This window comes from Muntiacus reevesi, chromosome 3, assembly GCF_963930625.1.
Source record: "Muntiacus reevesi chromosome 3, mMunRee1.1, whole genome shotgun sequence".
Classification (NCBI taxonomy): Eukaryota; Metazoa; Chordata; class Mammalia; order Artiodactyla; family Cervidae; genus Muntiacus; species Muntiacus reevesi.
The window spans coordinates 269,859,119-269,931,207 of record NC_089251.1 but is presented as its reverse complement, the minus strand read 5'-3'; the positions used below and the strand labels follow the sequence as shown (position 1 = coordinate 269,931,207).

General features: G+C 37.8%; 1 pseudogene; it reads left to right on the top strand.

Moving 5' to 3' along the window:
• Positions 1-24,560: 24,560 nt before the first annotated feature.
• Positions 24,561-70,640, top strand: LOC136164262 (adenomatous polyposis coli protein-like; annotated as a pseudogene).
• Positions 70,641-72,089: the final 1,449 nt, after the last annotated feature.

The window sequence follows — 72,089 nt, the reverse complement described above, 5'->3', positions numbered from 1 at the left end:
CTCCCAGCCCTTCAAATATATGCAAAATACAATCTTTGCCCACTACCCCTCACCTACTCTTCATCTCATTCTCTTCCTCTCTCTCTCTCTCTCTGCCAAAGTTCTTATTTATAATCTAGCAGAGAGTATATAAACAGGAAATGACTTGCATTTATTTTTAAAAACCAGTGTAAAACAATGGAGTATACCCCTGGCTACTTAAGTGCTGACAAACTCGACATTCCTAAAAACAGCAAACACATATTGAGTGATCATTCATGCCAGGCATGGTGCTAGGCATGGAGTATTCACTAGTAAGGGAAACATCTTCCCTCCCTGATGGAGTTCAGTTTAGTGAACTGAATGGTGAAGAAGCAATGAATATATAATTGAAAAATATGTTCAGTGCCCATAAAGAAATGATCAGGTGCAATGATGGAGACTAATGAAAGGGCAGGTGGGATACTTAGTTTAGGAAGGATGGCCTTTCTGAGATGACATTTAAACTGAAACCTGAAAGATGAGAAGCTAGATGTGTAAAGAACAAGAGCAAGTGTCTTCAAGACAGTGGAATCAGCATGTCCAGCGAGGCAGTCAGGAGCTAGAAGTGTTTGAGGAGGAGTTCTGGCAGTGTCAGCAAGATGGAAGGGCTGCCATGAGGTAAAAATCCAGTTTCTTACCATGGCCTCAATGTCCCACCTAAACTGCCCCTGTCCCCCCCCCCGCCCCCCCACATATCCTCCCCAGGTGTCCACATCACCTAGTCTTTCTGTCCTTTATGTGCTGGTCTCACTCCCACCTCAAGAATGAGAGGTTTGCTGCATTTGCTGTTCTTCTGTCTAGAACGCTCTGCCTGGATGATTCTCATAGCTTCTGGCCCCCGTGGTCAGTAAGGCCTCAGATCAAGTGTCATCTCTGGAGAGAGAAGTCGCTAATTACCACCCCTCACCCAACATTAACTTTTGGAGGTTTTTTCCTCTTCCCATCCCTCACCACTATCAAAAGTTATTTCGTTGATTGTTTGAAGTTTGTTTTTTTTTTGTTTGTTTGTTTTATACTCTCCCCTAAAATAGAAGTCCCATGAGTTTATTTTCCTTATTGCTATAACCTAGAAGCATATCTAGAATATAAATGAAACTCAAATAGTACTTGTTGAATTTACAATGAATGAAATAAAGCTTAAAGAGGTAAGGCGAGGTATTAGAAAAGAACTAACCAAATTGTGTGAGAGTAAGGACTTCCTGGAAGAGGTATGTTTTCAGTTATTAAAATCAAAGGGGCAAGAGAGCGAAGGTGGCGTGCAGGTAACAAACAAGAATTGTGGAAATCACTCGTTCATCCCCGTCCTATTTCACTAGATTAGGAACACCTTTAGCACTGGACGGAGAAGGTGATGGCACCCCACTCTAATACTCTCATCTGGAAAATCCCATGGACGGAGGAACCTGGTGGGCTGCATTGCATGGGGTTGCTAAGAGTCGGACAGGGCTGAGCGAGTTCACTTTCAGTTTCATGCATTGGAGAAGGAAATGGCAACCCACTCCAGTGTTCTTGCCTGGAGAATCCCAGGGACCGGGGAGCCTGGTGACCTGCCATCTATGGGGTGGTACGGAGTCGGACACAACTGAAGCGATTTAGCAGCAGTGGCAGTTAGCGCTGAAGCCGCGTTTTACTAATCTTTCACCAGAGCCTGTCCCGGGACCTGGCACACAGATAGGGTTTTACACAATGACTGACTGTGAGGTGCGCAGAAGGGTCTATTAACTCGGCTGCGGTGCAGTTTGTGGCTGGCCACTAAGCTTGGCAGCACCCGTGCGAGGGAGCAGACGGCTTTGCGGAAGACGGCCTCGGCGGGTGGGGGTGGGGGGTGGGGTGGGAAGCGCCCCCCGCGCCTGCGCGTTATGGCGGGGAGCCGGCAGCGTCGGCGCGCGCCTGCGCAGTGCGGTCTTTCCCGCCTCCGACAAGATGGCGGCGGCCGAGTAGCGCGGGGGCGGGTTGTGGCCGCAGGAAGCCCGGCCGCTGCAGCGGGCCGAGGCGGGATGCTGTTCCCAGGGAGCGCCGTTGGCCACCGGTGAGGAAGGTCAAGCACAGAGCTGCCTTCCCGAGCCCCCCGGCGCCCCCTACGTACACCCCCGTCTGCTCGAGTGCGGTCGCCGCTTTGCCTACTTCGCTACCGCCCTGTGCTGTCGGGTCCGGAGCTCCGGCGGCGGCAGGGGCTGTGTCCGGCAGGAGAGGAAGCGCCCGGGCTGCGTCCGTGCTTCTGTCCGCGGGGCGAGCGTCTGGCAGGTGGGTGAAGCTGCAAGCTTCGGTGTCTCCTCTTGGGGCAAAGCTTTCTCGGCTTTGCCCCGCCGTGGCTCAGACCCTGGTGGTGTTCAGCCGGAGTCCACCGCTGCTTTGTCTCCACGTCCCGCCCCCTCTCCGCGCCCCGCTCCAGGCCTCCGGCTGGCCCCTGACTTTGCGTGCCCTCCATTCCCACGCAGGGGCCGGGGGTCGCAGCGCCGGCCGCCCTCCGCAACCTTTCCTGCCTCCTGCTGAAGCGTCAGCCCTTGCAAGCGGTCCCTCCTTTGCGTTAGGTGGGTGGGTCGTCTGCCTGTTTTAGTCACCTCCCCATCTTCCTGGTCTCGACCTTTTGCTTCCTTGAGAAGTCTTTTTAACTGTCTGGAAAGCTTTCCCAGGCTTATAGACTTACAGAGAAAAGCTTGCTATCCAGACGCCAGTGGATTTTGTTCATCTTGTCGGGGGGATCCAGCCCCCAGGAGACTTTGATGGTTTTGAGGAATGGTGCCAGTGACGGCAAGTGATTCTTCATCTAAATTAATCCTTTTCTGACTACAGCGAGTCTTCGGTCTCTAACCTTTTTTTGGAGGGGGGGGGGCAGACGGAGGGACATATGTATACTAGATCCAGGGAAAGAATTGAGAAGTGGTCCTGGTTTTAAAAGAAGGCTTTGTGAGGGTAAGAAATGTAATAGCCCAAGAAAGGATAAGCGATTTTAGTGATTCTTTTATTCACTGTTAGGCTAAATCGTCCGTTGAAGCTTCACAATCTTGTGTTGTCCAAGCCCTTTGTTTTATTTGGAGAGCACTGAAATGGAGAAAACGCTTTTTAAACTTGAAACTTCTCAAATTTCTTGGGTTCTCAATTGTTACTAGTACTACTTGGCAATCTTTCTTGTACTTGATATTTTCTGCAAAATTTAGATTGTGCCAGTGTCATTTCTTCTTCATTTATTACTAGGGCAAGAGTAGTCAGAATTAATGGTGTAAAAAGTGCAAACTGAAGGAGGGATGTGGTAGTGGAGGTTGCCATGTCTGATTTTTCCCAATTTTTTCCTGTAATTGGATAATGTGTCAAGAGCAGCAGAATGGTGAAAAATGAAGCTATGAGTATAAATGGTAGTGTATCCACTGAGATTGCAATGGGTGGAGCTTTTAAAATTAAATTGAGTGATATCCTTTTTTTGAAGCCATGCTAGGTGCTCTCCAGAGTTTCTAAAGCACAGACTGTTGTTGCCTTATTGGAAATTTATGCTAAAAGTCTTTTAACAGGTGGGTTACAATTGGCCTGACAGATTTAACTTTTTGTTCTACCTCCTGACACACATCTGCCTTAACCTTTATTGTAGACTTTTAGCCTCTTGATGAATTTCTTAAATTTGGAGATAGAATTGTTCATTTTAAAAGGAGAGGAGATATTTTAAGTGTTTGATTCCTGTACGGGCAGATTCATTCACTTGTTTGTTGCTGTGCTATGCTAAGTCGCTTCAGTCACGTCCATCTCCTTGCAGTCTCCACAGGACAGCCAGACTCCTCTGTCCATGGGACTTCTCCAGGCACGAATATTGGAGCAGGTTGCCATTTCCTCCTCCACAGGACCTTCCCGACCTAGGGATCAGAGCCACATCTCTTCTGTCTCCTGCGTTGGCAGGTGGGTTCTTTACCACTAGCACCACCAGGTAAGCCTGTTTGTTTCCTGCACCCGAGGACTGCGTGTTTTTACAGGCACTTGTCTCTCAATTCTGTGCTTTTAGCTGACGGGGTAGTGCTCAGCCCTAGGCAGTAGCTCATTGCCTGAGGCATTGTGTCAAGACCTGTCTGACCACAAACAAGCACTCTTCCACACTTATGGAACCCGATTTCTCTCTCTCTTTCTTCCCCTCTTCCTGTCTTTAGGAACCCTCCCGTCTTTGTGTCTATTCATTCAATTCTTTAGCCTACTGCTCTTTTCATTTGCCTCCCCTAGTCACCAGGATCCCATGGTCATCAGTTTTTACCAGCCCATCATTGATACCTTAGAATACTTAACTTTATGTCAATTTATCTTTCTAGTGCCCAGTTCTGAACAGGCCTAATCACTATCTTGATCCCTGAAGGATACAAGAGACAGTTGTGTGAGGATTTTGGATTGTTTTCATACCAGTTAGTGTTCTGTTATCCTCCAGATCTATAATGTCGATTGTGAGGGTTTTTTTTTTGTCTTACTTCATGAAAGTGTTTATAGCAAATAACTTGATCTTTTCCTTTCCTGAGAAAAATCTCAAGCATCTGAGGTATAATCTTTTCTATCCTGATATCATTTCTTTATTTACTCTTCTCTGAAAAGAAGGAATTGTCCTTCCTTTTCTTCAAGAGGAACCTTCTCCAGATGTGTCCATGATCATCCCTCTTTATCTTTCTTTCTCAGTAATTATCCATGATCACTCCTTTTTAAGTTTTGCCCTCTCTAGCCTCCATGCATGCTTAAATATACCTTTGCCAGGGCTGCCAAACACCGTGCTGTGTGCCGTGCAGCTCACAGAAGCCAGTCTGAATTTTGAGCCTGCTGTGCCACTGTATTTTTATTCTTTAATCCTAGGAGCCTGGTGTAGTTGTTGTTCAGTCGCTCAGTTGTGTCCAACTCTTTGCAACACCAAGAACTGCAGCATGGCAGGCTCCTCTGTCCTCCATTACCTCCTGGGGTTTGCTCAAATTTATGTTCATTGAGTCGGTGACACTACCTAGCCATCTCATCCTCTACCACCTCCTTCTCCTTTTGCCTTCAGTCTTTCCTAGCATCAGGGTCTTTTCCAGTGAGTTGGCTTTTCGCATCAGGTGGCCAAAGTATTGGCGCTTCAGCTTCAGCATCAGTGCTTCCAGTGAATATTCAGGGTTGATTTCCTTTAGGATTGGTTGATCTTCTTGCAGTCCCAGGACGCTTAAGAGCCTTCCCCAGCACCACAATTCTCAATTCTTTGACACTCAGTCTTTATGGTCCAACTCTCACATCCATACATGACCACTGGAAAAACCATAGCCTCGACTCGACGGACCTTTGTCGGCAAAGTGATGTCTCTGCTTTTTAGTATGTTGTTGAGGTTTGTCATAGCATTTCTTCCAAGGAGCAAGCATCTTTTAATTCCATGGCTGCAGTCACCATCCACAGTGATTTTGGAGCCCCAAAAAATAAAGGTCTGACACTGTTTCCACTGTTTCCCCATCTATTTCCCATGAAGTGATGGGACCAGATGCCATGATCTTAGTTTTCTGAATGCTGAGTTTCAAGCCAACTTTGTCATGCTCTTCTTTAACCCTTATCAAAAGGCTCGTTAGTTTCTCTTCACTTTCTGCCCTTAGAGTGATATCATCTTCATATCTGAGGTTATTGATATTTCTCCCAGCAGTCTTGATTCCAGCTTGTGCTTCATCCAACCCAGTGTTTCTCATGATGTACTCTGCGTAGAAGTTAAATAAGCAGGGTGACAAGATACAGCTTTATTATAACTCTTTCCCAGTCAGTTGTTCAATGTCCGATTCTAACTTGCTTCTTGACCTGCATACAGGTTTCTCAGGAGGCAGGTAAGGTGGTCTGGTACTGGTGTTTCTTTAAGAATTTTCCACAGTTTGTTACGATCCACACATTCAAAGGCTTTAGCGCAGTCAATGAAGCAGAAGCAGACGTTTTTCTGGAATTCTGTTGCTTTCTCTATAATCGAACAAATGTTGGCAGTTTGCTCCCTGGTTCCTCTGCATTTTCAAAACCTAGCTTGTACATCTGAAAGTTCTAGGTTCACATTCTTTTGAAGCCTAGCTTGAAGGATTTTGAGCGTAACCTTGTTAGCATGTGAAATGAGTGCCATTGTATGGTAGTTTGAACATTCTTTGACATTACCTTTCTTTGGGATTGAAATGAAAACTGTGACCTTTTTCAGTCTTGTAGCCACTACTGAGTTTTCCAAATTTGTTGACATATTGAGTGCAACACTTTAACAGCATCATCCTTTAGAATTTCAAATAGCTCAACTGGGATTCCGTCACCTCCACTAGCTTTGTTGGTAGTAATGTTCCCTAAGGCCCCCTTGACTTCACGCTCCAGGATGTCTGGCTCTGGGTGAGTGACCACAGTGACTGGTGTACTGTTCTCTGTGTATTCGTGCCACCTCTTCTTGATATCTTCTCCTTCTATTAGGTGTGTACCATTTCTGTCCTTTATGGTGTCCATCCTTGCATGAAATGTTCCCTTGATGCCTCCAGTTTTCTTGAAGAGATCTCTAGTCTTTCCCATTGTGTTGTTTTCTTTGCATTGTTCACTTAAGAAGCGTTTCTTATCTCTTCTTGGTATTCTCTGGATCTCTGCACTCAGTTGAGTATATCTTTCCCTTTCTCCCTTGCCTTTCACTTCTCTCCTTTCCTCAGCTCTTTCTAATGTCTCCTCAGACAATCACTTAAGCTTCTTGCATTTCTTTTTCTTGGACTAGTTTGGTCACTGCCTCCTATACAATGTTACGAACCTCTTTCCAGTGATGAACCTCGTATATAAACTCATATAAAACATATGAATCTCTTTCAATAAACTCATATATGAACCTCTTTCAGTTTTACGAATCTGGTAGACACTTTCTCTACCAGATCTCATCTCGAATCCATTTGTCACCTCCACTGTATAATCATACGGGATTTAATTTAGGTCGTATCTAAATGACCTAGTCGTTTTCCCTACGTTCTTCACTTTAAACCTGAATTTTGCTATTAGGAGCTCACGACCTGAGCCACAGACAGCTCCAGGTCTTCTTTTGTTTGTTGTTTTTTGGTTTTTTCCATGTCCAGTTCTAACTGTTGCTTCCTGACCTGCATACAGGTTTCTCAACAGGCAGGTCAGGTGGTCTGGTATTCCTGTCTCTTTCAGAATTTTCCTGTTTGTTGTGATCCACACAGTCAAAGGCTTTGGCAAGTCAACAAAGCAGAAATAGATGTTTTTCTGGGACTCTCTTGCTTTTTCGGTGATCCAGCAGATGTTGGCAATTTGATCTCTGGTTCCTCTGCCTTTTCTAAAACCAGCTTGAACATCTGGAAGTTCACGGTTCACGTATTGCTGAAGCCTGGCTTGGAGAATTTTGAGCATTACTTTACTAGCGTGTGAGATGAGTGCAATTGTGTGGTCGTTTGAGCATTCTTTGGCATTGCCTTTCTTTGGGGTTGGAATGAAAACTGACCCTTTCCAGTCCTGTGGCCACTGCTGAGTTTTCCAAATTTGCTGGCATACTGAGTGCTGCACTTTGACAGCAAGCATCATCTCTTAGGATTTGGAACAGCTCAACTGGAATTCCATCACCTCCACTAGCTTTGTTCATAGTGAGACTTCCTCAGGCCCATTTGACTTCGGACTCCAGGATGTCTGGCTCTAGGTGAGTGATCACACCATCGTGATTATGTGGGTTATGAAGATCTTTTTTCTCATGTCACTACATGGTTCTTTATTGCATCCATACTGGTCTTAACTAAAGCAGATATTTTCAATGCCAGCATTGGATAAATGTCAGCCAAACAGAGCCAAAACAAACTTTGCCATTGTTCTGAGCTTTAGGGCAAGGGTCACAGTGCTCTGGGGCTCATCTTCCCCATGTAAGCTCATTCTTTAGAGTGTGTTCCTTCTTTAGGGTTGCAGGCTACCATATGGCATGCAGAGAAAGTGCCAAACGAGTGACAGTGAATCTTGTCTCCTTTTTTTTAAAGTCTGCTAATTAATAACTTTAGTTAACATCTGCCAAGTCCTTCTTACCATGTAATATAGCGTATTCACTACCGTAACACCAGGGCATACATGTTTGACGTCTTTAATATCATATAAGAGCAGTGAAGCAGAATTAACTCTGACAGAGTTAATTTTTGAGTCATTCCAGTTTTTAAATTTCTTTTACCTTTACTTATATGCCTACCTTCAAGGATTACCTTGATAGTGACGCCTGATAGATTAGCCATACTCCATAAGACAACCCGAAACTGTTTATCTTTAGTTTTAGTTATTTAACTAACTGAACATAAAAATGTGGAAATGCCTCTTGCATTTAAAGAGATTTTGTTCTAGATATCTTCCAGAGAAAGCTGTGGTTACTCATTGATAAAAAGTTGTGGGTCAAGAGAATTTATTGATACTGCCTAAGCTGTTTGAGATTTTTTGTTTTCACTTATTCTGATTATTTAAAAGATGTATTCACTCAATAAATGTTTATTGAGCAGCGCTAGGTGCTAGGATGATAATAACTGAACACGTAACTTCTTTTGGTAATTAATTAATTTATTTCAATTGGAAGCTAATTACTTTACAGTGTTGTAGTGTGTTTTGCAGCACATTGACATGAATCAGTCATGGGTGTACATGTGTCCCCCATCCTGAACCCCCCTCCCACCTCCCTCCCCATCCCATCCCTCTGGGTCATCCCAGTGCACCAGCCCTGAGCACCGTGCCTCATGCATCAAGCCTGTCCGGGTGATCTGTTTCACATATGATAATATACATGTTTCAATGCTATTCTCTCAAATCATCCCACCCTCGCCTTCTCCCCCAGAGTCCAAAAGTCTGTTCTTCACACATGTGTCTCTTTGGCTGTCTCGCATATAGATAGGGTCATCGTTACCGTCTTTCTAAATTCCATGTATATGCGTTAGTACACTGTATTGGTGTTTTTCTATCTTCACTCTGTATAAATAGGCTCCAGTTTCATCCACCTCATTAGAACTGATTCAAATGCATTCTTTTTAATGGCTGAGTAACATTCCACTGTATATATGTACCACAGCTTTCTTATCCGTTCGTCTGCCGATGGACAGCTAGGTTGCTTCCATGTCCTGGCTATTGTAAACAGTGCTGCGATGAACATTGGAGTACATATGTCTCCTTCAATTCTGGTTTCCTTGGTGTGTATGCCTAGCAGTGGGATTGCTCGGTCGTATGGCAGTTCTATTTCCAGTTTTTTAAGGAATCTCCACACTGTTCTCCACGGTGGCTGTACTAGTTTGCATTCCCACCAACAGTGAAAAGACAGCCTTCAGAATGAGAGAAAATAATAGCAAACAAAGCAACTCGCAAAGAATTAATCTCAAAAACATACAAGCAACTCCTGCAGCTCAGTTCCAGAACAATAAAAGACCCAATCAATAAATGGGCCAAAGAACTAAACAGACATTTCTCCAAAGAAGACATACAGATGGCTAACAGACACATGAAAAGATGCTCAACATCACTCATTATCAGAGAAATGCAAATCAAAACCACAATGAGGTACCATGTCACGCTAGTCAGAATGGGTGCTATCCAAGAGTCTGCAGGCAATAAGTGCTGGAGAGAGTGTGGAGGAAAGGGAACCCTCTTACACTGTTGGTGGGAATGCAAACTGAACACGTAACTTTTTAGGAATCATGAGACTCTGAAGGAGAAACAAGCTGCTCTGGGAGATAACACAGTCATCGTTTAGTAACTGTGAGTGGTTGGTTCTGAGACCTTGGAGGATATCAAAACCCAGAGATGCTCAAGTCCCTTTTATTAATATAAAACAGTATAGTATTTACATATAGTCTACATATATCCCTCCCATTATACTTTAAGTCGTCTCTAGGTTTGTTATAATAACCTTGTAAGTGCTATGTAAGTAGTTGCCAGGCTGCTTGGCAAATGCAAGTTTTGTCTTTTGGAACTTTCCCCAGATCTTTTCTGTATATTTTTGACCCGTGGCTGGTTGAATCCACAGTGGTTGAATGGAGAACCCAAGGATACAGAGCACCTACTGTACGTATATCTAGGTAGGTGGTCTAGCATGATCTGCTCATGAGGATTTGACCAACACTGGCTTGCCACTTCACTGTGGGTGGACCTGAATTAACCTTGAAATTTCTTTGAGCGTCAGTTTTCTATGTATGTGAATAGTAATCTTTAATTGGAGTTCCTGTGCCCTTTTGCAGTAGCACTAGCAATTTTGAATTAATTTGTATTAAGAAAGGCTCCCCCACAATTTATATATGTACCTGAATCTGCCTTTGGCTCCCTTACTTTTCTTCTCCTTCAAATGTGATGATTTCAAATTGTGTCCAAACTAGAGGTACTTAACTTTTGGAGGAAAAAATACAGAAATAATGTGTGTTAGTTGGTAGAAGTGTTATAAAATTTAGAAAAATCACGATTTTTGTCATTTCTACACCCAGGGAAGACCCTTGACATTTTAGTGATCTTTCAGTCTTCTCTGTGCACATACATAGTTCATTTAAAAAAAGACAAGGCTAGTTGGCTAGATAGTATCATATTACAAATACAGTATGTATTTAACTTTAATTCATAATTATTATGATCACTGTCATTTAATAAGTTTATATAATTATTAGATTATATAAATTATACAACTATCATAATTTATATAATTTAACAAAATATTTATAATATATGTTATCTAGTTATAAATATTTGTGTATTAATAATTTGATAATTCTGCATTTTCACTTAATGCCACATGAATTACATAATACAATTGTATCTAATTATCTTCTATGACATAATTTAATTTTGTTAAGGTTGGAATGATGCATTTCTCAAATGTTTGGTAGAAGGTGTTTATAAAGCCATTTGAATCTGGTATTTTTGTGTGTGTTGGACAGAGGAAAGGGGAAACATTTAAACTCCTCTAGCTTTCAGTAGTTGTAGAACTATTAAGATTATCTATTTCTTTCTTGAGTCAATTCCCCCCACCTTTAAACTGTGTTCACTTTATATATTTGGGATCTTGTCTGTCTCTAATATTCAATCTTTTAAAGAAACTAACCTTTTGCTCTGATCTTCAAACTTTACAAAAACGTATACAATGAAAAGGAAGGCATCTTCTCAGCAGAGCTGAGACCTTTCCAGAGGCAGTCAGTGTACTTTTTCTCAATGACATTTTTATCTTTTTACAACCCTTTTATTTTTTACTAAAACAGGATGAACAGTATGAGACGTAGTGATCAGTACTCTCTTGTTTTCTCTCTTCTTTTTGTTTGTTTATACATCAACCTCATTTTTAATGCCAGTGTAATATTCCACTTCATGGATGTATCCTGTTTAATTAAAAGTAGTTATGCTTTTTTCCCAGTAAAAACCTGTCCCATTTGTTTGATATAACCTAAGAACTTGATTTATTAACCCTATTGTAGTAATAGACATAATCATTTCAGAGGTCCAACAAGCCTTCCATGTGCCTTACCCTTTCACAAATAAGTTGAAATTAAAATGTTCGTTGCTCTATAATAGCCTCCTTGGAAGAGGGTATGTTCCATTTAAGTATTTTTAATTACAAACACAACTCTCTTCTGTAATTTAAATGCCATGTGATGTTGTTAGCACTTGAACCCCTGTTTCTTCTATAACTTACCCTAATGTGCAGTTTGAGAGATAGGTGCCGTCTTATGCTTCCTCATGGCTGCCCTTGCCACTTATTTATTTATTTATTTTTCATTTATTTTTATTAGTTGGAGGCTAATTACTTTACAGTATTGTAGTGGGTTTTGTCATACATTGACATGAATCAGCCATGGATACACATGTGTTCCCCATCTCGATCCCACCTCCCACCTCCCTCTCCACCCGATCCCTCTGGGTCTTCCCAGTGCACCAGCCCCGAGCACTTGTCTCATGCATGCAACCTGGGCTGGTGATCTCTTTCACCATAGATAATATACATGTGTCGATGCTGTTCTCTCGAAACATCCCACCCTCGCCTTCTCCCACAGAGTCCAAAAGTCTGTTCTGTACATCTGTGTCTCTTTTTCTGTTTTGCGTATAGGGTTATCATTACCATCTTTCTAAATTCCATATATATGTGTTAGTATGCTGTAATGTTCTTTATCTCTCTGTCTTACTTCATTCTGTATAATGGGCTCCAATTTCATCCATCTCATTAGAACTGATTGAAATGAATTCTTTTTAATGGCTGAGTAATATTCCATGGTGTATATGGACCACAGCTTCCTTATCCGTTCGTCTGCTGATGGGCATCTAGGTTGCTTCCATGTCCTGGCTATTATAAACAGTGCTGCGATGAACATTGGGGTGCACGTGTCTCTTTCAGATCTGGTTTCCTCGGTGTGTATGCCCAGAAGTGGGATTGCTGGGTCATATGCTTGCCGCTTATTTCAAGTTCATCTTCTTACATGTCTTTGAGATGCTACCTTTACTATGACTAACTTTTCATATACTTCTGGAATTTAAAAAAATGTGTTCCCTGGTTGATCTGCCAGTATCATAGCTTTTTAAAGTCTTTTTATTTTTAAATGACTTTGTACTTATAAAAGAGAAAAATAAGAGAGTTCCTATGTACCCTTCAGTTAGTTTCTCCTAATGTTAACATCTTATATATCCATAGTATAATGATAAGAGCTAAGAAATTAGCTTACTGATACAGTACATTTGACTTCGTACTCTTTTACTTATAATGGCTTTGCAGCAATTATTTAATATGTCATAGGAATACTCTTGCTCTTCCCTTCATATTTTCCCTTTTTTTTGCTTGTTTTTTCTTTCCAGTTGTCTAGCTGTAGCAAACAAAATAAAAAAAAATTTATATAGTATTTATTTGGGGACCATGTAAAATTAACTCAGGGAGAAAGAACATCATTATGCTACTGAATCTTTAGTACAGAAACAAGATATGTCTTTCCATTTGTTGAAATCTACCTTTGTGTCTCTCAGAAGTGTTCTATAGTTTTTCTCATACATGTTTTGAACTCTTTATTCAGTTTATGCCTGTTTTTTTAAAATTATAGATAAGATCTTTTCTTTCATTTTATCGTTTATCTGGTTTCTCTTTGTACATACAAAGGAAAGATTTCTTTATGTTTTGTACTTGACTAAACTACTAGATTATCTTGTTGTAGTAATATTTAGTTGGTTCTTTTGGATATTCTAGTTATTTAATTGTACCCCTACCAGTAGTATTCCTTTCTAATTTCATTCTCTGTGTTGACTGATAAAAATGAGTAACAGTGGTAAAAATGGGGCTTTCCCTGACTATAGTAATATAGTATATCTAGTATTTCCTCATCGGGTGGTGCTGGCTTATTGTGGGTCTGAAATATATTGTGTTTAAAAAGTGTGCTTTTATATCCAGTATTTTCAATAAGAATGGGCATTGAGTTTTTAAGGCGTCTTTTCATCACCTTCGGCATGATAATATTTTTCTTCTATGTAGCTCTATCAGTTTTACAACAGTGACTTTTGTTGTAAATTTTAGATTTTCCATCTCTTGCGGTTAGTTTTTATCAAAGTAGTTTGTATCAAAAGTACACTTTCTAGTAAATTATGTATTTCATTTGGTTTTCAAGTTTGCTTACATAGACTTGAGCAAAGTAGTCTTCTATGATTCTTTTGGTTTCTTTTTGTATTGATATTTTCTTTTTTTTTTTTCATTACCATCTGATAGTACTGACAAATACATCTTTTTTAAAATTCATTAAACCAAAAGAATAAAAGCAGTTTAACTAATTTTTTTAAAATCCCAAACTTCTTAATTTATAATAAAGAATCTTTCAGATTTAATTCTAATTGTGTATCCCTTACCTACCTAAACTTTTCTGCCTCCTTGCGTTAATATCTTAGGGTCCTTGTAGATTTGTTTCTAGTGACCATTTGGATAAAAGTCTAGATAACAGTCCTTTTATAAAACTCTCTTCTCCCCTACCCTGCTCTTAAGGGGTGAGAATCCTTTTAGTGCACACCCTGTCTCCCTGGTGACTCAGAAAGAATCCAATGCTGGAGACCTGAGTTCTGTCCCTGGATCAGGAACATCCATTGAAAAAGAGATTGACTCCCTTCTCCAGTATGCTTGCCTAGAGAATTCCGTCGACAGAGGAGCCTGGCGTGCTCCAATCCATGGCGCTCAAAGAGTTGGACAGGACTGAGCAGCTAACCCTTTCGCTTACTGAGAAGCATGTTTTAAAGATTCAGAGATTTTTCCCATTTCATCAGATAAATTTGAGTTTGTTTTTTTTTTTTTAAATGATGCTGGGTGAGTTGCATTTACGATATATTTGGTATGAAATTCTTGTGATTGTTTAAAAGGCTTTCTAAAACAAATTTATGATTTTTTAAATTTTGCATTAAGCAATTTTGACTTAGGTATGGCGGCAACATATTAAAAGGACATAAGGCAAAGTATTACCTCGAAACATCTTATTTTTCTCATAAAATTATATGAGAACATCCTGTTTTCTAAAGCAGAAATGACTTAAATGTTTTGATTCTGGAGGGAGAGAGAAAAAAAATAATGGTATGTTTTAATTGTCCACCTAAAGGGTTGAATTCTTTTTTGTTCCAGTAAAAAGCACTTTTAGTAGTCTCTTGCTCATTTTGTCCATCTGGCTCTTTTTGTGATTGTATGTGGTTATAGCCTCTGTGTCTAAACATAATTCCAGTAATTTTCTCTTTCCCTGTATTATTACTTTTTCTCTTATTTATACTATTTTAGTGGAAAATTGCCTGTTAGGATTTTATTTGGAGTGAGGAATTTTAGGTCTTACGTTACTAAATGCTGTCAGATTCCCACCTTTGTCACATGATTTTTAATGTACTGCCTCTTTGTAGGTAGAGCTGCTTCTTAGTGGTATGGTATAAAATAGATAGGGCTTCCCAGGTGGCTCAGTAGTAGAGAAACCGCTTGCCAGCACAGGAGACTGGGGTTCAATCCCTGGGTCAGGAAGATGCCCTGGAGGAGGAAATGACAACCCACACCAGTATTTTTGCCTGGATCATCCCATGGACAGAGGAGCCTGATCGGCTGCAGTCCATGGAGTTGCAAAGAGTCAAACCCAACTGAGCATGCATGCACACAAAACAGATAAGTGATCCCACCTATGAATTTCTCCTTTGTTTCTCATGTACCTTCTCAGTCCTTTTTCAAAAGAGTGAATTACTTCTTCACCTCTTGTCGATTGGTCAGAGGACTAAGGCTTTTAACAGTAGATTAACTTTAGGTCTTACTAAGGAAGTTACATAGTAAGTGTATTTTCATGGTATAACTTACACAGGACTTTTATTTTTAGACCATCCTTTTGTTTCTCAATTCTAACAATATCCCTGTAAATTATATTAGAAAAGGTAGTAAATGTCCATTTTACGAATGGTGAAATGAGTTAAAATTCAGGGGCAAAGGTGAAGGCACGACCAAGACTGAAACTGAGACCCGGATCCCCAAATACTAGTCTAGCGCTCACTCTTTTCAGTCATGAAGGTTTTTGAGGGTGATCCCCACCACCCAGGACTCTTGTTTCCTTCCAGATTTATTGTCCCTAGCTGTTGGAGAACAGACGGAGACCTGTGTCACTTGATTTCCCTTGTTAGGGTATCCCTTCCAGTTGCTGAACTACAATATTGTCATGACTAGCCAGTGTTGTAATTTGTCTGCCTTATTTCGTATAGTGGATTTTTACTGCAGAAACATTTTTTTTATGTCCAGATCTATTAAGTATTGCTTGAGTACAGACTCTGTTATACTTTTTAACTCTTAAGAGATAGGTAGAATTTTATTCCATAGAAATTAAACTACAAAGAGGATCTGGGTCTTTGGAACTTCGGTAGTCTGAACATAATTTCTAACATTCTCTAATTCTTCAGGCCAAGGACCTCTTATTACCTGACTATCATCTGTATCTTTCTTTTCTCCCCTTTTCTTTCATGGTAATGTAATTAATAGCAAGGCTGTGCTTCGTTTCTCTTTGACAGTCTCTACTCCTAAAATCATCTGTTTTCTTCAAGTGTCTTTCAGCCTCAATGTGAGCACAGTGGGTCCTGTGATACGTATGCCATAACATGGCCTATTGTATTCATCCTTTTGGATAAATGTAATATAATTTATATTAGCAGTTTTTATCATCTTTCTTTCCAAAAGAGTTGAAGTCTCAATCCAATCCTCTCCCTTGTGTCTGTTTTGTTTAATGACCGCCTTTTTAATGAGGCCTTTTTGGAACTTCATATTTCCCCATGGATAATGTTTAAGACTAGCCTTTTATCAAATGAAAAGTGGTAGACTGCAATACCTAATCTCATTAATCCATTTGGGCTATAAAATTATGTGACTGTTGGGCAAAATCCAGAAATAAATTAATATGACCAATATAAATATATTTCTTATCAATAACTGCATTTCCCAAATCTTGTCTGTAAGACCATTTAAAATATCTCTGAAACCTCAAAAAAATTCTAACCTGATAGAAATCTTACCCACCTGTGAAAAGGCAGGTGTTTTTCAAACACTACTGACGTTCTCTTCTATGTTAACTCTTATTTGTCTTTCATTAAACCCCGGTATTTCGGCTTCTCAGAAAGGCCCTGCCACTCACACAGTGTTGTTTTGGTACTGAAACTGCTACATTAACACAGTTCTTGTTAAATGTCTCTGAGGTTTTATTTCTTTATCCCTTTCTTTGTAACAAGCAGCCACTCTATTTTTTCAGTAGTGAATTTCAAAATCCTTTTTAACCTTATAGGTCCAGGGGTAGCCAAGGATGGCTGCAGCTTCCTATGATCGGTTGTTAAAGCAAGTTGAGGCCCTGAAGATGGAGAACTCAAATCTTTGACAAGAGCTAGAAGATAATTTCAATCATCTTACAAAACTGGAAACTGAGGCATCTAATATGAAGGTATCAAGACTGTGACTTTAAATTGTAGTTTATCCATTTTTATTCCATGTTTCTTCCTGTAAACTTTGGGTTAGACACTTCACTTACTTAGAAGTGTATTTTTTAAGTTAAGCAGTAATCTGTAAACTCTTTCTTGCAAAAGTTAACATTGATATTTTCAGTCCAGATGTTTTTAATTCATCCAGCAAATCATATAAAGAAAATGATTATAAAACCACAGTTGACTAAGTAGTTAGTCCTTAGTTATTTTTAAGCTTAAAAATGAGAGACCAACTTTACCATCACTATAGTGAGGCTGAGCATTCTATGTAATTCACAGAAACTAGCCTCACAGCTGCCAAATTTATCTTAAGGATTAAAACAAAGCATAGTCATCATCCCCAACCCCCTCAGATCTTGTCATCACTTAAGTGCTGCAGTGATAGATCGTCAAGAAATTTGGGGTGACCTAATGAGAAGAGTCCCGAAGTGAAGATTAGTACCTGATTCTATTTCTGGTTTTGCCATAAGCTGAGCTACAGACTGTCGGGTGCCCTTCTGGAATTAAATTGCTTTATTTGAAAAAGTAGTCATTGCACTAACAGAAGATGTCCACGACACTCAAGCCCTGAAATTGGTTTGCTGTATAGCATTGCAAAGCTGTGATAACCTCCATGAAAAGTTATAAAATATTCAGTGTTCACTGGGAAAATATGTTCTTAAATCAAAATAATTGCAGTCAAAACTTTAACTGTTTTAATTTCCAGTTAGGCAGATTTTCCTCTCACTGAATTTAATAGAACTGGAGGTCATCAACAAAACTGTTACCTCCTTCTCTTTTAAAAAAATCCTTCTTGCTACGTGTTTTTTCTGCGCCTTGGCCATTTTACCATCTGGGTTTCTGACCCTCTTCTTCCTGTCTGCTTACTACTCTTATTCCTTATTCATTTATTATTCTCTTCTATTTCTTTTTCCATGCATTTTGAGGTCTCTCTTATTCTTCAAGCTTCTGTGTATTACTGAACTATTGAGCTGCTCCTCTTTTGCCTTTTTATTCACTATCAAAGCAGTTTAGCCTTTTACTCATTTGAACCTTTCTTTCTTTTTCTCTCTCTCTTTCTCTTCTATGCATAAATCTTTTCTACTGTGTTGCCTATTTCTGTGGCAGTAGCAATGACAGATCTCCAAGATACCGATCTCAGATCCTTCATAAAGAAATATTTTTTTCTATAGACTGTAAAGAAGCATTTTTTTTTCTCACTGCAAACCATGAAAACAGCTGTGAATCAATTACCTACTAGGTTAAAAAAGCGTAGCTTGATATTTTAACACTGATCAGCATAATGTATCTAAAATTATTGTTCATGACACGTGGTTTTAAAAGTTTAAAGATACAAAATTTAAATTCCCCAGCAAGACTAATGGTTTATCTGCTTCAGAAGTATATTTTGTAGAGAATTCTTCCTAGCACACCTATCTGAATGTCTCTTGTGCAGAATTCTGAGTCCCTTTTTCAAGTTTTTTATTTTTATAAACTACTCGAGCAAATTGAAACTTCATTTTGGTGAAACATTTTAACATACCTTTAGATCTATCTCCATGGATGGAAATGCTGAAATGTGGAATGTCTCTCAGAGTAACACTATAAGGCAGATCCTTAAGTTTCTGCAATGGAATACCAGGTTGGCCTCTTAGGAATGAGGTCATGAATATACATCATGAATATTAGTATTTAAGATATGTCTGAATTCAACCATGAATTGATTACTGCTCAGTGAGTGTTTTTACAGACATCCTTGCAAAGCCATCCACATATTTCTTCAGGATTTAGTGTATGGTATCATAGCAGTTATGCCCTTATACTGAAGTTATTTATGTATCTCCTTTCAAGAAACTTTTTGAAAAAAAAGAAGCAGCAGCAGCTTTATAGTACTAACAGAAAACCATGCTCTGTTTATTTTGTCTTAAAATACTGATGTGTGAATGAAGACACTTGGAAACATTGGAACTTACTACATTGGATTAAAGTTAATCCGAAACAATGGTTATTTTTCAAAAAAATAACTTTTTAGACTTTGTAATACATCATATGATCTTGTATTATGTTTGCTGATCGTTCCTGTGTAATGTGTCCACCCTGTGGATGGCAAGGTGTGTCTCTTTCAACTACATTATTTCAGGATTTCTGAAATTTATACAGTAGTGCCATCTAGTGGCAAAAGAGAATACTGCTTTGTTATTGATTACATGTCATTGATAGTATAAAAATATTCTGTGTGTGTGTGACAGTCAGGGAAATATGTGTACAGCAGTTAAGGAAATGTGAGCATTGACTGTATTTGAGAATATTAAGAAAATGTTTATTTTGTAGTTCTAATGATGGCATTGTGGTTGTGTTTAGGAAGAATCCGTTTTTAAATATACATGTAGAATTTTTTTAGAGAAGAAACAGTATGATGACTGAGATTTGTTTTTCAAATAAATTTGGGTTGAGGGGGAATGGACGAAGTGGTTATAAGCATAGATGAAAGAAGCCCATGAGTTGATAATGTTTGAACTAACATGAGGATACATAGGAGTTCATTACATTATTCTCTACATTTATGGATATACTTGATGCTTCTGTGATTAAAATAAACTGCAGATTTTGTGGGATTTAGAATAAGAATGCAGCAATTATAGCTAAACTTAAGGGAAATTATATAGTATACTTCTTACTCCAGGGCAGGAAGTCAATGTGATTTACTTTAAAATGCTGAGCATCGCAGCATGATAAATATGGTGAAAAATTAAGTTAGTTGCACGGTCGTATCCGACTCTCTGTGACTCCATGGACTGCACCTGTCCCGCTCCTCTGTCCATGGAATTCTTCAGGCAGGAGGACTGGATTGGTTGCCATTTTCTTCTCCAAAATATGGTGAAGTATGAAGCATTTAAATTGAAAGATGGCATGGTGTAGAAAAATATATCTAGGTAAAATATTAACCAACCATTTATATCTCTTGTATTTTAGCAAAATGAAGTATTTATAAATTGTTTTAACTATAAAACCATGTATATGGAGAGTATCTTGTATTTTCAGAGTGTAAGAAAAAAATGAGAAGTAAAAATTCAAATTGGCACAGTTCATGATTTATTTTGAAGATTTAATTACCAAGTATACTTTTATCTAGTAATAAAAAATATCAGTAACTGTGACATAGTGAGGAAAACAGAAGTGGATCAAGTTGAAAACTCCCTTGAAATGACACAGTTACTCATTCATATTTTCTATTCACTTATATGACCACAGTATATTTGTCTGTAATAATTAATTCTCTCATGTTTCTAAAATCTTAACTTTTTAAAAATAATGTTTGATTATATGATTAATTTTTTAAAACCAAACTTCCAGAATTTATAAATACAAATGAATATTCTCTCCTTTAAAATTACATATTTATTTTAAAAACTGTCATTTCTCAAAACATTTTTTGAAATATTTTGTTTGGAATTGCTTTGTAGTTGTGCTGCATCTTTTAAAACCTCTTTGAAATTAAGGACTTCTTTTTAGGCTGTATTCAGTATGCAACCCCAAGCAATTGATCAGCCCTACCGCAGCAATTAGAAAACACTGGATAAAAACAAAAACCATTCTTTTAAAGACATTGGAGAACTGTGAAATCATCAAGAACTATACTAACTAAAATTCCTAAGAGGAAAGAGTCCTTTCTAGATGAGCTGGGATCACCAGTAATTTTCTTCCCCAGGGGTATTTACTGATTCTGTAACACACCGATAATTAATCATTGGCACAGGCATTGAGACTCCACTGGAGGAAGGAAACCGTTGGGCAAAGACGTGGACATGTGCAAAGCATTGACATTTAGCAGGGCTCCAAGTGTATGACTAGTGTCTCACATTCTCTCCAAATGCATGGGGTGTTAGCTGAGTCTTGTTGGGGGGAAGATGCCCGGGAGGACTAGGAAGCAGATCATTAAGAGGCAGTGTCCTGCTAAAGCAGGTCTCAGCCTCAGTGTAAGAGAAGAGATACATTCAGAGAACTCAGCAAACCAAATCAGATGTGAAAGCGAAAGTCGTTCAGTCATGTCCAACCCTTTGCAACCCCATGGACTATCCAGTCCATGGAATTCTCCAGGCCAGAATACTGGAGTGGGTAACCTTTCCCTTCTCCAGGGGATCTTCCCAACCCAGGGATCGAACCCAGGTCTCCCACATTGCAGGCAGATTCTTCACCAACTGAGCTATTAGGGAATCTCATATGAATTTCACTTAAACTGCATCTGCAACCCATTTTCAGTTATTGGTTGAAGGAAATCAGACCCCAGTGGTGGAAAGGGCAAACTCTGTAAGGGAAACTCTAATCTCAAGTCTTTCCTGCTCTTGTATGTATAATGACTGGCATACGGTTAAAAGTTACAAGAAATACAAAGAAATAGGAAAATGACTGATAACCAACAGAACAAATAGTTAATAGAAGCAAATCCCAAGATGATCCACATGTTGTAAGCAAGTAACAGTCAAGGATTTTAACATAATTATTTTAAATGTTTTGATAAAAATGATGGATTAAGTGGATAAAGAGTCAGAAAATCTCAACAGAGAATTGGAACCTATAATTAAGAAGACTCAAACTTAAACCTTGCTGGTAGGAGTATAAAATGGCACAAACACTTTGAAAAACCACTCAGCAGTTTCTTTTAATCACTGTGACTCAGGGTTTAAACCTCCAGATATATATTCAAGAGAAGTGAGTACGTGTGTCCACCTGGAGATAAGTGCAAGAACGTACATAGTAGCATTCTTCACAATAGCCTCCAAACTGGCAACAACCCAAATGCCCATCAAAAGGATAAGGGATGTATCAGTGCAGATCTATTCATACAGTGGACAACTACACAGTATTAAATAACTGATACATACAACAGCATGGATGAGTGTCATAGAGATTTTGATGAGCAAAAACCACGAGACACAAAAGGCTGTATACTGTATAATTTCATTTATATGCAATTCACAAGGAGGCCAACTAACTGATAACAAAAATCAGAGTACTGATTACTTCTGGAGAATGAATACTGATTGATAAGGGGCAAAAGGGAACCTTCTGTGATACTGGAAATGTTTTGTGTCTTCCCTGGGTGGCAATTACATGGATACTTGGATTATATAAGAAATTTAAGATTGGCGTGCTTTTCACATGTATGTTCTGTCTCAGTAAAACAGAAAAGAAATGATCTTAATTTTTATTATGGAATAGACACAAACTGTTCACAAGAAAATAGTAATGTAGTCATGCTGGGTGGTGTCATCTTGAGACAAAGTAACTGGATCTATAAATTAACTGCGTATTTTTGAGATTCATAACTCAGAATTTACAAGAATAATTTAAGAGAACACATTGGAATAAGTAGCTTTTCCAAGATAGATGCTTTGAAATTTTAATTTTCTAAACTTTATAAATTTCCATAATTTTATTTACTTTATGGTTATTGCTTTTATCAATAGACTTCTAGCCATATGCACAGAAACTTAAAACTTACAAGTTATGTATATTCACTATCTTTAAAATTTAGGAAATACAGACAGAAAGAGATCAAGCTCACCCATTTAAAAACATTTTTTTAATGTTGGTAACCTTTGATAATGTGTATATTTTTCTCTCTGCATTTTATGCAAGCATGCATTCAATGGGATCATATTTTGCAGCATGCTTTTTAATTTAGTATAGCTATCATTTCATGTCATTAAGTATTTTATAGTATTTTCACAGATGTATAATATGCCGTTGTTCGGCTAATGCCATAAATTTATTTAATCCTTTATTGTTGTACATCGCCTTTTCATTTCTGTTGTTGGTGTTATTTTAATTTTTCCTTCTTTTTAATATGTTTTTTAAAAACCAATAATGTGCCATTAATTTTCAAAAATTAAGTATATGTCCTATGACATATATACTATGACATATAATTTTCAAAAATTAAGTATATGTCCTATGACATATACAGGGATTTCTTTTAATTGTTGCTTTTGAATTCTTAAATGCTTGTACTTTTTCTGAAAACAGTATTTGTTTTGATAATATCTGTTGTTTTAAAATGAGGAAACCAAAAACAAAAATTGCTTGTAATCCCAACTTCTATAGAATACTCACTGTTAACACCTTGATGATAGGCTGTAGAGAAGGATCATCTATAAAGAAAGACCTGATCAGAGCTGTGCTTTAAAAGTCTTATTAATCTGTTAGTTCTATGCAAGGTAGGACCATTTAGGAGATTATTTTAGTAGTTTTGGTGGGGTCAATAGTCAGGATAATGACATAAAAATAGAGAAGAGATGGCTAATAAGAGATATTAAGCCTAGAATGCATACCACTGATAGTTCCTTGAGAAAGGTAGCTGTTGAATTGTGAGCCTGCGAATTGTAAGAAATAGGATAAGATTAAAAGATCTTTGAATTACAAGCTGCAGTGGATGGAAGGAGACCCAGGATCCTGAAAACTGCAGGTAGTTTTCAGTGGTAATTCTCAAACTTTGTGGAAGAGAATTGTGTCCTGATGTTTATAGTAATCTACATTCATTCAAGAAAGACATCCCTGTGCAAATTTATTTCCTATCCCACAGTTGTGATACACTGACACAATTTCTGACTATAAATAACAGTCACCTCCACGTTCCCACATCTACTTGTCTAAGCCTTTTAACTTCCAACATGGTCTTTATTTGAAGGTCAGATCATTAAGGTCACAGGCTATTTCTTATTGTTAACATAGGAATTCTTTTCTTAATGCTTCTAATGTCACTATCAAGGTAAACCACTGACATAGTCTTTACTATATTTACTCTTTTTGACAGATTTTCTTTTCAATCTATTTATGGATCCTTTTTCACATAGAGGAACACTGCCCATAGCTATAGGATTGTAACTGTTCAAATACATTGTTTTGCATTTGGAATCCTACTTGGCCAGCAAAGATTTTGCTGTGAACTAGAGTGGGATGCCTCAGAATATGTAAAATGTAAAAATATGTATAAATTATTGTTAAGGAATATACAGAAAAACTAGTAGAAAGTGAAAGTTTTTGACCTCCTCTGACAAAAATTTGTTGAGAGAAGGCTTTAGATGGGAAAGGAAGCAATGGACCAAAAGTCAGGAGACAGCATACAGTCACTTAACTGCTGAGTATAAATCAATGTAGTAGAATGTATATAAATTTAGTATATAACTGCTTGGTATTTATTGGGGTGTTAAATGTGTTAATTTGCTGTCTTTCATGGCCATGTTGGTACAAGCTTAGTTTTTCTGTCTTCAGCAAATCTTTTGAGTCTCAGTTGGTCTGTCTGAAAAATGAGAGTAATCCACCTTGTTATGTTATTTCAGAAGTTACAAATATCTTAACTATTCGTGTATACTGTATGGAGACTATTTGTAATCACCATCACCACAAAGTATCACTGTTGTTGTTGGGCTGTAATTTATTATTTATAATTAGTAATAGGTAATATATGTAAAGTACTTTGCATTTTATATGTTTTCAGATAGATCTGAAATAACTTTTTTCCCCCAGCAGACCTAAATGCCAAGAAAGTTAAAATCATATCTTCAAAAAGTCATTTAGAATTTCGTCATATTGAGATACTGTGTTCTTTTTTACAGGAAGTACTTAAACAACTACAAGGAAGTATTGAAGATGAAGCTATGGCTTCTTCTGGACAGATTGATTTATTAGAGCGTCTTAAAGGTAAATTTTTAAAAAGTGTTTTAAAGTAATTTTTTTAAGCTCCAGTTGTCAGCTTTAGGTGTGTGTGTCCAAATACAGCTTCTCTTGATTAGAATGTTGGTGTTGGATTTTCTTAGCCTCATGCATTAGGATGTAATTTTTAAAGTACAAATACGTAAAAAGTCTATTTGCTTGTCATTTTTTCAGTTATAACATTTAACTGCCTTTAAATAAACTATTTTAGATACCTTTCTTGACAATTTTCAGCTCTTTCTAAAACGCATTGCTCTTTTGCCAGTCATTAAGTAGGCCTTTATTAAGCTTTATGCTATAGACTGGACCCATTGCTTCATTTGAAGGAGTCAGTGCCCTTCTTTGTTCCATTCAGAATAGAAGTGCTTTATCTTTGCACTTATATACACACAACACTGATTTTAAGCCATTTTAAATAGAATTTTAAAAGAATGTCTTTCTTGTTTTATCACTTAAAAATTCAAATGTCAAATCAGTAAGTTTTAATTGTAATTGAAGATGGGCAGAGAAATTACTTTTGGATCCCCAAATATATTATTACTTAGTAGGAATCTAAGAAAGCACATTCTGTCTAATTTTTCTTTAACATACTTTTTCCCCACCAGACTGACTCAAGCTATCTTGGAGGGAAAGTTTAGCTATTCTGTTCATAAATAATTGTTCATTCACTCATATACATTTGTGGCTTTCTCTGATAGAAATCTATAGTTGCAGGCCTCTAAACCAAAAGGTGAACACTTTTTATTTTTTAATGACCCAATATTTGTGTATATTGCAAGATGGTCACCACCACAAATGTACCCTTTTATAAGTGCTTTGACCTGGTGTTTTTTTTTTTTTTTTTTTTCAGGACGTTTCTGTTTTAGAACCAGTAGTCAGTGAATTTTTCTGGTCATCAGCATTTGAGATAAGGATTTCTTCTGTCCCTGTATAGATCTGCTGCTCAATAACTGCAATAATTTAGTACTCCTGCATACTTTATGTGATATATATATAATGTATTTCAATTATAAAATGGTTTAAAATTTGAGGGCTAAATGTGAACCTAAGGTTTCATTATTAAAAGATAATATAATACATTAGCAATATTTTAGATCACTTAAAGCAGTTGTTTTATTAAAAACTTGTCTGTATTTTATTTAGAACTTAACTTAGATAGCAGTAATTTCCCTGGAGTGAAACTACGGTCCAAAAATGTCCCTCCATTCTTACGGAAGCCGAGAAGGATCTGTATCTAGTCGCTCAGGAGAGTGCAGTCCCGTTCCTATGGGTTCATTTCCATGAAGAGGGTTTGTAAATGGAAGCAGAGAAAATACCGGTTATTTAGAAGAACTTGAAAAAGAGAGGTAACATTTCTTCATTAAGTAGTAAACTTTTATGCTCCAATTTTTGCTAGATTTTGTCGTTTTGTGGCAATACAGAATAGGAGTTATGAAGCGTGTGTTGGAGGATCACAAGCAGCACTTAGAGAGCATTTTCCATTCATTGTCTCAGAGTGATGAATTACTGGGCGTCCTTACCTTACACCTGAAAACGTGAAGGAGGCAGCTTCTTGGGACTCCAGTGCTCAGATGCTCTGTACAGTGAATAATGTACGAATAGTATGCATAATCACAGTGGCTAAAATATGTAATGCGTTTTGATTGACTTTTTGGTTATCTTTTCAAATGAATTAAATGACTACCAGATTTAGTATAAGGTGACTGGTTTCCATTATTAAAGACCTATTTCAAGGAGTCACAAATGAAGCAATTTATCAGTTTTGGTTTCTTAAAAAAATGTTGCCTGATAGAGAATCAGTTCTCCTTTCTAAGAGCTAGTGTGTTAATTCTTTTCTTCTTGAAGTTAAAATCATCACACTACAAGTATCAGAATATATAGTTACCAAGCACTTGGTCAAGTATTTTTGTACGTCCTATGAGATTATAAATTCCTTTTGCATGATTAATACCATATTATATTGATATTCCTAAAAGTTCTATTAGACTTTCAAGAAATACTCAAATGTATAAATGTTAATTTGCATAAATGTCCAAATGTATAAATTCTCTGGGATCTTGGTCAAGTCTTTAAATTTTTGTGTCATTTCCTTCTGTAAAATAGGAATATGGTTCTACCTTGTGGAGTTATGAACAATGGATATTAACATATGGAAAATACCCAGCATATCTCATTGAGAGGCAAAAGACCTTTTACTACTTTCTCTCTGGTTTTAGATGTGTACATCTCTAAAAATAACAATAATCATGGGCCAGAAATAGTGTTAAGCTTTCTTTAATCTCTTGAGTTTCAGTGAATCTCTGTTTCATATCTTGAACCAGGACTCTTTCTGAGAGTCTAGGAAACAGTGTCCTGAAAAACCAGAAGCTAATTGGAGTGTACATTCTTCCATCGCTTTGTCCCCTTTGAACTCTGTCAAGAGGCATGTGAGCATGCCAGTTTTCCTAAGAACTTACTTTGCTTTATGTGATAAAGGCCTAATTTTATTCACAAAGAGTGTGTGTGTATGTAGTTGTCAATACCCTGTGTCCTCCTGGCTCCCACCGTTGTTTGAAGGTAGATTTAGCCCTTGTTTATGGGACAAAATCTGTGTTTTGCTCTTGTACTTGAATGATAGTTTGGCTAGGTCTAGGCTCAAACTCATTTTCCTTCTTTATAATCAGTGTCACTGATGAGAAATTGCATATCAGTCTTAATTCACGTTCCTTTGCAGGAAGTCATTTTTCTGAAGTTTTTAGAGTACCTTGATATGTGTTTTCTTGATTCATCATACTGGATACTACTCACTGTGCCCTTTTGATCTGGAAATTTATTTTCTTCAACTTTTGAAAATTCTGTTATTTCTTTGATGATTTTACCCCCTCTGTTTTTCTGTTCTTTCTTTCTAGACATCCCTTAAGTCAGAGAACTATCTCTGTATCTTTTTTTCCTTGTTCTCTGTATTACCTATAGATACAGTAAGTTTAAGTGACGTAAGTGTTAGAAAACACTCAAGCCAGAACTCAAGCCCAGATGCATACCCTTTTTTTTTTCTTAATTTATTTTTGTTTTTGACTGTGTTGGGTATTCCTTGCTGCACAGGTGCTTTCTCTAGTTGCAGAGAATGGGGTCTTGTTCTGCCACATGGGCTCTAGGGAGCACAGGCTTCAGTGGTTGTGACGCGTGGGCTTAGTTACCCTCTGGGCATGTGGGATCTTCCAGGACCAGGGGTCAGACCTGAGTCCCTGCGCTGGCAGGAGGATTCTTAACCGCTCTGCAGCCAGGGAAGCTCCATGACCTTTTTGAACCTCAGTTTTCCAGTTAAAAGATGTTGTGAGGATGAAATTAGATATTTTTTAAAAACTCCTTAGTACTTTTGTCTGATACACCCAAATAGTTATTGTCACATTAGCCAGTAATACTTTTTAACAAATATTTAAATGCCTGATACATGTGCCATGTTCTTCTAGATGATCCTGAGTTAGCTAGAGGACTAAGAAGACATGAAATTTATGTCAGATCAGTGTATTTATCTTCCTTGGTTCTTGTCTCATTGCAGCAAAAATTTGGAGCAATGGACCAAAAGGTATAGAACATCAGGCAAGTTACAGCTCAGTTCAGCTCAAGCGGACAGACCTTTTATTAGTAAGATACTCCCAAAGGAGCCCTCCTCATCTTCCCTTGGTCCTCTTTTATGTGTCCAGTCTCCTCCTTTTGGACATGCCTGGTGCAGAGTAGGGCTTGTACCCGCCACCAATCAATGAGAGGAATGCAAATGGTCAAACATTCAAGGCCAATTGACAGTTTCAAGTTATATAACAGCAGGCTGTGTTGTTTATGCCTTCCCATGTGTCTTCGCCTAATGCCATCTTATAATTAGATGTAGAATATTCATGAGCCCTTAATGGTCCCCTAACTGCCTAAAGTTACTTGGAGAAGTCCCTATGGTGGTTTTCTGTCCACTGTGTGCCCAGGGCCCATGTGTTGAAAAGTCTCTGTGGTTATTTTGTAGCATCTGTGAGCTCTCATGGGTGTGTCTGGGATGGAGGTCAGAGATCAGTTTGCATCCCTTTCAGCCAGGCCTCCCCTTGTTTCTGTCTAACTTCCTAGCTAACATTTACATTTTAAAGAAGACTGTTGACAGTCACTAAATACACCTTCAATATGCTAAACAACAAAGACCCACCAGCTTCTGAGTCTGTGCCTTGTTTCAGTTTTGAGCCTTAAATACAGTGATTTGAGTTATAAGATCAGTTCCTATCAGTTAGCCACTTGTTACCATGTTGGCTCTTGACTTTGGCTTCCCAAGAGTATTTTGCCAGAGTTCAGTCTTAAAACTTGATAGCAACAACTTGGCCCTATTCTCCTTAACGTTTTTCTCACTCCAGTACCATCACTAAAATTAGCTTATTCATTTGAGCACTTTTAGCACCAGATCTTGATTAATTGATTAAATAGGCCAATTTATTGAAGATTAATCAGAAGAAATAGCATCTCCCTCTGTCCCTTGTTCCCTTGCCTTGGTCCTGGTGGGTCCTGCAGGTGCTCACCAGGGATCATTAAAAAAATAGGATCAGATCTCATGTTTTTGCTAGTGGTAATACCCAGCCTGTGGAAGGGGTTCAGGATTTCTGCACTGCTTTCTCCTGCTCCTGTTGTCAAAAATGGAAGGGAGAGGGCAGCTTCTCATTGGTCAGCACCTCTGCCCCAGGTTGGCACATCGTAACCAGGAGCTGGCTTCTTCCCATGAATTCCCCCACTACTGAGGTTGCCGCAGCAAAAAGTGAAGGCTTATTCTTATTTTTTAAGTTGCTTCTCAGTAAAGAATGGAAAGTTTAGCAAGAGTAGAACCTTCCACATACATGCATACTTATTCATCAAGAAAATACAATCAAATAGAATTTTAAAGTATTAATAACAGAGTCAGAGTGGGGAATGACTCGGTAAGAGTGAAGCCCAGAAGCTGTAATAAAAAATATCCTCATATTCAAGTGATTCACTGAGAAAATATATTTATAGCTGACAGAGTACTATCATTCTTAATACAGAAGAGGTCCTATAAATAAGAAAAAGTCACAGAAAAGGAAATAAAAATGGGTTTTAAACTTGGAAAAATGCTTACACTTACCTATACTAAAAGAAATCAAATTAAAACCATAGTGAAAAAAAAAACAACAACAACAAACAAACCCATAGTGATAGGGAATTCCCTTTTGGTCCAGTGGTTAGGACTCCGCACTTCTAATGCCATGAGCTGGGGTTCCATCCATGGTCTGGAAACTAAGATCCCACAAGCTGTGCAGTGTGGCTGAAAACAAGGAAGTCCATAATGATATACCATTTTTTAAACCCTAGAAATGTAAAAGAATCTAAAAGGTTTGATGAAGCATTTATATTGTCAAAGGTGGCAGAAGCATAAATTGGTACAATATCTAGTAAGGACAGTAAGTTAAAAGTTTACATATCCTAGGAATTTGTCATCTACACATGCTTGCATATTTGTACAATGAAGTTATATATAAGTATATTCAATGAAGCACTGTTTATAATAGCAAAAGATTAGAAAGACCCTAAATGCCCTCTAACATAGAACCAGTTATTATTTATTCTTTTATGGATTCATAAATATCTTTGCAGCTAGCAAAAAACCACATAGGACCTTTTTATATTCTGGTACAAGAATGATCTCCAAGATAGACTTTTAAGTGGTAAAAAGTTATAAGACAGCACAGATAATAATATGCTATTATTTATGTTTTAAAATGTACATGTACATATGTACACATATATTCTTTCATTTTTATAGAATGTCTCTGGAAATAAATATAAGAGAATAATAGTGGTCGCTTAGGGAAGGAGTCACAAAAAAGGACATAGATCATATATACTTCTTGTACCTACTGATTTTTTCCTCTTAACCCTTTATTTTGCATTTATGTTTATATTGATCAGATACGGAGTATTGATATAGAATATTGATATAGGTTGTTATTGAGGACATCATCGATTGGGTTGTCAGAAATTATGTAACAAGTTCATCTTCAGATTTCAAGCCTAAGAAAATGTCTCTCTCCCTCAGAACAACCTCCTGTTACCACACAGTGATAATATATTTCTTATTTTGACTAATAAGAAGCTGAAAGCTACGTGCAATAGTTCCCTATACTCTAAATTTATTTTTTGCATAATTACTGCTTTTCTTTGCTCCTTTATTATACTTTTTATTCTTATATTTGAGTTTTATTAAATCTATACTTTTAACTGTATACCAACATCAAATTCGCAGACTCTAAATGTGAAGAAAGCATTTGGTTGAAATGTAAATATTCTAGTAAGAATGGTTGCCATCTTATTTAGCTGAAAAAGTTTAAAACTTTTAATATTCAAATTTTAATGACTGTAATCTAAGTCCCACCTTCAGAAATCTAAAATTAGTAAAATTCTCACTTATTTATTATATTACTTTAAATAGAAAACATTACAGTTATAGCTTATGAGAGTTGCTGTTATGTGCTCCATATTAGCATTGTGTAAACTTAACTTTTTTTTGAAAAACAGATCATTGCTTCTTGCTGACCTTGACAAAGAAGAAAAGGAAAAAGACTGGTATTATGCTCAACTTCAGAATCTCACTAAAAGAACAGATAGCCTTCCTTTAACTGAAAATGTAAGTAACTTGACAAAATAACTTATTTTTATATCTGAAAGTGTATATAAGTTTATAACTATATAGTTATTTGTAAACTGTAATATGTTTTATCCAACTTCAACATAAATATATAGTCAATGAATTTTGTATGTAGAGATGATAAAACTAAAAGATTCAGGATTCAACTAGGTGTTTTATTATTTGACGTGTTGAATTACCAAAGATACTCTGTAGAAATGTTTATTACCGTCTGTCTGTTTTTTGAACTATATTACAGGACTTGTGCCAGATGGTTTTTGCAGTGAAGGTATCTTTGAGATAACCTGAGTCCTATTCTAGTTATTGTAAATGACAGTAGCTGTTGGCACAGATGTTAGAGCTTTTTGCAAGCACTAAAAGTTGTTTGTTTTGCTAATATAACTATGTAAAAAATAACTTAATTCCGTCAGCCTCTCCCTCCCCACCCAAGCTCTCCAAGTCAACTGTTCTATTCATGGGGTGACACGTATAAGAACATTTCTGAAATACATTAATAATTTTAAATAAGACTTTATTTTAACTGTTACCCATAAATTTTAAAACAATTTTTTAGAAATAGGCCAGTTAAAATTAATCTTCCACTCTTAGCTTAGATTTTTCATTTTCTAATAGTTTTGAGAGGACATTATAAAAGAAAAAGTAACAATGAAGGAAAAACCTTTTCCAGAACACGCAGTTAATCACATTCCTGCGTGGGTGGGCATTGTCTGGCGGGAGCTAGAACTAGAAACTTCAGTGGTCAGCCTCCTGAGCACAAACTTATCCAGGTTGTGAGAGGGAAAGAATCTCCCTTCCTGACAATGTCGTTAACATCATTTTGGGAGCTAAGGAGACACCACAAGTGAAAGAACAGTTCATAGAGAGTGTGGACGTATGAGGATTAGGAACTCAGTAGGGTTTGGAGGGATCGTTGCTCTTAATATTAAAGCACTGTTTTGCTTAACATTCACTTTGGTAATTAAAATGTACAGTATTTAGAGTCTAGCTGTCTGCATGCAGTTGTGTATGAAACAGTTCAAGAGCAATTGGTTAATACCTGAAACAAAGATCAGTTGTCAGCTCATTCCCATATTAATTTACCATATAGTCAGTCACATTTATTTAAGAGGATATGTAAGACATTATAGACCATTAGGCAACATTAGCAAATGTAAATTGCTTATATTTCATAAATATTTTTAAATTCACAAAATTTTTATTTTATATTGGGAAGGCAGGTTAAGAATGCTTTCATATAGAAATACTTATCAGGTTACCAGGCATTGCTTAAAACATCAAATATAAACCACGTTATTGTAATATAATGTGTCATCTTCAACCTTTTGCGCAAGGGATTTTTGGAAGTGGAGGACAAATAAGTGTAGTTATAACATGACTCACAGCATGGAGACTATTTCAACTGTGTTGCAACACATAATGTAGATATGCCTATAGGAACGCATCCTGCATATGTCGTCTGTATATTGCAAGGGGAAAGGGTGAAAGCTTCTCTAACTTAACCTGACAACACATTTTGGGATTCTTAGGCCTACAGAATGCTATTCTGAGTCAGACATTTCTGATCAGGGATCAGACCTTCACCCTTGACAGTGAGTGTGTGGAGTCCTAACCCCTGGACCTCCAGGGAATTGCCCACATGCAGCTTTTTATTGGACTTACAGAGCATGAAGAATCTACAGCACTTCCTTATTCCCTTCGTGGTCTGTTATAACTGTCACTCATTATTTTGTCCAGCTGTTCTTTTAGCCTTGGAGCATGTCTTTGTAAGTTTCTTTGCCTTCTCCTTTTTTCATTTTTTATACCTAGCAGTTACCACAACATCTGGAATTGTAGTTAAGAGGGCTAATAAAGTTTTGAATGCACTAACACCCACTCCATGAAGAAGTACTTTTTTTGGTTTGTTTCAACTTTGGTTCATATTTATATTTTTACCAAAAAGTTTGTGTTATCTTGCAACTTATTTTTATATAAAAGCTTTTCTTTATTCTGTCTTCTTTATTTTACATGTGGGAAAGTTCTCTCTATTTAGTCTCCATGTACATAAGAATCCTGAAGTGAGGTATAAACTTAAGGATGATGGACCTGATCCTTGATTTTTCTATTTTGTCCACATTAATATTCTAATTTTTAACAGTTCAAAGTAGTGCTTCTTCAGGGCAGAAGAATTGTAAGGTAACTGAAAATAGGCTTACCTTAACTAGATAAATATATATATTTTAAAGAGCTAGTACAATTTAATTAAAACTATTTGTGACTGTGGGGCAGTAAAAGTGTTTCAACTCTTCACTTCACATCAGAAAGCCAGGCTGAGCCTAGCAGTGATCATCAAGTTTTAGGACTTCTTAGAGTAAAAAATAACTTTCTTATGATAACTTATGTATTTGTTTATTCATTTTCTTTATGGATACTTATATGCTTTTTTATTTTTACTGATAAACACAAGATATTAACATTTCCATTTTACTTGTGGTTTTAGTTTTCCTTACAAACAGATATGACCAGAAGGCAGTTGGAATACGAGGCAAGGCAAATCAGAGTTGCAATGGAAGAACAACTAGGTAGTTGCCAGGATATGGAAAAACGAGCACAGGTAACATATTTATTATTAAACTATGAAACAGTAGTAGCTAGATTTCTATGAAGAATCTAATGAATTACAGCTCTGTTAACTTTGGTCAAGTTTTATTCTTAAAGATTTTTTAAAGTCTATCTTTACTTTGGCACTAGTTCAAAATAAGAATAGTTTACTATGGCTGCTGGGAAGCATAACCAGTATTCACATAATTCTGCCTTCATATTTCAATTCTCGGATACTGTTCTGCTATGCCTTGGAATTATAAGAGGGAAGAAGAATTCAATTCTGGTCATCTTATTAGTTGCTAGCTAACTTCAGTTATCCTTTGAGATTTTTACTTCTGTGTTTGTGTAATGAAAAAAGGAAAGTCTCATTCGAGGAGAGAAACATATAAAAAGAACCTTGGGAAGAGAAACAAATTGAATGGAGAACATTCTCATGTTTCTACCCTCAACTATGTAAAGAAAGAATATTGGCATAAGAAAGGATTTCTTAAGACATTAGACTAATTATAAAGACTGGTAAAATTCTACTATTTTAAAATTAAGAATTTATCTTATATTAGGTACCTTAAAGAAAATGAAAAGGGGAAAAAGCATGTTTGGGAATTCCCTGTCTGTCCATTTGTTTGGACTCAGTGCTGTTACTGCCAGGCCCTGAGTTCAGTCTGTGGTCAGAGAACTAAGATCCCGCAAGCCAAAATGGCACGGCCAAAAGAAGAAAATAAAAAGGTGAAAAGATAAGTTACATATTGGGAGAAGGTATTTATCACCATATAAGTGGTATGGAATCAAGAATATATAATGAATTTCCAAAGATACTTTAAATTATATGATACAATTAATACAGATTTAGTATTTGTAACAGTTGGTGTTTTCATGAAATTATTTTAAAATACCAGGCAGATTTTGTTTGTTGATAGAAAAACTATGAGAAATTTTACTCTGGTTTATATGAATTTACGTTTTTAGAATGTGAATTTATGGAATACTGTATACATGTTTTTCTATATCTGTTAATGTGTTTGCTTTTAGAGGTTCTTAAGAAATGAGATGTTGATATGAAAATGTCTGTATTAATGTATAAATATAAATAAGTATATTCCAGACAGCTTACTCTAGAACAGGTTAACCTGAGTTCTTTCTTGGCCATTTTGTCCAGATATGTGCAGATGTATTCATTTTAATTTTGTTCTGGAATATAGTGTTCTTTTGCTAGTTAATATTCTAAGGAATTTTTAGTCCATATTTTACAAATACAGCAAACATTCATTTATTCTGGAAATATATTAAGCTTAGGGCTAAAGAGATATTGTACACAAAGCAAAAATGGAAGTATTTGCAGTACATATGAGGAGTTACTATCCCTAATATACAGGGAGCACCTACAAATCAATTGAAAACAAGACAACCAAAGAGGAAAATAATCAGAAGGTATGAGTAGTCCCATCACAAAAGTACAAGTGGTTAATAAATCATTGTTAAAATATACTTAAACGTCACTAGTTATCAGGGAAAAGTAACATACAATAATGTTGTTTTTTGTTTGTGGTGGTGGTTTCTTGTTTGGTTGGTTAATTTTCTGCCTATCAGGCTGGCAAAAGCTTTAAAGTTTAGTGTCATGTAATACTGGTGAGATTTTGAGAGATTGTAATATGAAGCATCGTTGTCTGCCTGTTGTAAGAATAAACTGGTACAGTCCTGAAGGACTCTGTAGCACTACCTGTCAAAGTTAAAATGTTTGTACCCTCTGACATAGTAATTCTGTAAGACTCTCAGAATATGTCCTCCAGGAATGTCGAGTTAAAGCAGCAAGAATATAAGTATGGATTTTATGCTATTCATCACAACACTGTAAGACAGAGAGAGAGAGACGATTGCAGTGTCCACCATTTGGGTAGTTATTAAATTATTACATTAGTAGTATGCAACTCTTACAAACACTAATAATTAGGTAATGGGAATAATGAAAATAATTGTCCATAGTAATTCTCTCCCTCATAACTCTGCTTGAGTGACTCAGCACGTAAGACTAGAATGGTCAGCTAACGAACATGAAAGTGAATTCCAAGAAGGCCTGAGGCCATGAGAAAAAAATGTGTTACCTCCTTTGCAAGGAAAAGATGGATAAAAATTCCAAGTAAAATAAAAATAGAGTGAAAGTTTTTTTTAAAAACAATCATGTACCAGAAACAGAAGCCAACATTATATTAGATTGAGAAAATAGAGAAATAATTAGATTATTACCTTTGCAGTCATTAACATGGTTTGCCGCTTGCTCTCATCACTATTACTTAACTTTGTTTGGAGGTTCCACTAATTCAGGTAGAAAGAAAACAAATTGTTTAACTACTGCACTATTTTCCAACTAGAAGGGAAGAGAGCAAATAATTGTCATTTGTAAACTACATTGTTGTCTACCTAGAAAAACCATGGTGAAGAGCCAAAAAGTTTTTCAGCTAATGAGAGAACTCAGTAGGGTGGCTGGAGTTAAGATACATTAGGGTTTCTCTATTAGCAATGACTACCATTTGGAAATGGAAATTGGGTAGAATGATCTCTTCATAATGACAGGAAATTTTAAAATACCAAACACAGACCACATGAAGAAAAATATAAAATTGCTAAAGGACACACTATGGGGCCCTAGAAGTAGAAAAGCCTGTGTGGCTCTCTGCATTGTATTTGTGTTATCTGGTTGCAGCGATGCCAGGGATATCACAGAAGAGGGGCCAACTAAGATTGTAAGGTCCTGCAGGGTATGGAGGAGTGAAGTGAGTAGTCAGACCACTCTTGCTGTCTGTACATCCTGTGAGTGCCTGCTTCCCCTGCACCCTGCATACAAGCCTGACCTTCCCACACACTTGCCCCTGGCCCCAGCTATTGTCTGTGCTGATCACTGGGGCAGTGAAGGGCATTCCCCCTCTGTGGCTTTCCCTGGTAACTGATGAGCCAGCCTGACATCACTGTGTAACTGGCACTCTCCCCTTCCACCCAAGAGGGAAGCCTGCTGCGTGTCCTGCCTGCCATCCGTCACACATGGTAGGGTATCACTCCAGGACTTTGTTTCAGGTGTGTAAGATCCCCCTTCCATTAAACCACTGATGTCTCTGTTGCTAAAAATAAATAAGATCCCTGGGTGAGAAGATTTTAATATCCTAATAATGTCTTTCTTTAAAAAGTTGATATAGAAATATAATATGATTCTAGTCATAATCTTAATTTTTTTAGAGCCCGGAAAAATGATTTTTAAGTTTGTAAAGTAAGAATTTCCAAAAGTATTTAAGAAAATTATAGTGAGTGAGGATTTACCTTACCATTTGGTAAAATTTGCTGTAAAGGTGTTGCAGTAATCACAGTATGATATTAATAGCACAGGAATAGACATAGGCAAATAGAACAGAATAGAGACTAGAAAAAGATGTAAGAAAATCTGGAATCTTTTAATGATAGAAGTTGCAAGTTTGGGGGGGGGGGAATGGTAAATAACTCAGTGAGAACATAGATGATAACTGGGAACCTTTCTGGTGGTGGTTGTTTTTTAGTCACTAAGTCGTGTCCGATTCTTTCGTGACCCTGTGAACTGTAGGCCGTCAGCCTTCTCTGTCCATGGGATTTCTCAGGCAAGAATACTGGAATGGGTCGCCATTTCCTTCTCCAGGGGATCTTCCTGACCCAGGGATTGAACCCACATCTCCTTCATTGGCAGGCAGATTCTTTACCACTGAGCCACCAAGGAAGCCCTATCTAGTAGTAGAGAAATTAAATTAGATCCCTACCTCACATCTTGTACATGAAGAGTTACAGGTGAGTTAAATATCTAAATGTAAAAAATAAAATTAATAGAAGAAAATATAGGACAAGAGAGATCTTAATTAAGAATGGAAACTCAAAAGCAATAGGAGGGGACAGGATTTATTTTGTAAAATTTTAAAGCATTCATCCTGCAGGAAAAAAAAATACGGGAAACTATTTGTGACACATCAAGGGGGAAAGGTTTAATATCCCTGTACTGTAAGAATTCTACAAACTAAGAAGAAAAAGACAACTTTTTATATGGGCAGAGGATGTAATCATTCAGTTTATTGAAAAGAAAATGCAGATGACCAATAAAACACATACAAATGACTGTGGAACAGTTTTGGGGAAATTGAAACAAAATCCACTCTTGCCCATGCCTATTTGAATTAGTCTCTGCCTGTCTCCATTAACAGTTTGGTTATTTATTTATTTGTTTCTTTATTTGTTCAACACAAATTTGGGCTCATAGTATGGTGCTCCCTACTCTCCTCTATGCGTGTAAGAAAAGGTTGGATAAATGTACATCAGCTTATTCATAAGAGCTTTTTCTGGGAGTTGGGGATTGGTAGAACGAAAGTTACTTATCCTTCTGTGCTGCTGTAATGTTTTATAAATACATGGATGACATAGTTCTGTGTAGCTTTACCTGTTTTCTGCTTGACATATATTTAGGTGATTTATAATTTCTCACTGTTGAAACAACTCTGATAAACATACTTATCCATATCCTATAAATGTGCACAAAAGTTTTTCTAGGTCAAGAGTCTTTTTCTTAGAGGGCTGTATGGTAAGTAGCTTAGACTTTGTCAGCCATGTGGTCTGTTGCAACTACTCAACTCTGCCTTTGTAGCAAGAAAGCAACCATAGACAACAGTATATGAGCAAATGAGCATGACTGTGTTTCAGTAAAACATGATTCATAAACAGATGACTGGCAAGCCTTAACTTGCTGACCTCTGCTCTGGTACACATACCTGAAAGCATAATTGCTGGTCCTAAGGTAGGAGTGTTCTGAATAGTGTTGGCCAGATTGCCCTCAAAATGATTTTATCAGTTTGCGTTTCTCCCAGGAGTATATGAGAATTCTGTTTCCTTTGACTCTTGTTTTCTTTTTTTCCTTCAGAAATTGTGAGTCAAACTTTATAATTAACAATCAATGAGCATATGAAACATTATCTTGTCATTTAGTTTATACTTTCATGAGTGCTACTGAAGTTGAATATCTTTTCATATATGTATTAGACTTTTAAGATTTTCTTTTTGCTGTTTTTTTCATATTGTTAGATGTCTTATTCATTTATATTTGAGAGATATTTTAATATACTCTTAATACCCATCTGTTATACATGATGTATTTCATAACTGTTCCCTGCCAAATCTGTTACCTACTTTTGCTTAATGATAACAAAAAATTATTTTTTATTGTAATGCTAAATTAGTTATATTGTCATATTTGTGCTTTCTTCAACCTATTTTTACATCTTTTCCTATCTTTAAATATACCCTATTTTTTTCTAGTAAGTCTAATGTTTTATTTTTCAATTAGATCGTTAATTCATCTCAGATTTGCTATTATATATGTTTTAGAGGTCAGTAAGTCAGTTCAGTTGCTCAGTGATGTCCGACTCTTTGCGACCCCATGAACCGCAGCACGCCAGGCCTCCCTGTCCATCACCAACTCCCGGAGTCCACCCAAACCCATGTCCATTGAGTCGGTGATGCCATCCAGCCATCTCATCCTCTGTCATCCCCTTCTCCTCCCGCCCTCATCTTTCCCAGCATCAGGGTCATTTCAAATGACTCATTTCTTCACATCAGGTGGCCAAAGTATTGGAGTTTCAGCTTCAATATCAGTCCTTCCAATGAATACACAGGACTGCTCTCCTTTAGGATGGACTGGTTGGATCTCCTTGCAGTCCAAGGGACTCTCAAGAGTCTTCTCCAGGGAGGTGGGAGAGGGGATCGGGATGGGGAATAAAAAAAAAAAAAAGAGTCTTCTCTTTTGAACACCACAGTTCAAAAGCATCAATTCTTCGGCACTCAACTTTCTTTATAATCCAACAATCCATACATGACCATTGGAAAAACCATAGCCTTGACTAGACGGATGTTTGTTGGCAAAGTAATGTCTCTGCTTTTTAATATGCTGTCTAGGTTGGTCATAACTTTCCTTCTAAGGAGTAAGTGTCTTTTAATTTCATGGCTGCAATCACCATCTGCAGTGATTTTGGAGCCCAAAAAAATAAACTCAGCCACTGTTTCCCCAACTATTTTCCATGAAGTGATGGGACCAGTTGCCATGATCTTAAGTTTTCTGAATGTTAAGCTTTAAGCCAACTTTTTCACTGCCCTCTTTCACTTTCATCAAGAGGTTCTTTAGTTCTTCACTTTCTGCCATAAGGGTGCTGTCATCTGCATATCTGAGGTTATTGATATTTCTCCTGGCAGTCTTGATTCCAGCTTGTGCTTCATCCAGCCCAGCGTTTCTCATGATGTACTCTGCACATTAGTTAATTTTAGCATATGTGCTGCCAAAGCGAGCACTGCACTTTAGTTAAATAAGTAGGGTGACAATATACAGCCTTGACGTACTCCTTTTCCTATTTGGAACCAGTCTGTTGTTCCATGTTCAGTTCTAACTGTTGCTTCCTGACCTGTATACAGGTTTCTCAAGAGGCAGGTCAGGTGGTCTGGTATTCCCATCTCTTTCAGAATTTTCCTCAGTTTGTGGTGATCTACACAGTCAGAGGCTTTGGCATAGTCAATAAAGCAGAAATAGATGTTTTTCTGGAACTCTCTTGCTTTCTCGATGTTCCAGCGGATGTTGGCGATTTGATCTCTGGTTCCTCTGCCTTTTCTAAAACCAGCTTGAACATCTGGAAGTTCACAGTTTATGTAGTGTTGAAGCCTGGCTTGGAGAATTTTGAGCATTACTTTACCAACGTTTGAGATGAGTGCAATTGTGAGGTAGTTTGAGCATTCTTTGGCATTGCCTTTCTTTGGGATTGGAATGAAAACTGACCTTTTCCAGTCCGATGGCCACTGCTGAGTTTTCCAGATTTGCTGACATATTGAGTGCAGCACTTTCATAGCATCATCTTTTAGTTTTAGAGGTAGGAATCTAATTTTATGTATATATATATATAAACACTCATGCATATGATTTTTAAATGTGTGTATATAGTATATGTTATATGCAGTATAATTTCTATTCAATAATTATATAATTAGTGATATATACAGACATACAGATACACACAGATAGATATATATTTATGTTGTTAACAGAATTTTCCATTAACATTTATTGGATGCATCTCTGTTTCCCCATGGATTAGTAATGCTGTTTTTGGCATTTGAGAAGTTGTATTTGCTGAATATTTGTGAACTCTGTTCCATTAGTCTGTTTTAGCTTCTCTGGATACCACACTTGTTTTATTTGCTATAATTTTATTAATCTTAAGTCTTGTAGTATGAGTCCTACTTATTTACGTCTGTAAAAATGTGTTTATATTCTGTTTCATTACTCTTTTATTTGAAATTTAGTATCAGCTTATTTTCTTCAAGGAAAAACCTTATTGACTTTTGATTAGTTATACATTGAATTTATAAATTAATTTCAGGAGAATTTATATCTTTACAGTATGAAGATTGGATCTTGGTTGAAAGATTGGTCTCTGGATTCTAATTCCGTGTCACTTATCAGCACAGTGATCTTGTTTAAACTCTGCCTCAGTTTTCTCATTGGTAAAATGTAGAAAATGATTCCCTGTAAAAAATGTAAGGATTAAATGAGTTAATATGCATAAAACCCTTGGAGTTTAGCAAATTCCAAGTAAATATTAGGTACTGTTACTCGTTTTGTATCTCATTCATTTGGGTCTTATTTTATGCCCTTCAGAAAAGCTTTATAACATTCTTCATAAAACCCTTGTTGTTCAATTGTTAAGTCATGTCCAACTCTTTACAGCCTCATGGTCTACAGCATACCAGACTTCCCTGTCCTTCACTTTCTCCCACAGTTTGCTCAAATTCATGTCCAGTGAGTCTGTGATGCTATCCAAACATCTCATTCTCTGTAGTCCATATTCTTCATGATCCTCTTACACATCTTTTTTTTTTTTCATTTATTCCTAGATATCTTAGTTTTTGTTGCTATTGTGAATGGAATTTTCTCTAGTTTACATTACTAAATTTGATGTATCCAGGACTCTTCCTGAACTCTTTTGTTAGATTGTCTCAGTAGTTTAAGATTTTCTTGGATTTTTTCATTTAGATGTTAAATTGTCTCCAAGTAATGACAGTTTTGTCTTTTCCAGTCCTTTTTTCCCTCTTTGTATTATATAAGAAATGTAATACATCTTTGAATAAAGCAATGATAATTGGTCTTCTTCATCTCACCTTGGCTTTAAAGAGAATTCTGAAATTTCACGATTAAGTATGCTGTTTACTTAAGGTTTTTGATACCATTTATCACGTTAAGGAATTTACCTTCTATTCCTAATTTCTTGAGAGCTGTCCTGAATTCATACTGAACTATTCAGTTCACTTCTGTTCAGTGGCTCAGTTATGTCGGACTCTGCAACCCCATGGACTGCAGCACACCAGGCCTCCCTGTCCATCACCAGCTCCCGGAGTTTACTCAAGCTCATGTCCATTAAGTCAGTGTTGCCATCCAACCATCTCATCCTCTGCCATCCCCTTCTCCTCCCGCCTTCAGTCTTTCCAGCATCAGGGTCTTTAAATGAGTCAGTTCTTCGCATCAGGTGGCCAAAGTCTTGGAGTTGAATCTTCAGCGTCAGTCCTTCCAATGAATATTCAGGACTGATTTCCTTTAGGATGGACTGGTTGGATCTCCTTGCAGTCCAAGGGACTCTCAAGAGTCTTCTCCAACACCACAGTTCAAAAGCATCTATGCTTCGGCACTCAGCTTTCTTTAAGTCCTACTCTCATATCCATGCATGACTACTGGAAAAGCCATAGCTTTGACTAGACGGGCCTTTGTTGGAAAAGTGATGTTTCTGCTTTTTAATGTGCTGTCTAGGTGGGTCATAAATTTTCTTCCAAGGAGCAAGCGTCTTTCCTTTCACGGCTGCAGTCACCATCTGCAGTGATTTTGGAGTCCCAAAAAATAAAGTCTGTCACTGTTTCCATTGTTTCCCCCATCTATTTGCCATGAAGTGATGGGACCAGATGCCATGATCTTAATTTTGATGTTGAGTTTAGAGCCAACTGTCTCGCTCTCCTCTTTCACTTTTATTAACAGGCTTTTTAGTTCTTCTTCACTTTGTGCCATAAGGGTGGTGTCATCTGCATATCTGAGGTTATTGATATTTCTCCCAGCAGTCTTGATTCCAGCTTGTGCTTCATCCAGCCCAGCATTTCTCATGATGTACACTGCACATTAGTTAAATAAGCAGGGTGACAATATACAGCCTTGACGTACTCCTTTTCCTATTTGGAACCAGTCTGTTGTTCCATGTCCAGTTCTAACTGTTGCTTCCTGACCTGTATACAGATTTCTCAAGAGGCAGATCAGGTGGTCTGGTATTCCCGTCTCTTTCAGAATTTTCCACAGTTTGTTGTGACCCACACAGTCAAAGGCTTTGGCATAGTCAATAAAGCAGAAATAAATGTTTTTTCTGGAACTCTCTTGCTTTTTCGATGAGTCAGCAGGCGTTGGCAATTTGATCTCTGGTTCCTCTGCCTTTTCTAAATCCAGTTTGAACATCTGGAAGTTCATGGTTCACATACTGTTGAAGTCTGGTTTGGAGAATTTTGAGCATTACCTTGCTAGCATGTGAGATGAGTGCAATTGTGTGGTAGTTTGAGCATTCTTCAGCATTGCCTTTCTTTGGGATTGGAATGAAAACTGACCCTTTCCAGTCCTGCAGTCATTGCTGAGTTTTCCAAATTTGCTACCATATTGAGTGCAACACTTGCATAGCATCGTCTTTGAGGATTTGAAATAGCTTAACTGGAATTCCATCACCTCCACTAGCTTTGTTCGTAATGATGCTTCCTAGGGCCCACTTGACTTCGCATTCCAGGATGTCTGCTCTAGGTGAGTGATCATATCATTTTGATCATCTGGTTTGTGAAGATCTTTTTGTACAGTTCTTCTGTGTATTCTTGCCACCTCTTCTTAATACATTCTGCCTCTGTTGGTCCATACCATTTCTGTCCTTTATTGTGCCCATCTTTGCATGAAATATTCCCTTGGTATCTCTAATTTTCTTGACGAAATCTCATCTTTCCCTTTCTGTTGTTTTCCTCTATTTCTTTGCATTGGTCACTAAGGAAGGCTTTCTTATCTCTCCTTGCTATTCATTGGAACTCTGCATTCAAATGAGTGTATCTTTCCTTTTCTCCTTTGCCTTTCACTTCTCTTCACAGCTATTTGTAAGGCCTTCTCAGACAACCATTTTGCCTTTTTGCATTTCTTTTTCTTGGGGATGGTCTTGCTCCCTGTCTCCTGTATAATGTCACGAACCTCCGTCCATAGTTCCTCAGGCAGTCTTGTCTATCAGATCTAATCTCTTGAATCTATTTCTCACTTCCACTGCATCGTCATAAGGGATTTGATTTAGGTCATATCTGATTGGTCTGGTAGTTTTTCCCTACTTTCTTCAGTTTAAGTCTGAATTTGGCAATAAGGAGTTCATGATCTAAGCCACAGTCAGCTTCTGGTCTTGTTTTTGCTGACTCTATAGAGCTTCTCCATCTTTGGATGCAAAGAATATAATTAGTCTGATTTCAGTGTGGACCGTCTGGTGAAAACCATGTGTAGAATCTTCTCTTGTGTTACTGGAAGAGGGTGTTTGCTATGACCAGGGTGTTCTCTTGGCAAAACTCTATTAGCCTTTGCCCTGCTTCATTCTGTACTCCAAGGCCAAGTTTGCCTGTTACTCCAGGTGTTTCTTGACTTCCTACTTTGCATTCTAGTCCCATGTAATGAAAAGGACATCTTTTTTTGGGTGTTAGTTCTAGAAGGTCTTGTAGGTCTTCACAGAACCGTTCAACTTCAGCTTCCTCAGCATTACCGGTCGGGGCACAAGCTTGGATTACCATGATACTGAATGGTTTGCCTTGGAAATGAACAGAGATCATTCTGTCATTTTTGAGACTGCACCCAAGCATTTCGAGTGCTTTTGTTGACTTATGACATTTCTTCTAAGGGATTCTTTCCCACAGTAGTAATAATGGTCATCTGAATTAAATTCACCCATTCCAATCCATTTTAGTTTGCTGATTCCTAAAATATTGACGTTCACTCTTGCCATCTCCTGTTTGACCACTTCCAGTTTGCCTTGATTCATGGACCTAGCATTCCTATGCAGTATTGCTCTATCAGCATTGGACTTTGCTTCCGTCACCATCACATCCACAACTGAATGTTGTTTTTGCTTGGCTCCATCTCGTCAGTCTTTGTGGAGTTATTTCTAGGAGCATAGTGGGCACCTACCAACCCAGGGAGTGCATCTTTCAGTGCCCTGCCTTTTTGCATTTTCATGTTGTTGTTGGGGTTCTCAAGGCAAGAATAGTGAAGTGGTTTGCCTTTCCCTTCTCCAATGGGCCATGTTTTGTCAGAACTCTCCACCATGACCCATCCATCTTGGTTGACCCTACAAGGCATGCTCATAGTTAGATTGAGTTAGACAAGGCTGTGGTCCATGTGATCAGTTTGGTTAGTTTTCTGTGATTGTGGTTTTGAGTCTGTTTGCCCTCTGATGGATCAGGATAAGAGGCTTATGAAGCTTCCTGATGGGAGAGACTGACTGAGGGGGAAACTGGGTCTTGTTCTGTTTGGCGGGGCCATGCTCTGTGAACCTTTAATCCAATCCTCTGTTGAAGGGCAGGGCTATGTTCCCTCCCTGTTATTTATCTGAGGCCAAAGTATGGTGGAGGTAGTGAAGATAATGGCGACCTCGCTCAAAAGGTCACATGCCTGCACTGCTACATCCAGTGCCCCTGACCCTGCAGCAGGCCACCGCCGACCCCTGCCTCTGCCAGAGACTCCTGGACACTCATGGGCAAGTCTGGGTCAGTCTCTTGTGGGGTCACTGCTCCTTTCTCCTGGGTCCTAGTGCACACGAGGTTCTATTTGTGCCCTCCCAGAGTCTGTTTCCCCAGTCCTGTGTGAGTTCTGGCAGCTCTATGTTGGGTTAATGGTGACCTCCTCTGAGACAGCTTATGCCATACTCAGGTCTACTGTACTCAGAGCCCCTGCCTCTGCAGCAGTCCACTGCTGACCCACATGTTCACAGGAGACACCCAAACACAGTTCTGTCTCCGTCTCTGTGGAGTCTCTGGGTCCTGGTGCACATAAAGTTTGTTTGAGCCCTCTGAGTGTCTCTGGCGAGTATGGGGTTTGATTCTACATGGTATTTCAATATATATATCAAATTATATTACTAAATAATTTTTATATCAGTTTTTCAAAAGTCATACCATGTCTATATGCCTGAACAATTAAGCATGTTGCATTTTATTTAATTTCATAAATATTCAAGATTGTCATACAGAGAATGGAAAGAAGTGCTACTGACTTCTTCCATTTTATGTTGAGTAACGAAAGCACAAATGTTATTGTGGAAGCAGTCATCAAGGTGCAGACTTGATTACAGGGTCTAGTGACCTAATAGCAATACAGAAATACAGTTCTGTGAAGAGGAATGTTAGGTATATTTTCCTGTTTTCACCCTCTAAATATTAAAAATTTTGACTTGGGACTTTATTGGTGAGGGGGAGCTGGTTATATAGAGAGAGGAAAACAATGAAATATTATGAAACTAATAAGTGTAGATAGTTTTGTTGTTTCTGTAATGCCAGGATGTATTTGGTGTCTGATATAGAAGTAATCACTCATCTCTGCAGAATCTTTAGAGAGCTACTAAAAGTATTTCTTCTTCAGCATGTTTTCATGGTGAAAATTGGACATGGTAAAATGTCTTAAATAGAAAATATTATTTACCTTCAGTTCAGTTCAGTCGCTCAGTCATGTCCAACTCTTTGCGACCCCATGAATCACAGATCACCAGGCCTTCCTGTCCATCACCAGCTCCCGGAGTTTACCCACATTCATGTCCAGCGAGTCGGTGATGCCATCCAGCCATCTCATCCTCTGTCATCCCCTTCTCCTCCTGCCCCCAATTCCTCCCAACATCAGGGTCTTTTCCAGTGAGTCAACTCTTCGCATGAGGTGGCAAAAGTATTGGAGTTTCAGCTTCAGCATCAGTCCTTCAATGAATATTCAGGACTGATCTCCTTTAGGATGGACTGGTTGGATCTCCTTGCAGTCCAAGGGACTCTCGAGTCTGCTCCAGTACCACAGTTCAAAAGCATCAATTCTTCGGTGCTCAGCTTTCTTCACAGTTCAACTCTCACATCCATACACGACCACTGGAAAAACCATAAGCTTGACTAGACGGACCTTTGTTGACAAAGTAATGTCTCTGCTTTTTAATATGCTATCTAGGTTGGTCATAACTTTCCTTCCAAGGAGTGAGCGTCTTTTAATTTCATGGCTGCAGTCACCATCTGCAGTGATTTTGGAGCCCAGGAAAATAAAGTCAGCCACTGTTTTCACTGTTTCCCCATCTATTTGCCATGAAGTAATGGGACCAGATGCCATGATCTTAGTTTTCTGAATGTTGAGCTTTAAGCCAACTTTTTCACTCTCCTCTTCCACTTTCATCAAGAGGCTCTTTAGTTCTTCACTTTCTGCCGTAAGGGTGGTGTCATCTCCGTGTCTGAGGTTATTGATATTTCTCCCAGCAGTCTGGATTCCCGCTTGTGATTCTTCAAGCCCAGCATTTCTCATGATGTACTCTTCATATAAGTTAAATAAGCACAGTGACAATATACAGCCTTGATGTACTCCTTTTCCTATTTGGAGCCAGTCTGTTGTTCCATGTTCAGTTCTAACTGTTGTTTCCTGACCTACATATAGGTTTCTCAAGAGGTGGGTCAGGTGGCCTGGTGTGACCATCTGTTTCAGAATTTTCCACAGTTTTTTGTGATCCACACGGTCAGAGGCTTTGACATGGTCAATAAAGCAGAAATAGATGTTTTTCTGGAACTCTCTTGCTTTCTCGATGTTCCAGCGGATGTTGGCAGGTTGATCTCTGGTTCCTCTGCCTTTTCTAAAACCAGCTGGAACATCTGGAAGTTCACAGTTTATGTATTACTGAAGCCTGGCTTGGAGAATTTTGAGCATTACTTTACTAGCGTGAGAGAGGAGTGTGATTATTTACCTTAAGTTCACTATTTTCAGAATTGTGATAGAGAATTAGCATAGTTGTAGTGATACAACTGAGGGACTGAGAGAGGAAGGTTTCTTTTTTGGTGAGCACATCTGTTTTGAACTTTTCCAAAAAACAGCAACAATAATGATTCCTACTATGGCAATAAAATCATAAGGACATTGTATTTAAACAAAACTATGTATGATTCAAGGGTAAGTTTTGTATGTAAGCTTTTTAGCTGTATATACTTAAAGCTATTTGTTATAATACTTTAATTATCTATTGAAGTATACATGCTCAAAAATCTTTCATTGATGGGTGCATAATCATAAAAAGTTTGCAAATCACTCCGTCTATTTTCTGACACTTTTTCCTCATTGAAACAATTACTCTTACAATACAGTTTCTTATACCAATGTTACAGTGTCAACTATGGAATTCTGGCAGTTGATGATAAAATATTGGCAGTACTTATTTTTAAAACATTTCCCACATTTTTCACTTCCACATTGTTTGATCTGTAGTTACTGCTTTGTGTTCACTTGAAGATCTCAGTATATGGGGGAAGCAATAACTCCTACCATCATTGTGATCTTTAGTGTTTGGAGTAATGTTTAGCTGAAGTATTTGGGAAAGCTAACTCTGAAAGGTACTGCTGACCTGTAATAGGAATAACTTTAGGGAAGATTGTTCTTATTGTTTACGTACTGGTGCTTCTTAAAAAAAATCAGATGCTCTTTCTCTTTACAGGATGCCATACTTTACATAAACTCATTATACTGAACTGACATCTGAATTAATATAAAAGTTTAAATTCAGATGTAATTTTCTTTTTGAAAGTTTTTGAGAACAGCTTTTATATACCAGTTTCACACTGTTATGTATCATGTGTTGTTCAGTTGCTCAGTCATGTCCAGGTCTTTGCTACTCTGTGAACTGCAGCATTGCCAGGCTTTCCTGTCCTTCACTGTCTCCCTGAGTTTGCTCAAACTCATGTCCGTTGAAATCCATGATACCATCTAACCATCTTATCCTCTGTTGTCCCCTTCTCCTTCTGCCTTCAATGTTTCTCAGCATCAAGATCTTTTCCAGTGAGTTGGCTCTTCGCATCAGGTGGCCACAGTATTGGAGCTTCAGTTTCAGCATTAGTCCTTCCAGTGAATATTCAGGACTTTAGGATGGGCTGGTTGGATCTCCTTGTGGTCCACTGGACTCTCAAGAGTCTTCTCCAACACCACAGTTCAGAAGCATCAGTTCTTCAGCCCTCACCTTTCTTTATGGTCCAAGTAGATACATAACTTGCATTTGTACAGTTTTCCTAAATTTAGGGATCTGTTTTATAAAGTTAGATATGTTAAAAAGTTGAACTGATGCACTGATGTCCTCAGTATATGAATATGTATATGTATATGTATCTAATTCTCACATAAGAATGACTTGGCATAGAAAAAAGAATGATTTGATATAATCCTACTTTTAAATGGTAACCATAGAATGGTTAATGTTAAATTAATATTAAAAACTAATGTTTTTTTTTAATAAAAATAGATCTAACTTGGTTACTTATTTTATTTTAGCGAAGAATAACCAGAATTCAACAAATAGAAAAGGACATACTTCGTATACGACAGCTTTTACAGTCCCAAGCAACCGAAGGTTAGTGAATTGTCTCTTTTGTTTGTAGTTATAATGATAGGTGGTTGTTCTAAGAAAAGAAAATATGTATAATTAGCATGGCGTCATTGAAATAGATGCTCTAGAGAATTGAGACACTTGATAAGCTTTTTCATTAAATTAAGTATAGATTTCAAAAATCTATACTAGTATGATTTCTTCATAACTTTTATGCAATTAAAGCTTATAGAGCCATAAATAGATACCTTACTTCAGTTATCTGTTTACATATAATTTGGCTACTAACAGTTTGTAAATAAGCTATCTCCTTGTGTAATCCATAGTAAAAGTTGATCATATACATTTATCTGTGCTTACTTTACAAACTTCATTAAAATGACAGTAAAAGGGTAAAATGAAAAAGCACAAATACCAGGGAAGGTGACAATAAAATTTGGAGAACTGCAAAGCAGATAAACAAACAATTCTTCTAGATTATGGTAGAGAGCTGACCCCAGAGTGAGCAGTAGGAGGTCACAAAGCAACTCATTTTACACTGTGGAGTCCTGAAAGTTTCCAGAGTTGGTTACACTAGGTACTTCTGGAAATGAGGATTAAAAAGGGGGTTAAAACCATATTTGTCAGCTCTTCAGCTGAAATTTGGTTTTGATCACTACACAGAAGGATGGGGTATAAAAAACCATCCCTTCAGCTATCTGTTTATAGCCACTGAATTTGGGCACTTGTCACTTTGTTTATGGGTAAATAAAAAGAAAACCTACATGGAACTTAAATGAACTATTGCTGAATAAGGAAAAATAGCATGTGGGAGGCTCAGAGAAAATAAAGTATTTCTTCTTAAGTCAACTACAGGATGACCTGTCTCTCTGCAATAAGAGCAAAAAGTGTTGAATAAAAGTCCTCATTGAACAATACAGAATTGTTGCTAGGAAAAATTGGCTCAGTATTTGGGGATATACCAATGCAAAGTTTCTAATATGCAGCCAGATTGAGACTCACATTCCAGATCATACAGGAAAAAAGAAGAGAATGCAAAGAATGAAATATCAACCTAGTGCTTTTTTCTAACTATAATTACTAAAAACATGATGAAGTGCTTGTTGATATTTTAAAATGTTTATGAGATACAAAATAGTATGTACACTTTGATCCCATTTTTTAATATGCACAAACAGTCTTTCAGAAATAATATGAAAAGGCAGGTAACCACTGCTAATACCTCCTTGTTTTCTTAGTTTGGCCAGTTTTGTAATGTTTTTATAGTAGCTGCACAGCTTTTAGAGTGAGAGAAAACTTTTGTATGCGAAACAAATCTGACGTGTCCTTTCATCACCAACATCCTTCCCAAGTAGCTCGATGGTAAAGAATCCGCCTGCCAGCCCAGGAGACGCAGGTTCTATCACTGGGTCGGGAAGATTCCCTGGAGAACGAAATGGCAACCCACCCCAGTAGTCTTCCCTAGTAAATCCAGTAGAAAGAGACACCTGGTGGACTACCGTCCATGGGGTTGCAAAAGAGTCGGACATGACTTGGCAAGTAAACCACAGCAACAGCACTTACTGCCAGCCCTGAGAATCTGACTGGATAATGAACAGTTCTGTTTGGAGGCAGAAACTTAGTGCAAGCCCATTTACACACAGAGAAGACAACTAATTCTAATGTCAAAAAGTATAATTTTGAAAACAGTGTCTTTTAAGACTCTGGTCATGCATGCCTTGCTTTTTAAATCTCTTAGAAGCTTTGGCTTCAGTACATTTGAATTTGAAATATGTAGAAACATGTACTTGCTAAATAGTCAAGTTCAGTGTAATAGTCATATTGCTAAAAGTAGTTTAATCTGGATGTTTTAAGTCAGTATGAACCAAATATTTGTAATATACAGACTGTGTCCTTTTTGCAATATTAACTCTTCAGTACTGTTTTTTTCTTTCCAAACTAAAACAAAACCAGCTCTTTACTCCTTTTTCAATGTCATTGGCATTGCTGTATGTGGCATTCTGGTTATTATGGCCCCTTTGGGTTTCCAGGGTAGTTTATCTGTGGTGTTTTGTTTTTTTTTCCCCTTGATCAAAATTACTATACTCTATTTTTAAAACTGTTTTTAGAGAGGCAACTTTTGTTTTTTATTGAGCAGCACTGCATTTATATTTTCTTTTTATATATATTTTTTCTGCTTTGAGTGTTTGCTGTTGTTTTTCTAGCTTCTTTAGTTATAGTTAGCTTTTATTCACCATCTTTCTTGTATTATGATTTTTACTGTTTGGCTGCATCAACAGGGTTGTTTTTTTTTTAATTTCTAAATCAATATTTACACTTATTTTTTCTACTTGATTGACTCTTTCATGTGTGTTAAATAGCCTTCTTTGCTGTTAGTATTGCTGCACGGGGCTTCTTTTGGTCATCATTTGCCTGGTATAATATACTCACTGTCAGTACATTTCCAAACGTTACCAACATTCTGGCCTCTAGAAATTCCTAAGAAAAACTGTCATTTGTTAATAATAGTTCTCATTATCAGTACAATTATAAGTTTATTGCAGGTTGGGGGCTTGTTTGTGTTTTTTTATCTGTTCAAGATTTCATTTATATCATTGGATTTGGGACCAACTGTCTACCACCATAACCTAGTCTATTCTTGTTTCTTTTTGTTATAAAAATGGCCATATTTTTCATAGCCTTAAGTCGTTACATTTATTCAGTGAATATAAACTAAAAGAAGGTATCATGTCTTATTTAAGAAAGAAAGGTTTTTAATTTTACTGTTTGCTGTTTCTTTATTACTATCAGAAGGAGAAGCTAGAAAATGGAGAAAACGGGATCAGATACTCATAAATTAGTTCACATACAGTACTGAGAAGAAAAGATGTCTGCCAAATAATTTCTCCACCATGAAGCATCTTATAACACTATCTTTGCCCTACCTGCTAACAATTCTGGTTTAAGATCTAGATGCAGGATATAACTCAGATGATATAACTATTGCACTTGATTCAAATCTCAGAAGTTCCAAGAGGGTACATGAGGCAACCAGTCCTACCACTTTCTTTTGTATTCTATAGGTTATTTACTGACAAATGTATACCATTTGGGGGGGAGGGGCCCCAAAAGATGGGAGCTATAAGGAAAATTGTGGCATGATTTAATAGTCTCTAGAAAATAGCCAATGAGAAATAGTTTTTAAAATCCCATGCAGAGTACTCTTATAACTCATTAATAAAGAGACAACCCAACTTACAAATGGGCTAAAGATTTGAATACACATTTCACCAGAAAAATTCATAGGAATGGCTAATAAGCACATGAAAATAGGCTCGACATCATTGGATGTTAAGGAAGTCAAGTTAAAACCACAATGCTATATCACTCTATACTCACTAGGATGGCTGTAATCGTGAGGAAAACAATAAGCATTGGCACGGATGTGGATAAATAGAAGCTGTCATATGTTGCTGATGGGAATGTAAAATGGTTCAGCCACTTGGAAAAGTTTGGCAGTTATCTAAAGTATTAAAGGTATAGTTACCATATGACCCAGCAATTCCACTTCTAGCTATCTAAGAGAAATGAGCACATATGTCCACACAGAGACTTTAATTTGAATATTCATGGAAGTATTATTCACAGTAGCCCAAAAGTAGAAAAATGCAAAAGTGTATCAACTGGTAAATCAATAAATAAAATGTATACCGTTACAATGTAATACTACTCGGCAATTAAAAGGAACAAATTGTTGACACACACTATAACTGAGGTGAACCTCAAAAACATTATACTGAGTAAAAGTAGCTAGACATGTAAGTCCGTATATTCCATTTACAATAAACGTACAGAAAAGACGAGTTTACAGAGCAGAGTCATAGTTACTTGGAGCTGTGAGTGGGAATGGGGATTACCTATAAATGAGCATGAAGGATCTTTTTAGAATGATGAAAATGGTCTAAAACTGAAATATAGTGATTCTTGGTAAGTTTATTCAATGTCATTGAGTTGTACACTTAAAGTGGGTGAATTGTCTTAAAGGCATTTTAAATCCAACGTAACCAAAGCACAACTAATGATGGTCTCCTCCTAAGTCCTCCTTGTGACCCCCACATCCTCCAAATCCTCCTTCTCCTTTAGTATTATCTGTCTCCATGAATGGTACCACCATTATTCAGCTGTGTGAGCTAAGAAACAGAAGAGTAGTTTGTGACCCCAGATCTCTTCTTCCACTCACTGTATCCAGTCTGTCGTGCAGTCCTTCAGGTTGACCTCTGTCTCCAAGCATCAGTGCTTCCCTGGGTGTAAAGGACTGTCATCTCCCACTTACTTTAATATTTAGTCTGCAAGTTGATCTCTTGTGTTTCCCATCTTCTTAGACCATTCAAAATTTGAGTTTAAACGATCAGAATACATGCACCTTTTTCCTTTAGAGTATTGGTTATGTGGGGGCATGAGTGCCATCTGAGAATCACACTAAAATTCAACAAAATCATTAAGTTCCTTTTTTTTTTTTTTTTTTTAATATTATTTTATTAGTTGGAGGCCAATCACTTTACAACATTTCAGTGGGTTTTGTCATACATTGACATGAATCAGCCATATAGTTACACGTATTCCCCATCCCGATCCCCCCTCCCACCTCCCTCCCCACCCGACTCCTCAGGGTCCTCCCAGTGCACCAGGCAAGAGCACCTGACTCATGCATCCCACCTGGGCTGGTGGTCCGTTTCACCATAGATAGTATACATGCTGTTCTTTCAAAACATCCCACCCTCACGTTCTCCCCCAGAGTTCAAAAGTCTGTTCTGTACTTCTGTGTCTCTTTTTCTGTTTTGCATATAGGGTTATCGCCACCATCTATCTAAATTCCGTATATATGTGTTAGTATACTGTAATGTTCTTTATCTTTCTGGCTTACTTCACTCTGTATAATGGGCTCCAGTTTCATCCATCTCATTAGAACTGATTCAAATGAATTCTTTTTAACGGCTGAGTAATATTCCATGGTGTATATGTACCACAGCTTCCTTATCCATTCATCTGTTGATGGGCATCTGGGTTGCTTCCATGTCCTGGCTATTATAAACAGTGCTGCGATGATAAGTTCCTTTTTTTAACCATCTCTCTGTTCTACTCTTCACACTGTAATTCTTTGATATCCTAGAGCAAACCACGTTTCTCCCATCACAGCTCCTTTGCATATGGTCTCTATTTCCCTAAATTTTTGCATGTGGTCTCTGTTTCCTTCATCCTCTGCCATATCCCGTTTCCTAGAACTCCTGTTTATATTTTAGATCTCAGTCCAAACAATACTTCCTAAGAGAGCACTTCCCCCGACTCCCACAATGTCTGATGTCCCTCTGTTATATATCCTTATAAGCAACTTGTGCTCTTTTTTCAGAGTGCTTGTCGAAGTGTTTAACTTTACTGTTGTTTCTTTCATTATTTGATAGCATCCCTGACTAGACTAAATCTGGAAGAGTGCGTTGAACGATGCCTGGGTTTGTCAGTACTGTGTTCTCCAGCCCTATTGCAAGTAACTGACATAGCACATACTCAATAATTACTTTTATATTGACATCTTCAGTGATGTCAGTGTCAAATCTTTGTAGATTTAGTGCTCGTTGATTCATTTTTTCTCTTCACTGACTTTGTATTCTCTGCTTTAGATGATTTTGTTGAATTTTATGGTATCACTTTCCCAAGGTACTGTTTTTTCTTGTTTCTGAATTATTGGGACTACTTCTCTTTTGCCTATGTATAACTTACACTTGTTTATTGATGGAAATAGTATATGTAAATTATTTTAAAGTCACATTTTAAATGGTCTAGGAAAGCTTTATGTTTAAATAAATTCCAGTGGAAGCCATTTTGTAACATAGTTTTCCATTATTATGTCACAATTTTTAATGTGTAATTTTTAATTTTGCCTATAATGTTCCTAGAGGAGGCACACTGGTAATTGTTTCTATAAAAGATACTTGATTATTTTCTTTCTTTGATTCTGTGGTGATAGTTTTCAAAGTGACTGCTTTGTACTAGATATAATCTGTCTTGAAATTACTGCTTTTACTGGATATAATCTTGCCCTTTCACTTTACCTAACAGATGGTGGTTACATTAGAAAAGGTTTTGGTTTTATTCATATTAGAATCTAAGAGCTTATCTGTTGGCTTCATATTACTTTTATTAGCAGATGTATATAAAAATATATGTGTGTGTAAGTATAAATATACTTACATAGAAGGTATTTATAAGCTATAGTAACTGCTATATTTGCAGCTCTATTAAATACCAGAACCATGTGACCTTGCGGAAAAGACAGTTATTTGCTCTAGTTGGGTTATGTCCCCGATAGTGATGTGAGCACAGCTGGTGGAGGATGGTGTTTCTGTGGGTCTCAGAAAACCCTTTGTCTTGTGCAGCCCTAGTGTTCGAGGGACACACTTCACTTTGCTGTGACCGAGACAGGCAGCTGACAGCCCGCTGGAGGCTATGGAGTGCAGCTCCGTGCTTTTGTGAACCTGTGTCATTGAGGCCTTCAGAGCTTTAGAGCAAGAAAGAAGGAAAGCTGTGGGCTGAGAAAGCATGCACCGTTTTTGTATGTATTGATGTTAACTCCATATTAACAGAGGTCATCTCAGAGCAAGCATGAAGCTGGCTCACATGAAGCCGAACGGCAGAATGAAGGTCAAGGAGTGGCAGAAATCAACATGGCAACTGTGGGTAGCGGTCAGGTAAATAGATTATTTTATTAATTTCTTTTCTAGTTAACTATTTAAATATTTTAAAAGAAATACTGAGTGAGATGATTCTCACATGACCTGTTTCCTTCCTAAATGGATATCTCCAGAAGAATTCAGTACTAAAATGCTATGTCATTTTTCTTTATTATATTTAACTATGAAGCTTTCAAATTTCCAAGTATATTTTATAGCTCTAAAGTATGTGTCTCTGTTTTAGCCTAAAATGATTAATGTGAGTAGAGTTTCTTTGAAAAATAAATACTAAGCTGCATTTTGGTCATATGTGATTTGACCTAGTTATTACTGCTTGCATTGAATAGATTTGCTCTTTCTCTGTGGCATTCTAAGATATTTTTGTGTTTTTTAAAAAAATCATAAAGAGTTAATATTTTCATCTTCAGTTGTATTCCAGGATTATAGAAACCTAGCATTTAAATAAACAATTCTAATGCCCATTAAAATAAAAGTAAATAAATACCCTAGTCATATTTACTATTATCATCTTTAGCAAAATTATGGAAGACAATTTTTTAAAATGTAGAACATTATCTTGTTGTGCTGCCATCAGTTTTCTATTAGAGTTTGATTGGAATGTATCCTAATGAGTATTTTTCTTTGGAGTGTTCTGTATTCTCCACATTTTTTCAAGCAATATTTTATGTTTTAAATGAATGATTTTTTAAAATACAGTTTCAACTAAGTTGATTTTAAGGAAATTTTCTTACTGTTGATATAAAATATTCCTTTAGTGCCTATAGATTACTTTTAATGATACTATTTATTTGTTCTATTAGTTCATTAAAATTTAAAGCTTAAAATGTCTCATACTTAATTTAAATATTTAAATTTACCACATTTAAACAAAAATATACTTCATTTTAATATTACTGGTCCACATTGTACTGGATAATACTCTACAGATGGTAAATTAGGGCAAAAAAAAATTATATTCCAATAGTACATTTGGGTTCTTTGTCTACTACTTAGGGAGTTCTCTGAGATTATCATGTGTTCCTACACATATGTAGAAAGAAGTTCTGTCTTCTTGACAAAAATCTTTTTTTTTTGCTTTAGGATTAAGACCCACTATTAATACTTTGGGGTCATATTTCAATTATTATATCCTTTAAAGCCTCACCTAGCCAATAAGCTCAATATTTATTTTTTTAATTGAATTCTTATCTCATTTCTTATATCAGAATTTAACTCTGAATATATTAGATTTAATGTCAAAGATGAAAACTTTAAAAAACAGTTTACTTATTTACCTATGTTGTGTCTTAGTCGTGGCATGTGAGATCTTCTTCCCTGCGGCATGCGGGATCTTCTGTTACGCCGTGCAGGCCCAGAAGTCGTGGCCCTCGGACTTAGTTGCCTTGCAGTATGTGGGATCTTAGTTCCCAGACCAGGGGTCAAACTCGCATCCCCTGCATTAGAAGGCAGATTCTTAATCACTGAATCACCAGGGAAGTCCCCCAAATGAAAACTGTTAGAAATATTAAAAGTTAAGGAAATGAGCATAGAGTTTTTATAATCATGAAGTGAGTAGGAAACCATAAAAGAACCATAGGCTTCATTTAAAAATGTAAGACTTTAGTGTGCGATAAAATCATAACAAACTTACAAGACAAAAACCAAAATCACATTAATGACGCTACAGCTACTTCCAGATCTTAATGTAGATAAGAGGTGTGTCTGTGAGACTGTGATCCAGTTATGCCAAAATCCCTTTACCTGTCAGACTCTTGGGGTTTGTTCATTTCTTTTGTTATTTGCTCCAGAGACAAAACAGTTGACACTAACAAAACTGAAAATAATCTCTTTGACTTTCTCAGAATCACAGTAATATGATCCATCAAGCTCCTGCCCTAGTGCCCTTGGGGAAGGAAGTTCATTGTACCTCACCTGGTTTCCTGCCCACAGCCACTCTGCCAGAATGATCTTTCACGAGTAAATCACCCTCTTGGTAAAATCCTTTGTTGGCATCCATTGATTCTCAGAAAAAGACAAGCCTTACTACGACCTGTATAACCTGGCTCCTGCCTAAACTTGCCAGCTGTCTGTCACCCTTTGCTCTCAGCACGCCTGCCACGCTGGCCCTTCAGGACTTCCCCTTGACGGCTTCCTCTGCTGCAGCCTGCACACCATCTGCCCGTTCCCTCTTGTGCCTTCTCATCCCACTTCACTCAGTTAACAGCAGTTTGTGTGTGTCTGAACTTTAGCGTGATTTCTCTCAAGAGGCTTGAACTGTTCACATCCCATTACAGGCTGTCCTCGCTTGTTCTTCTCACCTTGAAGACCACATTTGCAGTTTTATATTTATTTATGTGGTTATTTCTGTTCTCCCTACTAAATTGTAAGCTCCAGAAAGACAAAGATTCTTTCCAGTTTTATTCATTTTTATATCCCCACAGTCCCTGATAAATAAATAGTAGATAATAGCAATGAATATATGTAGGTTGGAAGGGATAACTAACATCCCTTCTAGAAAGAGGGATTTTTGATCTGTGATTAATCTCCCTTGAATGTTAAATGAAAAGAGAAAGCTAGAAATAAATTATATGGGCTAGATCCCTACTTGCTTAGTATATAACTTTATGTGTAATTCATTTATGAATCGATCTCAGCTTTTCCATTTAATGTTTAGAACCAGATCTCTAGTGAGACAACCAGTAAGTAGTGATGAAGTTCAAACAAGACTGGGAAAGAGATGAAATGGTAGGAGAACCTTTTCCACTGCCAATAATATGTTTTTAAGCCTGTTATTATGGAAAATTTCAAATATATACAGAGGCAAACAGAGTAATAGAGTAATCTGCAGGTACCCTATATACTTTGTCCTCTGATTTTATTTTTGGAAAAGATCCCAGACATCATCATTTTTTGCTTAAATATTAAATACTTCACTGTGTATTTACAGAATATAACATTTTTTTAATTGAAATGTAGTTGATTCCTAACATTGTTAGTTTCAGGTATACAGCAAAGTGATTCAGTTATATTGTATTTTTCCAATTCTTTTCCATTTTAGGTTATTACAAGATATTGAATAAAATTCCCTAGGGCTTCCCAGGTGGTGCTAGTGGTAAAGAACTTGCCTGCCAGTGCAGGAGACAAAAGAGCTGCGGGTTTGATCCCTGGGTTGGGTAGATCTCGAGGGCATGGCAACCCACTTCAGTGTTGTTGCCTAGAGAATCCCACGGACAGAGGAGCCTGGCGGGCTATGGTCCATAGGGTCACAAAGAGTTGGATGTGACTGAAGCGACTTAGCATGCACACATGCACATACTATAAAGTAAATCCTTGTTTATTTTATATATATCAAAGTGTATGTATCTGTTAATCCCATACTCCTAATTTATCCCTCCTCCCATTTCCCCTTTAATAACTATAAGTTTGTTTTCTGTGTCTAAGAATACTTTCTTTTAAATTGAAAATACAGTTGATTTACATTATTGTGTTAGTTTTAGCTCTACAGCAAAGTGATTCAGTAACATATACATATTTTTTGGATTATTTATATCTGTTGATCCCATACCTTTAATTTGTCCTTCTCTGTCATCTGTGGTAACCGTAAGTTTGTTTTCTGTGTCTGTGAGTCTATTTCTGTTTTGTGTGTAGATATATTTGTATTATTTTTTAGACTGTACATATAAGTGATCTCATATAATGTCTGTCTTTGTCTGACTCCCTCACTTAGTATGGCATTCTCTAGCTCCATCCATGGTGCTGCAAGTGGCAGTATTTCATTCTTTTTTGTGACTTCTTAAACCATTGTATCTTCTTAAAACCATCATCTGTTGATGGGTACTTGGGTTCTTTCCAGGTCTTGGTTAATATAAATAGTGTTGCTGTGAACATTTGGGTGCATTTATCTTTTCAGATTAGAGTTTTCATCTTTTTTGGATTTATGCCCAGGAGTGAGATTGCTGGATCATGTGGTAACTCTATTTTTAGTTTTTTAAGAAACCTCCATACCGGTTTTCATTGTGGCTGTACCAATTTATATTCCCACTAACAGTGTAGAAGGATTTCCTTTTCTCCACATGCTCTCCAGACTTTTTGCTTTGATGGTGGCCATTTTTAATTTGAATTTCTCAGTAATCAGTGATGTTGAGCATCTTTTCATGATTTGTTGGCTATCTGTATGCCTTTTGAAGGAATGTCTGTTTAGGTCTTCTGTCCATCCTTTGATTTTTGTTGCTTTTATTTTTTATTTTTATTTTTTTGATACTGAGTTGTATGAGCTGTTTGTACATTTTGGATATTGACTGTCAATCAAATATTTTCTCCCAGTCTGTAGGCTGTGTTTCTGTTTTGTTGATAGTTTTCTTTACTGGAAAAAAATCTTTTAAGTTTGACTAGGTCCCGTTTATTTATTTTTGCTTTTATTTGTTTTCCCTTGGGAGACTGATCTAAGAAAATATTGCTATAATTTGAGACTATGAGACTATTTTGCCTATGTTTTCTTCCAGAAGTTTTATGGTATCATGTCTTATACTTATGTCTTTAAAACAATTTGAGGGATTTTGGGGGCTTGTTTGTTTATGGTGTGAGGGTGTGTGCTGACTTCACTGATTTACATGTAGCTGTCCAGCTTTCCTAGTGTCACTGGCTGAAAAGACCGTCTCTTCTCCGTTGTGTGTTCTTATCTCCTTTGTCAAGGATTAACTGACTGTAGGTATGTGGGTTTACTTCTGGGTTCTCTATCCTGTTCTTTTGGTCTGTGTGTCTATCTGTCATGTTTCTGTACAAATGCCATGCTGTTTTGATTACTGTAGCTTGGTAGTATTGTCCGAAGTCCCAAAGCACTCTGCAGATTTAATGCAATTCCTGTCAAGATGCCTATGACATTTTTCACAGAACTAGAACAAATAATACTAAAATTTCTATGGAACTACAAAAGGCCCAGAATTGCTAAAGCAGTCCTGCAGCCAGAGGACACCTAGAATACATAACTATTATGCCATTATTACACTCCCAAAGAAACTAACAGTAGTTCCTCGGTAGCATCAGATTTCAAATTTGCAGTTGCTTCGTAAATGTCATAATTTTTAAATTTATGTGACACAAGGGCCAGATAAAGTCCATGCACAGAGATTGGTTAGTGTGTCTTTGAAGTTTCTTTTAATCTATAGATTTCTTCTTTGTCTCTTAGATTTTTGCTGTATATTTATTGAATAACCAAAGTTATTTGTCTTCTCAAGTTTTCCATAGTCTGAATTTTGCTAGGAACATCTGCATGGTGAAGTTTGACCTATCTCTCTGTCTTCTGTATTCCCTGTAAATTGGTATTGGGTCTAGCAATGTGATCAGATTTGGTCTCAGGCCCTCATTCTATGCCTGAGACTTTCATAGGTAGCATAGTGGTCTTCCACCAGAAAGCACATAACATCTTTTTGTGATATTCACAGCATTTATACTTAATGTCTACCTTTATTAATTCACTAAGGGTTGTAGAATTAGCTGTAGTACTTTAATAAAGAGAAACTTCTCATCTACTGTTGGGCCACTTCCGTGTACCATCTGTATGAAAAAAGGCAAGGTGAGGAGGGTGCTTGCTTCTTTTGCTTCTTCTCCCTCTTACACAGTTTCACAGAGAGTTGGAGACTGTTGCTACCTTTATGGTGAACTTCTTAGAGTCACTTTGTTTTGTTTTGTTTTGTTTTCTCAGAAAAATACTGTTTTTTGAGTCCCTTCCTAAAGTGAGCAAGTAGATAATAGAAGAGGGATTTGTACCCAGCAAGTGTAGTTGAAATTGACTGTGTCCCAGCTGTACTGATTGAACTGCCAGGCATAGTCCTTCTTGGGCCCCTCGGCACACATTTGAGTGCCTCTGATGGCAGTGGATATTGAAAGGTGGATAAAGGAGGACCAGAAGATAGAGAAGTGCTTGATTCTAATGTGTGTTGAAAAGGAGATGCAGGTCAGAAGCAACAGTTAGAACCAGACATGAAACAACAGACTGGTTAAAAATCTAGAAAGGAGTACATCAAGGCTGTATATTGTCACCCTGCTTATTTAACTTATATGCAGAGTACATCATGAGAAATGCCAGGCTAGGAGACTCACAAGCTGGAATCAGGATTGTTGGAAGGAATATCAGCAACCTCAGATATGCAGATGATACCACTCTAATGGCTGAAAGTGAAGAGGAACTAAAGAACCGCTTGATGAAGGTGAAAGAGGAGAGTGAAAAGGCTGGCTTAATATTCAACATTCAAAGAATGAAGATCATGGCATCCTGTCTTATCATTTCATGGCAAGTCGATGGGAAAAGTGGGAACAGTGGCAGATGTTATTTTCTTGGGTTCCAAAATCACTGCGAATGGTGACTGCAGCCATGAAATTAAAAGACACTTGCTCCTTGGGTGAAAAGCTATGACCAACCTAGACAGCATATTAAAAAGCAGAGGCGTCACTTTGCTGACAAAGGTTCACATAGTCAAAGCTATGGTTTTTCTAGTAGTCATATACGGATGAGAGATTTGGACTGTAAAGAAGGCTGAGCAGTGAAGAATTGATGCTTCACTGTGAAGAATTGAACTGTGGTGTTGGAGAGGACTCTTGAGAGTCCCATGGACTACAGGGAGATCAAACCAGTCAATAGTAAATGAAATCAACCCTGAATATTCATTGGAAGAACTGATCCGGAAGCTCCAATACTTTGGCCACCTGATGCAAAGAGGCAAGTCATTGAAAAAGACCCTGATGCTGGGAAAGATTGAGCACAAGAGGAGAAGGGGGCAAAGGAGGATGAGATTGTTGGATGGCATCACCAACTCAAAGGACATGAGTTTGAGTAAACTCCAGGAGATAGTGAAGGACAGCTTGGCATGCTGCAGTCCATGGGGTCACAGAGAGTCAGACTTGGCTTAGCGACCGAACAACGATAACCATTTCTTACAGGTTACTGCTTCTCTGGTCCCTCTGAAGGATGTTGGTGCAGACTTAATCATAATAAAAAGGCCCAGGAAAGATTCTCAAGACTCAAGTTCTGGCTTATAGGTAGTATGGGTATGGGAATGTTCTCTTGGAATCTCCTTATAATAAATCCATCTAGGTTTCTAGCTAGAGAGTTTGGGAGAGCAGAGTGGAGAGTGTCCCAAAATCAAGAATCTATATAGAAAGATACTAAGTCTGAAGCTTAAAGGTGATTGATGTCTACACTGAAATGAATGTCAGAACATGTTTCATCGTAGACATGGGTTTTTCCTTGCTTTGTAATGTAACCTCTTGTTTCTCTTCTGTTTCAAACAATATGTTAGTTATCTATTGCTGCCTGACAAATTTAGCAGCTTAAATCAGCAACCATTTATTGTCTTTGTAGGTCAGGAATCCTGGTGCAGCTTAGCTGAGTGCCTCTGGTTCAGGGTCTCTCATAGGCTGCAGTCGCCATGTTGGCTGGGGCCACAGTCATTTCAAGATTTGATGAGGGGAGGATCTGCTTCTAAACTCACCATATGACTGTTAGCAGGCCTGAGATGTCCAGGCTGTCGGCCAGTGGTATCATTTCTTGCCACCAAGGCCTCTGCAAAGAGCAGTTCATAGTGTAGTATCTGGCAATCCCTCAGAGAAGAACAAGAGAGGGTGTCCAGGATGGAAGCCACAGTTTTTGTAAACTTATCTTGAAAGTGACTTCTCATCATATCTATAGCAGTCTGTTCGCTAAAAGCCTTACACAAAATCTGGCCTACACTTAACCACAGGAGTAGTTCACAAGGTGGTGAATTCTAGAAGACAAGGCTCCTTACGGGTTGTGTTACATCCTCACTACCAGAAACAGTCAAAGTATTTAGATATCCTTAAAGACAGTATGCTTGCTTCAGCATAAGGAGTCATTCATTTCCTCCTGTAGATCAAAAGCAGCCCTTTGCCAAAATTTCCTTAAAAGTCTCCCACCTGCTCTCTTTATCTTGAGTCTTGGTCCCTCAACTCCATCCTCCTTATTGCAATCAGAAGAAGCTCTTAATCTCCAAGTGAGTCAGTTTCTCTGTCTCTCTCTCTCTCTCTCTCTCTCTCTCTCTCTCTCTCTCTCTCTCTCTCTCTCTCACAGGCACACACACACGTACACATTCTTTGTGACCTGTGCTTAGGGCCTCTGCCTCATCTGAGCTGCTGTGTGGCTGACCCTCCTCTTTTTTAAGGAGACACCTCTCTGTCGTTCACAGTCAGACAGCCCTTTACTCTACAATCCCGAGCTGAGTGCCCGCCACTCCTGTCTGCACACCTGCGCTCGTCACGGCACTGTGTGTTTACATGTTGAGCAACCTGTCCAGGCTCCATATGCAGCGAGGGTGGGGGTGTCTTACTCACTTACATTCCTACAGACTAGCATTGCACCAAGAAAGGACAGAAATGGTATGGACATAACAAGCAGAAGATGCTAAGAAGAGGTGGCAAGAATACACAGAAGAAGTGCACAAAAAAGACCTTCATGACCCAGATGACCACGATGGTGTGGTCACTCACCTAGAGCCAGACATCCTGGAGTGTGAAGTCTAGTGGGCCTTGGGAAGCATTTCATCACTCAATGGGGCTTTCTTCCAGCCAGTGTATATTTAGCTGAATATGGTTTCATGCCTTTTGATTTGGGAAAGAATATTACTCTTAGAATGTCTTCAGTGTTTGGTTTCTTCTACATTGTACTTTGTCTTTTACAACAGTTTTTTTTTTTCCTCCTTCAGTCTTTCTCTAAATTCTACTCAAGTTTATAGATAAAAATACTCATTTTGAGCAGTTATAAATGTTCACACTTTAATGGTATATTTAGCTATTTACCCTAAAGACAGTTCATTTGGAGTATCTTAGCATGAAGCTAGCTATATTTATCTATAATCTAAATTATACTGTCTATAATTTGCTTAATTTCTAGGGGTCAAGTACACGAATAGATCATGAAACAGCCAGTGTTTTGAGCTCTAGTAGCACACATTAAGCTCCTTGAAGGCTGACCAGTCATCTGGGAACCAAGGTAACGGATTATAGAGTCTTGTCGCTAGAACTCTGAGTGCTCTACTAAAACATTCTTCATGCTTCTTTTAATTTTGGCTTAAGTATTCTTTTGTTTCCATCATCGCAGTCTCTTAAAGAAATGACAGCCAGGTCTCTGCAAGCATCCTGAGGTGCAGCCCACAGCTGGCTCGCCCCCCTGAGCTCTCCCCTCCCCGTGACTTTCTGCCTGGCTGCCCTGGCTGCAGTGGTGCAGCCCTCCGCTTCCCACCCTGCTGCACAGTGACCCTCAGGGTCCTCGCCAGCCTGCAGAGCTCTTCTTGGGCTTTCCTTCTTTACAGAGCGTTTTCTGACCCAGGGCCCTCGCGCCTGCCCATGCAGTCTGTGTCTGCCTCCTTTGAAGCACTACATTTGGAGCACGGGGACTATTTTTTAAACAGTATATTTTCCATTACATCTAAATACTTCCTTGTTTTCATAGCATATTCTACATACTCTTTCTTTACTTTAGTAATATAATGGCTCTGAGGAAAAGCATTACATAACTAATGTCGATATAAGAAATGAATTTTAGAGTAGCAGTGATATTATTAATATAAAACTTAATCCTTTTAGTAACTCACAATAGTTACTACTTGGGATCACTAATATGCCAGTAACTGCTAAGACTTGTACGTAAACTATCTCTGATCTTTTCCAAAACCCTTTGAATGTATTATTCTTGCCCCTCTTTTAAGTGAGAATACTAAAGCCAAAAAGATGGTAATTAAATTAGAATTCCACCCCAGTCTGTCCAACACGAGTAGTTTTTACTGTAAAGAAAACCTTTAATATATAAGAGTACTATTGCTTGAAAACTGGCAGCTTGAATACCATTTCCTTTTGGAGTGATTTTTGCATGATAATATTAAGACCTTACTACATTTTTGAATGCCAGCTACTGTCCTGTATACATGTGTGACTTTAGTTAATCTTCACAAAGAAAACCCTATTAGGTAAATTACTCCGTTTGGCAGCTGAGACAGCTGGACCTCAGAGAACTCTGGTAACCTGCTTGTGTCACACAGCTCACTTGCAAATAGTAGGACATTACCAGAAGAGTCTCAAGGTGGCTAAAGTTGCCCCTGGTTTGGAACCACTAATTTATAGATATGATGCATTTCTATAATAGCCTCAACTTTCACACAGTAGCTCTTGCTTTTAAAAAATGCGGTTGATCACAGGACAGGATGACTGGGTGCTATTTCCTGTTTCTGATCTGCTTCTGAGTAAATTCTTGGAATTTACAGGAAGGGAGTAATGATGCTTACCAGCTGCTTAAAAAAAATTAAATAAGAATATTGACTTTGTATCTCTATATGATCAGGGATCATCCCTATATGATCCCTTTATGAGAAAATACTTTTACATGTATAAGGGAGATATCATAATTTTAACAATATTATAATCTGGTGACGGTTAGCAATTGCTTAGAACCAGTACTTAGTAAATAGTAATTGCTAAAAAACATTTTCTCTTTACTGATTATGGTTGTAGATTTTAAAAAGTAAAATTTTTAATTGTGTAAAGAATTTTAGATAAACCACATTTCTTGCTCTGTATGTGTTGGTAGGTGTGTGTGTGTGTGGTGGGTGGGGGAGATGTGAGAAAGAGAAAAATCAGTTGATTGTCTTTCATTATGATAACAGATTTTCACCCACTGATCCAGATAATAGCAGTTTAGGTATGCAAGAACCTACTGTCTCCTTATGACTATATACTACCACTACTAATATTTACTCATAAAGAAGATGGTGATAATGATTATAGCAATATGGATTTTGAAATAACGCTCATTACTTCATCCTGGAAAGAGATTTTTGTTTTTGTTTCTGTTTTTGTTTGAGTTACAGCTAATATCCCATTCATCACTTCATTGGTGTTGGCTTTTGGCTATTAAAGTCATAATTTTGTTTCTAAACTCATTTGGCCCACAGGTGGAAATGGTGTATTCATTGTTGTCAATGCTTGGTACTCATGATAAGGATGATATGTCGTGAACTTTGCTAGCTATGTCTAGCTCCCAAGACAGCTGTATATCCATGCGACAGTCTGGATGTCTTCCTCTCCTCATCCAGCTTTTACATGGCAATGACAAAGACTCTGTGTTGTTGAGCAATTCCTGGGGCGGTAAAGAGGCTCTGGCCAGGGCCAGTGCAGCACTCCACAACATCATTCACTCACAGCCTGATGACAAGAGAGGCAGGCGTGAAATCCGAGTCCTTCATCTTTTGGAACAGATACGAGCTTACTGTGAAACCTGTTGGGAGTGGCAAGAAGCCCATGAACAAGGCATGGACCAGGACAAAAATCCAAGTATGTTCCATATGGTGCATGTGACAAAGCAAATGTAAAAGTTTTTGAAATGAAAAGTTTTTTAATTAGGACGGTGTCTTTATGAATCAGAGTGGGAAATTCATATTAGCCACCTGCACCGCTCACATAGTTTAAAGCTTAATTTCTCTATTTCCCTAGGAAAAAAAGTTAGCAAAGGGAAATGTTGTGTGCACTACAGTACAACCAGAAAATAACAGAAAATCAAAGTAGACTTAAACAGTCATAGCATAGTTGATCTAGAAAGAACTTGAGCGATTATGTTCTCCTTCTCTTGAGATTAAGCTCAGGAAAGTGACTTTACGTAAGTTCCTTCAGCTGTGAGTGACCAAGCCGTTCTCTTATATTTGCATATCGCTTTACTCAGTGGATGCAGAGCTGTGTTATATCTGTTATTTGATCCTTAGAACAGCCTTGTGAAGTAGGAAGAGAAGATATTATCATCTTCATTTTACAGATGAAGAGACTGAGGTTCAGAGAGGCCAAAAGACTTGCCTGTGGCTTCACAGGTAGTGGGTGGGGGATCCAGGGCCAGAGGCCAGACCCCCTGACCCTCAGCCCAGTGTCCTTCCCACTTCACTGCCTGTCTTCAGGCCTTGGGGCCCCAGCTGCTGGGGTGATCAGCCACCCAGCTTTTTTCTCAGGGAGAAACCCTCTCCCCCAGGAGCAGGGATCATGGGAGTTGGGACCCTTGAGGAGATAAGTTACTTCATTCCTGTAGGAAGAACCAAAAGCAGTAAGTATATAAGGTAAGACCTCCTTTCACCTGGTAAGAACCCACACATAGACATACACACAGCAAAGGACTATCGAGTCAGTATCTTGATTGGGGGAGCAGGAGAAAGACTGATGATGAGAACTTGATCTATAAAGATTTAGTAGATTTCTCTTAGGGTTATGTATAAAGGTGAATTTATTTAAAATTAAAAAATTTTCAACAGTAAGAATATAGCAGAAATGTCCTTTCTGTTTGTCCTAGGGCTAGGGAGAATTAATAAGTTGCTTTACTGGGAGAACATTATCTTTCTGGATTGTTTTCTTTGGCTGTCCACAATTATGTAATGACTTGTATTGTGTGCTCTTAATACCTGTTCTCAGACAAGTTAAATAGAATAAATACTATTACTTCTGAAAAATAGACTTGGTTTTTCAATTTTTATTTCAAGTAACAGTTTTGAAACTTTATGTATAGCACTAAATGTGTAAGTACATTTTCTTAGACACTTTTCCTTTAAATTTTTATTTACTATCTGGTGTCTATATAATAAACTTTCTCTACTAGAGTTGCACTAGGTTTCTCTATACATTTCTATACAGCCATGTGCCTTTCAGCTTTGAAAATATAAATTATAAATAAATAGTTTTATACCAAAATGTTTTTATTATTTCAAATAACCAGTATAATTTTTAAGTTATTAGTTGAATTATAGCATAAACCTACATGGGAGTTAGTCCAGCAGACTTGGTGAAAGGCTGGTGAGGGGTAAACATTTTTACAGAACCAAAGAAAGCCCTTTACCTGTATTTTCCTTTCCATGTGTATAGTAGTTATTCATCTCTTCAGCAAATACTTGTTGATTCACTAAGCTACCATGCATGAGAAGTATATCTGCAAACTCAGTATTTTTTAGGTATAATAAACATCACTACTTTGAGAAAACAAAGCATTATGGTTTATGTCAACTTTATTTTTCAGTGCCAGCTCCTGTTGAACATCAGATCTGTCCTGCTGTGTGTGTTCTAATGAAACTTTCATTTGATGAAGAGCATAGACATGCAATGAATGAACTCGGTAAGATAAAAATGTTTCTTAATGCCATAGAAGAATCCTGAAGATTTTTTGTCATTGTTGAATTAGGATATAAGGTCACTAACTTCTATTACCATCTGTTTCTTCCTTGTAGCAAGTGACTGGTTTCAAGAGAAGACAATGTCCTAAGTGACAGAAACTGCTACCCTTTTATAGCCTAACTTGGGTTTTTAAAATCTTAGCCAGAGATGGGCGAAAATAAATAAATAAATGGGCCACTCCTGCCAATATTGTCAAGGTAGACTCTGGGTGACAGTTGGTGGGAGGGTAATTTGAATCGTTTTGAGATGTGATGATGTGGAGCTTTGTAATTATTTTTGAACTCAGTCACCTCTGATGGACACAGGAATGAATTATTATTAAGATTCTCATTTATCTTCATGGTCATCCGTACTTTACTGGATTTTCATGATAAGCAGTGTGTTTGGTATCTCTGAAACTCGTCAATAATGGAAAAAGCATTATTCTCTAATTTATGTTAGAAAGCATTCCATTAATTTTGGAAGGATTACTCTCAGTATGTATTCTCACATACTCTGAACCTTACAGAACCTGCCTCTGTGGCCCGCATTTTTCATGTGATGGTTTCTCTTTGGTTTCTAGGTTCATTTTGCACATGTGGTATTTGTAAGTTGCATCATGCTGAGCCATCTCATGTGAACCTGGATAGCTGTAGTCATGCCACAAGCAAGAAGCACGCACTGAGTCTCCATCTTGGTGTAGCTGTGCCCTTGCTTTCTGTGCTGTTTATGTTACCTTTCATTCCAGGCCCCGCTTTGCATCTCTGCCACCCTTACCATTTTCATTCATCATTTATCTTCAAAGTGACAAAGTTGTGAGTTTCTTAAGACGCAGAGAACCTGAACAGCTGAGAATGAGTGCTGTCCCCTTGAGACCGTCATTTTGGGAGGCTGTGTGTACTTGGTCTCCGCCGGCCCCCAGCTGCACGTTTCTCCCCACAGGCCCTAGCCCACTTGATTCTCTTCCCTTACTCCCCAGGTTCCTGTGAAATTGAGTATGCACTTGTGAGTTCTCCCCTCCTCAATACAATCCAGCATTGGTGAAATTTCAAGTTTGGGTGGTTTTTTTGGTTTTTTTTAACACTCATAATAATGAGAAAAATAATGAACAAACAGGAAAACTAATCCAGTTTTAAGCTCCCACAAATGTTTTCTCTAAATGTCCCTGTGTTCCAATGAACTGTAGACTAGGACTGACCCACATTAATCATCTGAATTTCCAAGTGAAATCTGGACTCAGTATTTGTTCCTCTTCCTTCTTCAGGTAGGAAGGCTACCCGGGGCATTTCATCCCAGGAGCTATGGCAGGGGCTTTCAGGTGAGGAGCAGGATGGGGCCTATGGGGGTGTTACTGTGGGGATGTAGCCACAGGGGATTACCTTCTCACTCCTAGCCTCTGACTTTGCGTTGGAGCCAAAGAAGAAACTAGGTGTGTAGACTGTGGATAGATGCAGTCAGGTAGCACAAGGGATCTGACAGTGAGGGATAGGAGGAAAGAAGTCCCAAGTAGATGAAGAAAAATTCCTAAGCCCAGTCAGCTAGGACTGTCTTTTGTAGATGCAAGAAAATTCTACAACCATTAGGGTCATTTAAGTTTGCAACTATTAGTGTTGCAAGTTTTAGACTATAATACCAGGAATGTACACATTTATTAATTTCCAACTCTGTCCTAGAAACTGTGCTAGGCACTAGATAACAAAATGAAATCCAGTAAGTGGCCCAGGTGATTCTTATGGGACTAAAAATGCCAAAGCTTCTTTCTTTCTGGCCTCTTAAAAAATACAAAGTCTTTTACACTAAATTTCATTCTGCTCAACAAAATAAATTATATGCTCTTATTCAAGTTATTTGCTTATATCCTTACCCGATTAATAAAGTCTCTGGTGCTAAATATTCAGTTTTTGTTTTACTAGATACAGAAACCTCCACCATAAACTCCTAGTTCTATTAAAACAGACACTGGCCCTGCCTATATTTCTAGATACTTTAAACAATTTTTACAATCTTTTTCTATTAAACATATTATAAGTGTTCCTTATAATCCACAGACACGAGACATAGTCGAACGAGCACCTCACACACTAAAGTTACAAATAAAAAGAACTTAAAGAAAGGGGAATACACAGGAACACTGCTGTCTTCCTTATCCAGAGCAGACTTTACTAGATTCCAACATAAGATATTTTCTCAACCCATCACTATTGTTAATACAGCTTTATTCATTTTAAAGTTTTTAAACCTGCCACAGGGAAATATTTTAACCAGGGCAGAAAGGCATTTCGAGGAACTGAAGGACACGTCTCTTCCCCTGCCCATTTGGTACCAAGACGGGTTAATGAAACAATGGAAATCTGGGAAACTAATCTTACAGGGAAAAGGATATGCTTGTATTTCCCCAGGTGGATCCAACAAACTTTTTCCTCGGAAAATTCGACCCAAGGGGGCCCCCGACATTCAAAATGGAAACAACAAAAGCCCTAAGAGGAAGACGTTCCAATACAGGCCATGGCTGCGCTAAAGATCTCCAGAAAGCACCACCCTCAGTGACATCTGTAAGGCATAGTTCCGGCCAGGCAGAAAAGGAGAGCCGACCTCAACAGAAGTAGGTTGCCTTTGTTCAGGCAAGGAGGGGCGACAGTCGGCCTAACGACAAGGCTGAGCACC